The 72,089-nt window shown below is 38.0% G+C and overlaps 1 protein-coding gene across 5 annotated transcripts; it reads right to left on the bottom strand.

The window, feature by feature from the left end:
• Positions 1-14,390: 14,390 nt before the first annotated feature.
• Positions 14,391-70,783, bottom strand: SHPRH (SNF2 histone linker PHD RING helicase). 5 transcript variants are annotated; one of them, XM_074862924.1, is made up of 31 exons: positions 70,636-70,783; positions 69,784-69,940; positions 67,725-68,394; positions 67,199-67,328; positions 61,956-62,174; positions 61,556-61,634; positions 60,603-60,753; positions 58,711-58,816; positions 57,951-58,207; positions 57,055-57,747; positions 53,629-53,880; positions 52,758-52,836; positions 50,632-50,795; positions 50,286-50,542; positions 47,444-47,565; positions 44,654-44,742; positions 42,843-42,935; positions 40,376-40,483; positions 39,253-39,395; positions 34,745-34,918; positions 34,351-34,413; positions 32,998-33,223; positions 30,341-30,484; positions 28,940-29,041; positions 28,055-28,126; positions 26,094-26,282; positions 20,590-20,682; positions 19,984-20,070; positions 19,369-19,547; positions 17,239-17,319; positions 14,391-15,135 (listed from the first exon to the last, which is right to left on the bottom strand). In XM_074862924.1, exons 3-31 carry the CDS (start codon positions 68,361-68,363, stop codon positions 15,039-15,041), a joined length of 5,088 nt encoding a protein of 1,695 aa, XP_074719025.1. In that variant the 5' UTR covers positions 68,364-68,394; positions 69,784-69,940; positions 70,636-70,783; the 3' UTR covers positions 14,391-15,038. The 5 variants fall into 5 exon arrangements, 4 of the variants coding, with proteins under 4 accessions (XP_074719025.1, XP_074719024.1, XP_074719026.1 ...); XM_074862923.1 differs by lacking the exon at positions 69,784-69,940; XM_074862925.1 differs by lacking the exon at positions 70,636-70,783 and having other exon boundaries at positions 69,784-70,368.
• Between the last annotated feature and the right edge of the window lie 1,306 nt (positions 70,784-72,089).

Below are 72,089 nucleotides of genomic sequence, written 5' to 3'. Positions count from 1 at the left end.
ACGGCAAATCCAGTTGATGATGTGAAGAGACGATCTCCAGCCACAGGAGATTTTTACTTGAATGTGAATCATCCACTGGGGCTCAGTGAAACCACGGATCGAGTGAAAACATGCCGGTAGGGTTGCTGAAAACAGCATCAGTAAGTACTACCATCTTTCCCCCTCTGGTAAATGAGGGACAGAGCTTCAGCAACATCTCAGGCTCAAGGCTGGTGCTAAGATCCCAAGAAGACAATTGTGTCAGGGAGCATTTTAATTATACCAGTCAGGATGAGGAAAACCTCGTGCTTTCTATATGACCTTTGCAGTCGTTCATAAAGCCTCCGGTATTTTGCAAAATGAGGGAAGAGTATTTCTTCTGCTTGCAGGGTTTGCACAGGGAGAGCCCCAGCTCTCTGTTTACCACTCAGTCACCAGCTTAGCATCAACTTGACCAATCCATGTAAGCTGCAGCCAGTTAATTCCACCTCAGCAGCAGCAGTTCCCTCTCGCTGCCAGCTAACCTCTGGCACAGAGAGCTGCAAACGCTTTTACCACATTGCAGACGGTAAATTCCTACCGGTTGATGACCAGTTCTTACCGTAACTGAAGCAGCTCATGAAGGTTTTTATGTACTAATTATCTTCCAAATTGTCATGGTAGCTATTCATTTTAAATTTACATGCTGGAGTGCATCGTGAGGAGGTAGAAAAATAGGCTAAATCAGTTTCTACTTTGAATGGACGATTTGTATTTAAGAAAGGGTCTAACTAAGGAACAGAAACGCAACCATACAGTGTGTCTAACTCGGAAAGTCTCCAAAACTTAGACCTGGGTAAAAGGGAAAGGTCTCTAAGAGACAGTTCTCCATTTCTAACTATTCATCATCTTCATCCTCCGTTTTCATAGTAGCTCACTTTCTGTTCACTTGGAACAGAGGCTGAGCGTTTAATTATCAAACGATGCGTGCCCTGGCTCGGGCAGACTGAGGCTGGAACTCCCAATGGATGAGAGACAGCTGCTCAGCGCCCATTACAGTTTCACTGACACTTAAGAGAATTAGTGCAATTAGCAATTGTGAGGCAGAGAAAATTCTCAAGCTGACAGTTTTATACAGGAATCCAGGGAAGCTAATTTTAATCTTCCTGCAGAACAGAACACTGGGAGCAGATGCTGCCCTAGAGGGCTCAGATGTTTTTCTTGGAAGAAACCCTATGCTCCCATTAAATAGTTAGCAGGGGTCTGATTCGTCTCTCATTTCTGTAAACATCCTAGTGTTTACAGCAACATTGCAATTTTAAGTATTACTGTACCAAATCCAGATGTCCCAAGTCATGAAAAACTTTATGAGTCAAAAGGAATTCTGTGGATAAGGCAAGCTGCAGCTTGCTCTAGATGGATGTAACCAGAACCAAAGTTTACTCTCAGTTGCACTGGCAGGAGCACAGAAAAACTCCATAAAGCTCCAGATTTACAGTGGACTGACTGACAGCAAAACGTGTCCTCAGACACTGAAACTTACCCAAAGGAACCAACTTGTTTAAACATCTCGTTGGAAATGGCCACCAGCACACCTTAACTTTTGACCTCTCCCTCCAGCTGTGACTTCTGTTTAGCTTCTAGCTCTGTCAGAAGTCCAGATTTTCCCTTTTCCTTCACCATACAAACACCTAACAACTTTGCTCTATTAAAACACCATCTTCCTTATTCAGGATACCACGGATAGCTAAACAAAGGGAAACTAGATGTAGCAATAATTTTTTTTTTTTTTTTTTTTTTTTTTGTGAGGGTTAGGATTAAAGTTGTCCCCCAAAGCATTACCTGTGTACTCCCACTTCTCTCACTGCAGTTCCACTTCACACACCGCTGTTCTCCACCTCCCTGGATGAGAATTACAGCTCCCAGTCATCAGCAGTGCACACTCATGTCTCCTCAAGCCAGGGGATCCCTGCAGCGGGTGTGAAATGTGCACAGGGAACATCTCTTGCACGAGCAGCCAGGAGGGATCCACTGCCCCGGTTCCTTCTCACTCTTCAGTCATGACCTTATGGGTAATGCATCCCCACCTGCCCAAAGTCTGGGCAGCAAGGCTCCCAAAGCCAGAGGGGTCTTCTGACTCCTTCACAGTGAAACCTCAATGTGAAATGGATGTTTTCAGGGTGATTCCATTGAAATTCAAGCTTTCATTTCTCACCATGTACATTATATTACAGTATTAAAAGAGATTTCTCTCCAGCAAGGTGGAAAACAATTAAAAAAACAAACCAAACCAAAAAAAACCCAACACCCTACCTCCCCCCCGCTCCCTTCCTTAGCACAAGTGCTGGTACAGGTGATGTCATAAGATAGTGTTATCATAACACATTGTATTGAAAGTCTGTATGTCACTCACACCAGATATTTTCCTTTTGATTCAGTGAGACTCCACTATGGACTTTGTGAGACCATCTTTTAATAACTGGACCCCAAAGGGCCTTAGTGCTTTCCTCTAATGTACTTAACGCTTTGGTCATTCCAGAGCATAACAGATCTGTAAAAACCCTGATCAATGTGTGCAGCATTTTTGATTGGTGTACCACCTTTTGATAGAAAAACTTCATCTCCTGCCTATTTACAACATAAATATTTCAGCGTAACAGATCACAAAATGCTCTGGTCTGTTAATAGATGTTGTGTTTTTCCCCAGGTCACACTTTCTTCCACATTATCGCTATGACTGGCATCTCTTAAGGAAGATGAACTGGCTGCTCAGTGCAGGATGGCTGTGAAAGCTGTCAGCCGAGGCTTGGGGGACATGGATGACAATCTTGCTCTGCCTGCGCATGACACTTGGGAACAGGGAGCATTGCAAGGAACAACTCAGCAAGTCACAAGAGCCTTTGTGGAGTGCCATCAATATACAATACCACAGTAACAGCAGGAGCAGGATCCCGTTGTGTGCCAGCGGGCACCGTGCGCCACAGCTTGTGCTGAATGGCTCCGACACTTACCGTGCCAACAGCTCTGTGCGATACGGGCATCCAAACACAAGCGTGCCAGCGCTGGCTGCCTGCGGGCTCAGGTGGGTGCCTGTGCTGGGGGGCTGGGGCTCCCGTCTCCTCTCTGCCAGTGTCTGGCTTTGGGCAAGGCTCTTCACCGCCCTTATGTCCTTTGAAGCTTCTGTTTTGGTTGCAGGTTCTCTCTCCCACAGACCATTTACTCGATAGAAAATCTCCCATTTTGAATTTGATTTTGGATTATATCCCAAGCATTTGTACAGTGCCCAGAAAAATAAGGACCTGCTGGAATGCTGACTTTAAGTTAAGAAACCTTATTTTCAATATAATTTCTCAAACTTCATCAATAATTTTGTTTTTTTTGAAACATCAGTTATTTTCTTAATTCTTTAGGTTCTGTCTAGGTATAACTAACTGAACATTTTTTTATTGTTTTATTAATTTTAGAAAACATTAAATGGAATTAGAAACTGTAACACATGAACTGCAATACAGCAGTGTGCCAAAGAGGTCTCCTAATTATACCACACTCTTAAAAAAATCATTCTACATATATTGGGATTGACTAGGACTGATTTACAGTTCTAGGTACGATACAACTGATCTGACAGATGACTTTATCGAGATGTCGTCCCAGGCCCAGTCTCTCTGGCGCAGGAGACTGCAGTGAAGAAATGCTGTGCAGAAGTGTTAGCTGTTTCCAGAAAGCAGCAGTTTTGGAGCTGGGCTCAACCAGCCACACTGAAAAGAATAATTATGGACCCCTGGGCTTCTACACATATTGTAATTGTAGTTTTGAATAACAATTATTTACACATGCAGAGCATTCCTATTAACTGGTACTACTGAACAGGTAACATCTATCAGATAATTCAGTTACATACTGAAGAACAGGAACACAAATTATTAAGCTCTGTCTCCCAGAAGAGGCGTCAGCTATTTTTCCACAAACCAGAAAGACAGAAAGAAAAAGCTATTTAATGAATATTACAACAATTAGTATTATTTCGGTAGCAGGATAATATAAGACAAAAATTTGTGTTCACAAAGACTTTGAAATAGCTGTAAACCTTAAGAGACAGATGATGTAATTCGGACAGCAAATTGTGAATGCAAAAGAAAGGCTATTGATGGGAATGTTAAGTTACTCTGAGACCAAGGGAACATTAAGTTGTACATTTATCCATCCCTGGTAATTTTCAAATAAAAATTTAGTTTTGCTACTTTCTAGATAAACTATGTCATTGAAATTACAATGTCTATATCATGCAAGGAAACAGATAAGGTAATCAAAATACTTTTTCTTGGCTTATCATCCAGGAATTTCAGTTTTGGAACACAATTGAAAACTGCTCTTTTCCCTCCCTTGGGTTGCTTTCTACAAGTCATTAACTTGCCACTGCAAAAGCTGATTAGTTTCACTTATCTATTACTAGAACAATTCAATTATTCTCTGTTTCCACACTGAAATCTATAATTAAATTACAAGACATCAAATTGTTTGCAAATACCTGACAAAGTATTTGTTAATATGTATTTTATATAAAAGAAAACATTTTCTATCAAAAAGTGGGTAAAGACTTTATAGTAATTTGATTACTAAAACTGTATTTGAAAAAGTTAAAAATTTAAATGTAATTCAAAGATCTATCTCAGGAATTAATGGTGCAAATGATTTTTAAATTTAACATTATTATAGTAACCAAATAATAATGAACAAATGAGGAACTGGCACAGCTGACACTAAGGCAACTGACCATTTTATCTTAAAATCTATCTATTTAGATTTAAAACATTACAAAGGCTCTAGCTATCCTTTTGCAAGCAGCAAAGTTATAGTATTCTACTAAATCAGAGGTTATGAAAGAAGTTTTGTTTTGGTACTATCTAAAATTATTCTACGTCCCACTGTACATCAGTATGACACCAAGGAAGTACTGCCTCCTGTTATTACACAGCTATGATAGATTCTGATTTAAGATTAAGTTTTAAAGCTGACAATTATACCAGCATATGTTAAGAACCTGGCTTACAGGGTTTCTGTGTTGCTACAGGTGCTCCATGGAAATACCATCAATTATTGAAAAAGGGTGTTTTCTTCAAGAAAAATACACAACTCACCCTCTCCCATGTCAGTGTCATCTGCTGAAGTTAAGGAATTCAGCACAGAAGCAGTCAGTAAACCATCAAACAAGATGTTGCAAAGCACAGTCAATATCAAACTTCCCTCTGCTGTTCAAAGTCAGGATATCTCTGAAGACCTCTCTGTATCTTTGCCTTTCCAACTGCTTTCTCTGGTGGGAGTAAAGGGTGCGGGTTTTTTTCAGTTCAATGGAAGGTGAAAGAATCTCTCCAGAGTTGAAGTCCGGTGTCATGGTTTGGGGCTTTAAAACCATTCCACAGAATCAAGCACCTCAAAAAATGACCAAATGGTGTCCTGTGCCCAACAATAGGATTCCAACAGTGCAGTCAGTGGAGACCAACACTACTCAGAAAGCCTTTTCTGCCTATTTTAGAATTGATTCCCCCAGGATAGGACTGGACCCACCCCCTACCATGCCCTCACGCACACGTTTTTCTCATATGCTACAGCAGCAGCATAGTGTGCCCTTTACTAGGTGGAAGTAGAACCCTCCTCACTTCATTCACTTTGTCCACCCCTTTGGTGTTTTATGTCCTTCAGTTCTATTTCAGAGGCTTTTAACAAGAGCTGTAAATGATTCAGAGGCACCCACCTTTGTTAAGAATGAGTAACAAAAGAAATACATGCTCCACAGGGGAAAAAGAAAGTTCTTTGAATAGTGGTAGCTTACTGATGAAGGAAGCATATGTTAAGAATTGTAGAAACTTTACAGAAAATCTATGCTTCTGAGTTGCCTGATGACTGCAAAAGGAGAGATTCCCCAAAAATACCTTCTGACATAGCAGGCTCAAACCTTTGGCAAGACTTCCCAGCAGTCTGTTTCCCTGTGCAACAGGACTGGTCTAGGCTTACTGCCTTCCATCCCCTCTGCTGACAGGGAAGTTCATTAGGTGCAAAATTTCCCAAGTGGCAGTTACAAAGTCTCACCCCTTCAGAGACACCTATGTATTTACAGCAGCAGTGATTAACTACCTTCCTTTATTAAGCAGAACTTGCCAGTTTGTTTCAGGGAGGTCTACAAATTTATATCTTAGGAGTTTGAACCGTTATCCTTCACAAATCCACAGCATAAATTTCGCTAGGGAATCCTATGAGTTTTGTTAGATGCATATTAAAGCACGTATATCAGAGCTAAAGCTTTTCAAATATTCCCACTTTCTCAACTACTGCAAAGCCCTGTATATTCATATTCCAAGACTTCAGTAAGAAAATTACTATAATTTTAAATCATGAACACACAAGAATGTGCCGCTGCATTTAGCTTCAATACATTAAGCTTCAATAAATAGGTTACACTTCTGATCTTTCACCCTTTGTTTATTCATTGCTAATATCAGCGACTCATTTCTCCCGCAGGAAAATCAGCAGAACACTCAGAGGAAGGTTTTAAACTATTCCTCAAGCTTCCCCCCCAACCTCCTCCCCAACTCCTCCAACACCATCCAGTGCAGGCCCACTGCAGCATGTGCAACAGCAGCAGCAGATACGAATAAATCACTGGGACCTCTAGATATTCCCTCCACCTCTTTTCTGGCTGGTGGTGAAATGCGCTGGGCTTTCTACCTTTGTAAGAGGAGCTGTATGACGGAATGTCCTTTCATCGGATCTGCTTTCAAGACCTAACAATGGTGACAGCAGTTACCACAGTATAATCATTTCCACAAAATCCTACATTGCTTTACTACGACTTTGTAGAAGACTAGAAGAGAAACAACACATGTATGTCATTTCCTTGCTGCTGGTCCCCTTCCTGTGTGGACCAGACACACAGCATGCTCTGTGGTATTTGGAGGTTAGCTCTATGAAGGTGGCATGCATTTAAGAGAATGGTAGCATACTATGGAAGATCTTATGTCATATTTAGGTATATCTGCTGCAGAATAAAGTGTATATATTTTTAAATAAGTGCCCCATATCAAAAAAAACATTGCAGAGAGGAGCTGTTAGCTCTACACCTGCACTACTTTGGTTTACTTTCCAGTATGTTGGGAGAAGCTGGAATAGAAACCAATTCCGCTGCTTATAGCTACTGACTACATTCTTATAAATGTGCATTAATATACACGGGAAAAGGAAGAATTAGTAAAATTATCTGTCATTTTATGAGCAAATGTCTTTTTGTGAGCAGGATATGTCCTTTATTTAACAAACAGGAAATCAGAAACCTTCTGCAACCAACATTTCCCATTCACAGGACCTAGGTTGCCAAAGGGGAAATAGAAGAGGCAATCCCAGGAATTTGTTCCACAGCCCAATATAGTTATGTTTGGAAATTACACAAAAATAATGCCCCACCCCCGAAAGACTCAACTTTCACATTGCTTAAGTAAATCTCCAGGTTTGTGATGTAAAAGTAGGTGCTCATCACTTCAGTCAAATGTTCTGTCTATTCCTTCACCATTTGTTCTAGTGTTGCTTCTAAGCCTACAGTGCAGAATACAAACCAAGTCAACTGCAAGCAGAGAAAAGGCAAAATAAAAAACGTCACAGTGGGAGAATGAGAAAGAAATATGTGAAATATAATGGCTTTGTCTGTTCTCTATAAAATGTATTCCCTATCTTATCAATGCTCATTTTTTATAAACACATATGGAGCACCTAGTAGAGCAGTGGCCCTATATAAATATGCAATTTTAATAGTAATTATTTGGTTGTCCAAGATGACATGCTGAATATATAAATTAATATATGCATATACTCTATTAGTGCAGAACAAGCCATTAAAAATGGTTGAATGCACCTTGGCATTTTAAGTGCCATTCTCTTAGAGTAGAATATTTTCAGTTGGAAGGGACCTACAACAATCATCTAGTCCAACTGCCTGACCAATTCAGGGCTGACCAACAGTTAAAACATGTTAAGGGCATCATCCAAATACCTCTTAAACACTGACATGCTTGGGGCATAGACCATCTTTCTAGGAAACCTGTTCCAGAGTCTGACCACCTTCTCAGTAATGAAATGCTTCCTAACATCCAGCCTAAGCCTCCACTGGCACAGCTTTGAACCATTCTCATGCATCCTGGCACTGGATACCAGGGAGAAGAGATCCCCTCCTCAGGAAGCTGTAGAGAGAAATGAGGTTGCCCCTCAGCCTCCTTTTCTCCAAACTAGATAAGCCCGAAGTCCTTAGATGCTCCTCAAAGGACATTCAGCCCCTTCACCAGCTTTGTCGCCCTCCTCTGGATGCATTCAAGGACCTTCACATCCTTCTTAAATTGTGGGGCCCAGAACTGCACACAGCACTCAAGGTGAGGCCGCACCAATGCTGAATACAGCAGACAATCACCTCTTTTGACTGACTTGTTATGCTGTGTTTGATGCATCCCAGGATGGGATTTGCCCTCCTGGCTGCCAGGGCTCACTGCTGACTCACGTCAAGCCTGCTGCTGACCAGCACCCCCAGATCCCTTTCTGCAGGGCTGCTCTCCAGCCACTCCTCTCCCATTTTATATTTGTGCCTGGTGTTACTCTGTCCTAGGTGAAGAATCCAGCATTTCAACTTGTTAAATTTCATCCCATTCATCACAGCCCAATGCTCTAGATCCCTCTGCAATGCCTCCTGTCCTTCAAGTCAGTCAACAGCACCTCCCAGTTCAGAATCATCAGCAAACTTGCTAACGGTGCATTCAAATCCTGCATCCAGATCCCTGGTAAATATATTGAACAGAACTGACCCTAGAATTGAACCCTGAGGAACACCCCTGGTGACCGGTCACCAGCCAGATGTAGCCCTGTTTACTACAACCCTTTGAGCTCTGCCCTTGAGTCAGTTCTTCACCCAGCGTACCATGAACCTGCTCATCCCACAGTTGGACAACTTGTCCAGAAGGATGCTGTGAGGGACAGTATCAAAAGCCTTACTAAAATCCAGAAAAACCACATCCACCGCCTTCCCTTCATCCACCAGGTGGGTGACCTTATCATAGAAGGATATCAAATTAGTTAAACAGGACTTTCCTTTTGTGAACCCACGTTGACTGTGTCTGATGACTGCATTATTCTGTAAATGCCTTTCAATAGTACTCAGTATAATCGCCATAATTTTTCCAGGAAGTGAGGTTAGACTAACATGTCTGTAGTTCCCTGGATCTTCCCTCATGTCCTTCTTGTAAATTGGAATAACACTGGCTCACTTCCAGTCAGCAGGGACCTCCCCAGACTCCAAAGACCATTGGTAGATAGAAGGGATCCTGCCATAACATCTGCCAGCTCCTTCAGAACTCTGGGATGAATCCCATCAGGCCCCATGGACTTGTGAACATTCAGCTGATACAGCTGGTCCCTTATAATTTCAGCATCCACAAATGGAAAGTCACTGTTTCCACACTCATGGTCCTCAAGACTCTGGGGACTCCAAGAGCAATAGGACAAAACTCCATCAGGATAATGCAAAAGGTAGCCTAGATTTTCTTCCTTAACCAAATGACATAGTCAAGAGAAAGTCTAGATGCATCAGCAAAAGTTGTGTGACAAATGATGATAACCTGTTAGCATGAAGAGGGCACAATTCACAGCAAGACAGCATGAATCCTGCTAGCTCACTAGCCCCCACAGGATAGGAGGAAAAGCTGCATAAACCACCCCACAACTCTCTAAAGCAGCCTACACTAGCAACTTACATTTTGAGACACCCTGTAAACAGGCAGACCTTACACTTGGTAAAATTTGGAAACATAGTTTCTATCTACTTGATGTGAAGGTTGCTACCAAACCAAAAGATGTTACATCATGGAAATAAGGACATCTGTTCCTAAACTAGTAAAATTTGGTATGTGTCCAGTTGAATGAATGGGGCTAGGCACTTGCTTGTGTGAAATCTATAAATATACAAAACAAAGCGACCTGGAATTTAAGCCCTGGAAGGCTGACATCTTGTATCTAGAAGGAAACTGAGCCAGAGGTTTACAGTTATCTCACATCCCAATTTTCTAAGTAGAATTATTCTAGTATTTAGAAACCCTATGTCATTTACCTCCGCCCCATATGACTTCATTCCTTAACTACATTTGAAAACTACAAGTTTAACTAACAGTCTTCTTCACATGGTGTATGACTGTAGAATATGTAGAATGATTATTTGGGACTTGAATTCAGTACTACAGTGATTCAGTAGCTATCTATTCTTTCTTCCTCCGATAAAGAAGACAAAACAGTGGGATGCACTGGGACTTGGGATAGTGGTTCAAGTGCACTTTATGATTCCAAAACCTATAGACCAAAAACTTGTAAGCCTCACTGATTGGTCAGTAATTAGTTTACCAGGTCCTTTTTATATGTCAGCTGTACAATTAAAAAAAAAAATCAGAAATATAAAAGTTAACAGACTGAAATTCAACATTATCTACAGTGGTGAAGAATAAAGGTAAATGAAGACATTACAGGTACAAAAAAGAATTTATACTAGGCTAAAATTCCCTTTACCCCCAACACAATAAGCTAGTTTTACTGTAGTAATTTTATGGATTATGACAGTTTTACTCTACTTCCACTGGCCAAACACAAACATTCTGTGTAACGAACTGAGCGAGCTGGGGGTGGGTGGAGGTGGCAGAAGTGGGGCACAATGACAGACACAGAGAAAGGGAGACACACAGACAGAGCAAGAAGGAGAGGACAGGGATGTCTTCGACCTCCTTTTTTCTCCAAAACGAAATTTCTTTAACCTACATTTATAGTATATAATCTTGCAAGACCGACCTTATTTCAGGCAACCAAAAAAGGAAGAAAGGCAGACACGGTGGCTTTGCAACTAGCCTTTCAGTCTATAGAAAAGTTTATCATACAGATTTTAAGCAGTAAGTCTTAGTTTAAGCTTCAGACACAGGCTCCATTTATAGCTAGAAAAAAATCCCCAGATTTTCCTTCAGAAACTCATCTAATCCCTTACCTTGAGGGAGCAATAAATTTCAAGGTTAATTTTTCTTACATTGGTCAATGCAAGATTGACCAACACTGACTTTTTCCCCTCCAACTTAACTGAAGCACAGCTGCTAATTAAATTAATAACTCTGGGACTCCTGGAAAATAGAATGTAGTCATAAGAATTGCAAAAAGGGATGGAAAGAGGACAGCACTGTTTGTGTCAGAAAAGACAGTGGTAGAGGGTTGTTATCTGGTCCTCAGCCACTAATCCAGACAGAATCTTACAGGAGGAAGTATGTCTAATATGGTTTTAACCAGAAACAACTATGCATCTTCTGTAGGATTCCACTCACATTTGTATTGAAGCACAGTTACCTTTGAAGTAGAGGGCACTGCTGGCAGACTTGAATACATCTACAGATATTGGCAGAAAAGTGGTTTTGGAAGACTTATCTCACAAAAAGCATCATCAACTCTTATGTCCATTCTTTAGCATGCAACTTTATTTACCTCAGTCTTCTCATGCACATTATTCTTTTGTAGTATCTGACCTGCATGAAAACTATAGTGTAGTCCAGACTTTCATCAGTATGCTAAAAAGTTACCTAACAGGTTAAGATGAAAAACTTTTCCTGGCATAGTCTGATTTAGAGAGCAAAGAGGACCTGAACTTACAAACTCATTTAAAGATCCACAGTGAAATTCACAGAACTCAATTTAACACCATAAGGGAATCCAGTCCTTAGTTTCCAACACAATCATATTGTGTGGTTCAAGGAAGTCTACTGTTTCCATAAAGTTTTTACAGATACCTAAATAACATTACAGCTCTGTTCTACAAGGCACTGAACTTTTATATACAGGGAAAAGAACCTAAAGAACCTGTCCTGAAATCCTTACCAACTAGAGTCAAAAAACTCCCAACATTATTTGTCATGAAACTGAAAGAGTTGAAAGGTCAGCACTGAGCTCTTTGGAATCAGTTGAAGCCTCATTTTTAAAGGGACTGACTTCACTGGATAAACAATACTGTCAACTTGGGTCATGTTTACATGTTTTAGCAGAACACATGAGAATCTGGTACATGACCGTGTGTATGTCCACACAAGTATCACGTGAACACTGCAGTCAGTATTTATATATTTGTCTTCTGTGGAAAATGCCATTTCTATGAGTATTATTTGAACTAGTACAATAGGGCAAAGCTTGTTCTCAGCTAAGATACTGTCTTTCAAAAGAGTGTTCTCCTGATAGCAAAATCATGGCAGCACTGTGAAAACAGGCTTACTGTGCTTTGATAAGAGAAAAGCACTGCAGTCATACAAGCTGCACCCTTAGGAAGAAAAAAAAAAAAGAAAAAAAAAAGAGTTCACCTCATGAGGTGTCTTAAAATGTCTGAAAGAAAACCTTTGTCAAAGGAACTAAATGTTGCAAAGAATGGCAAAAAGCAGTAAATTAAAGTTTGGTTTCTTTTTCAAAATAATTCTTTAAATTTAGTCTCTGTACTTAGTATTATGTGAAACTTGAAAGATCCATTTTACTACCGACACATGCCATATACTCCAATGGTTCAACCTTCCAATTTCAAGAGGTGCTTTAACACAACTAGTGTACACATTTTAATGTTATACCTCCAGAGCTCTAGGTCCTGGCGCTCCAGGGCATTCGGGAGAGCACCTAGGACCAGACCTCTGGCATTCCACGCTGTTATCTGAGCATAAAAAAAAAAATTAACTCGGGACTAAAGACTCATGAACTGCTTGATGAGAAGCTATTCTTTTGGTTAGGAATCCAAAAGCCACATTTTTATAAATAAACAATGAAACCACCATCTTTATATAAATAAGCCAATAACTTGCAGAGCTTGGGAAACTTCTCATAGCAGATATATTTCAGTTTGCTTCTCTGTCTTCACATTCACTGACAACTATTATTCCCACGTCTAGTTATTTAAAATGTGAGCTATGAACGTAAACACTATGTGCTTCCACAGTTTTTAACATAGATATATCATTTCTCAGAGTGAACAGCAGCTCCTTATTCAGTCACATTATGTTGCATAATATTACAATTCCCTGAGGACAATGAGGAAACTGGAATGTTGCTGCCCTCAGAGTTCCTGGAGTGTCTGTACCGCATGATCTCCAGTACACTGTAGAATAATTTAGGCTGGAAGTGATCCATGGAGGTCATCTGGTCCAACACATCACTCGTAGCAGGGCCAATTCTGAAGCTGGATCAGGTTGCTCAGGGTCATCTGAGTTCCCAATACGTTCAAGGACGGAGATGGAAGTGAAAACTGTTTGATCAATCTCATTTTAAAAAAGTCTACCATCTATTCTATTTCCCTTGCTGCAAACTGTAATCTGCAAAAAATCAGTAATCTCCAAAACAAGATGTGTAAGACTAACACTATTACAAATATGGGAAATAAAGATACATTGTCTCTAAATTTACTCAAATAGTCTTTAGAACAAAGTATCTAATTGGTCCAGAAGGACAACACACTATAAATGCCATAAACCCACTTCTTGATACAATATTATTCATGTAAATTCTATTCACATTTGCTGTCAGCAGCAGAAAACTTGTCTACCACGTGGAAAAGCTTAATATCCAAACGGTGCAACTCAAATGTAGTATGACTGAAAAGAGAACTCAAGAAGCTCAATAAGATATGGTAAATCTATTTAGCAGACATGATTAGAGTAAAAATTCTAAGATGAGATTTCTTAAAGGACTCAATTTCAACCTCAAGATTTCTAAAATACACAGAAAACATCGTCTACTGAAACAGTAAATATTGTAATTTGAGGGAAGTAGCCTGTTTATGCATATCCATTTGCCCAGTCTGTAAAGACAAAATTCTGTTTAACATCAACTGCATAACTAAGCTTGCATCTGTAATACCTTCAGAAATTGTTATGTAAATGTGTATCCATGACCTATGCCAAAAGGCTTAAAATTTATCTTGCCTACTTTCAGCAATCTAAAAGTTAGCCTAGATTTGTTTTCTAAACTCTCTGTCAATAGAGATGGGATAGAGTGATCTTGCATATCTAAGGATGAAGTTTCACAAGTTTCATCTCTCTCCACTGATTATCTAACTTAGACTAGGTATCTAATAATTAGACTGCCTACCTTAATTTCATCTATTTTGAGTATTTAGATTGCTGCATCTTTAAGGGGGAGAACTAGACAAAAAAATCAGTGTGAGAAAATGTACACAACCACCAAATGATTATGAAGTGATCAGCACCTTAACCAATTAATTTTTTAAAAATTCTGTAATGAATACATTACTTTTTTTTTTTTTAACAAAGCACTAAATTAGTCATGGCTTCAAGAATAAGTGAAAACATGAACAGTAAGTTCAAGTATTTAACTGATTACCAGACCAACACACATCCAAAAAGCATAATTTAATTATCATCATTTTGCAATGAGTAAGCATTAACAATGATTTCTTTAACTGTCACAAATCTTTATGAATATCTAAAAGCCTAATACAAATATCCAAATTATTAGTAAAGATTAGTCATTTAAAGTGTTATCAGTAAGACGTTCAGTAACTCTGCATTAAATGCTAACAAGCCCTTTCTAGAAGAATATTAATGTACAGTCATTCTTTCTAACAATTCTTTGTACAGTAAAAAAAATTAGATTTTAGTGTTTTCTGCTTCTCTTTCCCACCCAACCACCCTCATAGTTTTGCTCTCAGACTGAGCTACTAGCCAATCAAACCTGATGGTAAAAATCCTCTCAGCTAAGGGTCCAAAAATCTCAGTTTTAGCATCCAGCTCAAATGCTCTTTGGGAATAATATCCATGTGTTTGTATAATGTGCAAAGTGCAAGTTTTCTCCAGTGCTATCAGAACTGTGTGCTGCTAAGAACTTCACCACAGAATAAAACAGTAACAATTAAGACTTTCTGATTTCCAATAGCTGTTATGGACAAATGTTAGATGTTTACAGGAATGACAGATCAAGTGGATTATATACCAGTGCTAATTAGGTCATGTACTTTCTGATTTCATTAGGCCAAACCAATGTTTTTACTCAAGTTCTTCAGTTTCCTCTGTAAAAAGGTCAGCCAAGTCTGCCACTGTCAGAACTGAGGCTTCTGACTGTTTCATGGAGGAGCTCGTGTGGCTGTGGGAAAAAGTTGCATGCAGACATCAGAGAAGAATCAACTTAAGTAACAAGCTGTACGCACTGAAGACAGACCACATGGTTCACAGTACAGTAACTGTTCAGCTTTGAAGCTCAGCAGGAAAATACACTTTCTATCACGGAAAATACATACACTGATCAGCTACTTCTCTCGCACATTCTGAGTAAGATACAAAGTCCATCTACTGTCCCTAGCAGTGGTCAACCACAAACACTGCAGAGGCAGCAGAACATGGGATAATCTGCTTTGCCCTCTTAACATTTAAGGGACTGGCTTCAGGTTCAAGCATAAGGTTTTATATTACTTTCAAAACATTAGCCCTCACTGGATCATGCAACCACTGTGTATTTATCTGAATTACATATGCCAAAGCAGTGCTATTCTACAGATATAGAAACTGATTAAATCATTCTTTCAAAGCTAAAGCTGAAATCTTTCATAACTACAGCCAAAGATAAGCACATAAATTCTTAGTCTCATAATTTTTAACAGGCAAAAAACTGGAAAAATAACTAATTTTCTTAAACCAAGGCCACCTCCTAGAGTTGTTATGTGTATACAATATAGTTAAAGAGGTACAAGCCTCTTATACTTTCTGCATAAAGAATGTAAATACCACTTTTATTCACAGGATCACAGAATCATCAAGGTTGGAAAAGACCTTGCAGATCACCTAGTCCAACCATTAACCTAACACTGACAGTTCCCAACTACACCATATCCCTAAGCGCTATGTCAACCCAACTCTTAAAAACCTCCAAGGATGGGGACTCCACCACTGCCCTGGGCAGCCCATTCCAACGCCTAACAACCCGTTCTGTAAAGAAATGCTTCCTAATATCCAGTCTAAACCTTCCCTGGCACAACTTGAGGCCATTACCTCTTGTCCTATCGCTTGTTACTTGGTTCAAGAGACTCATCCCCAGCTCTCTGCAACCTCCTGTCAGGTAGTTGTAGAGGGCGATGAGGTCTCCCCTCAGCCTCCTCTTCTCCAGACTAAACAACCCCAGTTCCCTCAGCCGCTCCTCCTACGACATGTGCTCCAGACCCTTCACCAGCTTCGTTGCCCTTCTCTGGACATGCTCAAGTAATTCAATGTCCTTTTTGTAGTGAGGTGCCCAAAACTGAACACAGTAATCGAGGTGCGGCCTCACCAGTGCCAAGTACAGGGGTAAGATCACTTCCCTGTCCCTGCTGGCCACGCTATTTCTGATGCAAGCCAGGATGCCATTGGCCTTCTTGGCCACCTGGGCACACTGCTGGCTCATGTTCAGCCGGCTGTCAATCAACACCCCCAGGTCCCTCTCTGACTGGCAGCTCTCCAGCCACTCCTCCCCAAGCCTGTAGCGCTGCTGGGGGTTGTTGTGGCCCAAGTGCAGCACCCGGCATTTGGCCTTATTGAAACTCCTACAGTTGGCCTTAGCCCATCGCTCCAGCCTGTCCAGGTCTCTCTGCAGAGCCTCCCTACCCTCGAGCAGATCAACACTCCCACCCAACTTGGTGTTGTCTTCCACTCCTACTGTCACTGCTTATAGATTTTGAAAAGATGAACACAGTGAAAAGTGCTTTCTGTGTCTGCACACCAGACTGACTTATGAACTAGCATCTGCACTGACTGCAAAACCAACCAGTGTGACACAGCACTGACAAAGTTTGTAGAATTTAAAAATAATGAAAGAAATAATTAATGTCCTGTATTAGAGCTTATATGCTGTTATTCCATTGGTGGCCTTAGTATCACTCCATTATTTGCAATGCTTTTATACTAAAGGGAAAAGGTAAACTGAAAAGATAAATCATAACATGTAATTTATTAATTGGGCTTTTATGAAATAAAGTATACAAAATATAACTAAAATATTCCTCATAGAATTAAAATACTTTAAGCTTCAAGTTACTGGAACCGGGTTAAAAGATCAATTTTTAAAGTCTTAAAACTTTTTTGTCCATCAAAACAATTTGAAGGAGAACAGCTGAAGTCTATATATAAGATATTCATACCTAACTAACAGAATTATGGTTGAGAATCACCATTTCATTTTCAGTGCAATAATGATCTTTTTAAAAAATTCAACACATACCTTCTATCTACAGTTTTCAGCATAGTCTGCATTCTCTCTTCTATTGTTGCTTTTATCAGGAACCTATGAACAATGGTAGATCTGAATGCATTTAAAAAAAAGAAAACAAGACCAGAAGTGAGCAGAAGTTACGCTGTTACTGTCAAAGTTCAAGAGCACATTTTTGTCTCATACTAATTATTGCAAGAGTGCCGAAAAAATGCCTCTGTATTTTGAGAAAGAAATCAAGGTGATTAACAACTTCCACTGAAATTTAAGGACGTTTAGTGCCTCCCAGAGCACACACTTCCACTTGTCTGGATCACATACTAAATGAATATGAGCTGTATTAACTAAAATCCTAAAGCAGATGCTGGCTGAAGTTCTGCTTTCTGTGTCCCTACTATAAACAAACAGCCCTTAAGAGCCTAGCCTGTCATTTAAAGAAATTACTTTGGCCCACTAGTTACATACAATGTTTACACTGCATTGTCACAAATCAGTCCAAGAGACAGAGCTCAGTGTAATGGATAATTAAAGCTCATTCCCAGAGTTTTAACAATATTGTTTGTGAAGTTGGCAAAATTCTGTAATTTTTTAAAGTCAGTAAACATGTAATTGTGAACACCAGTAAAATATAAAACCCAAAATGACAATAAACATAAAACAAGAACACCATTTATGAAATTAAAAAAAAAAAAGCTGTAATAAAAAAAGAAATGCCAGGCATGAGAAAGTGAAATGGAAAAAAGTCAGATCCAAAGACAAAAATGAGAAATTGCTCCAGGCTCCCCAATAAAACATCTTTCAAGATATGAACCCTTGAAAGTGCTTGGATGCTTTTCAGATCTTAAGCTGAAACTGGCAGGTAACATTACACAGATGAATGCTGGGGGAATACTTTGTGATTGACAGACAGTCTACCCAAAAAAAAGAGAAGTAAGAACTCAACTGAACTGGTAATAGTTACCAGTGAAACCAAACAGAATATTCCTTTATGCTCACTGTATTTGGACACAGCCCTTGTTTCAAATAAGCCTTGCTGAAGCCTTATTCTTAAGAAGTACAGCACTTATTCTTGCTGGTTTTATTGTGAGGTTTTTGCCAGACCTTTTGTGCCAGCATCATGTAAAATTATAATGCAATCAATCTTTCCTATGCACTCACAGTTAATTCAAAAATCTACCAACACACTCAAATATCCACCTGTTCATAAATATTCTTTCACATACATGTTCACTCATGCCCTCTCACTTTGCCTCCATTTCCAGAACACAAACCACACTATTATTCTAGAATATAATTATTCCAGAATTGATTCCAGCTATTTTTCTTCTTCATGTGCTGGGTTTTAAAATTATTTTTTCAAGTGACATGAAACCTAAGGAAAAACATACAGCTCTTATCTGTTGAGGACAAACTTTCCAAAACCTTTGTTAAGCGTTCAGTACTATTCATGTAAAATCTACAACACTGAAACAAGAGATATGCAAACTCATTAATGTCTTCAAAAAGATTTAGACAGGGGTGAGGGCAGAACTGTGGTTTAATAATTTATCAGTTCTAAAGAATGTGTGTTACAACTTTCTTTTTGGAAAAAGCAAACCAAACTAAAACAAAAAAACACCCCAAAACCCCCTAACAACTTACGCAGCTCCTAATCTGGAGCTGGGAATGACCAGCTAGGAGCCCCTCAAGGAAACTAGGAAGGGCCATACCTGAACTTTGCCACATAGGACATAAATGGTGAGTTGCTCAGACCTGCAAAGGTAAGACATTTCTGGACATGCTTACAAGCAGAACTTCAAAGTTAAGAAATAAGGCATCAATAGCATGAATAAAATATGGCAGCAGCTGAACAAGGTTTTTCAGGATTTTTGACTCGAGAGCCTACACTCTTCCTAAATACCTAAATGCAATTTGTTTCTGCTTCTTACCTCTGTTGCGAAAAAGGACTACACATTGGGTATTTTTTGCAAACTTTTACTTTTATTTTTCTGTCCCTTATATGATCATCTTTAAAAACAGGATTCCTATGAATACTCTCATGTCCAAAATTGAGAAGTTCAGTGAACTAGATTTATTCTGATTACAGTATGCAGTTCTATTCTGAACCACATCTAAACCACTCAATGTAATTTTAACTCTTACTTTGTTTGGCCAATACGATGTACTCTGCCAATGGCCTGTAGTTCATGTGCAGGATTCAGAATGGGTTCCACAAGCAGAACATGAGTTGCTTCAATGATGTTTAGTCCATTGGAACCAGTGTGAAGAGGCAGCAGCAAAATATTGATGTTGGGATCATATTTAAATGCAGAGAGATTTTCCTAAAAGGCAAACATCACAGGAGCGTAACAAAGGTTCCTCAGTAAAGAGTGTGGGGGACATCTCTGTATTTTCAAGAAATTACAGCAGTTACTACAGACAATCTTGCAGCCTGACTGACCTAAGACCTGTCATCCCAGAACAGATACTCGATAGATATCAGGAAGACAAGAACTTCTTGTAACACTGATCAGTGTGTCTCATCCTTAATATCCATGCCAACACTTCTTTCTCAGAAGTGAATGTAGTGTTTATCTCCAAAGGCTTTAAACTGTAGCTTTTTGTGATTATGATTTTTAGAATTAATGAGTTAGGTATCAAAGCTTCTGCCAAACGAATTTGCTGCTCTTACAGTTTCTCAAATGAAGCAATGAAGTAAAAGGATCAAACTATTTTTCCCCACTGAAAATAATTTTAAGAAAGATATTCTTTATGTACCTGAAATTTATTAATTCCATTGATCTGAGAAAAAATCATATTGTTGTCATACAACGCTTTTGAAATTATGTCCAACACATCTTGCCACTGTAAAAAAACAAACACACAATACAAGTAACTCAACATTACAAACAGCAATGACAACTAAAATATACTAATTAACTTCCCTAAGAGTAGAGAAAAAGGCCATTCAAAATACTAGCATTTGCAATTTAAAAAAAAAGAAGAAAATGTGTGCCATGAACTGAATCTTTCATAAAACTAAGTAACAAATGTAACTAAAAAGATCAGCTTGATTAAGAGAAATTGGTAGCCAAAGTTTTACAATGTATTAAAAATATCTAGACATTACATTTAAAAATATCTAGAATATCTAATGCTCCCATATAAATCTGTTTGTCCTTTAAAGCAACAAGCTTTTACATCTGTTGACTACGATCATTGTTCATGTCCCAGTTACATTAACTGCCCTACAAATTCTCAAAACAATCAAGTGGCTGTACAGAGTCATTCGACATCTTGGTAGCTAAACTAATTCCTGAAAATATTATGACAGCTTTAAACTCACACACACACAAAGACAAGACAGAAAATGGTTATTAATACCGTTGAGAAAACTAAGGATTTAGCCCCTGGATCTTTAAATTGAATTCTCTTCAGTGTTCGGACCACAGCTTCCACTTTGGTGGAGTGACTTCCCTTCAAAAAGTCAAAGCAGCGCATTAGTAAAACAGGATATTAAACAACTCCTTCTGCATTCATTGCTTTATTAAATAATGTTATATTAGGACTCTTACGTATCTTACACAAATTTAAAAATTAGCAGCCTGAAGGAAGGGCAGGTTAAGTAGCACTGAACTGCTTTTATACCTCCCTTATAATGCACGGCTATAGGGTCAGCGGTGTATTAATGCACGTGCAGTACACGGAAGAATGAAGTGCCACACAAATACACCTACCTAGTTCTGCATGAGGCAGAATGGATAGCCCAAGCAGTGCAGTTGCACCAAACATGTCAGTTAGGCCTCCTGAGGTTTAACTTGGTGGCACAATCTTCAAAGAACCTTCCAAAAGAACATTTAAATTTCCCTCCCTTCACCCCTCTTGAAAACTGGCAATGAAAAAAAAAACCAAAACAACCAACCAAACAAAATATCTATCTGAACACTATTTTGGTTGATTTTGTTTCTCACTCTGGCAACATCAAACATATTCTCAGTACTGTGAAGCTTGTTAATTATATTTAAAATAATAAGAATTTGGTAAATTGAATTAATTCTTGAAGGATTGTGCACTGCAATGAAAACATGTTCACACTCTGCATTCGGAAGTATTTCAGTGCTTACTGGATTCATTAATTACATTCTACTACATTCTACTTCTTGTCCACTTTGATTTCTGTACTCCTCCCTTTCCCCATAATTTGGGAAGAGGATTCCAAGAAACAGTTCTTTAGTATCTCCCTCTATTTCCTTTAGTATGTACCTGTATTACAGCAATTTCACCTAATGTGTTTTTTTTAAGAAGCCCTTATTTAATTCCTTACTGGTTCTTACATGCATAGTAATTTCAAGCTGCACTAGATTCAGCTGGACAATAAAATTGTTTTATTTCTGTCTGCACCTGTCATCTGAACATTGAATTAACTATGTTGGCTTGCTACGATGACAGATCAAATTTACTGAAGTTATGCTGCTTGCAGAATTGGTGGTGAAGGATGTCAGCAGACTAAGCACAAGTTGGGAACCAATGCTGGGCTGCTTGACCATTCATACATTATGCAGCTAAATGAATGCTCCAGTGGTCCAGAAATGCAGGTGAAAGACCTTCTGCAGACTGTTTTACCAAAGGCTGCAGTAAGCAGCACCATTTTATTTCCCAGGGTCTTCCATAGTGACTCTGTGTAACAGACATTGAAATAAACCAGCTTTTTTCATGTCAACTCTGCTGCACCTGGTAGACATTAACACTGTTTCCAAAAGTCAGACAGACAATTAAAAATGCATATGTCAGTAGGTGTTATGATCTGCAGAGCTGAATGACGTATTTGCAGCCCTACAGCAGCTGCCCGCCAATCATAACCACCTACAGTTAGGAGATCCAAGACTAACTTCTGGTATTTCCCACATATTCCAGGGTCATTTATGTGCTTTTCTAATACCATTCATCTCTTACTCAGTGATGACAATTCTGGCTCATCTGCTCTGATTGTCTTTTCCTCAGAGCCTTTTTCGGACCTCACCATAGGTCCTATTTTTCCCTGCTATAAGAGATAGTAGCTTTAGCCACTGTTGTTGATTTTTCCACCATTCAGACTTCCTGTGACTCAGGTGTTACAAATGTGACTTTGTACAAGGTCAGTCAGAGGAACTATGGTGAAGAAAAGAACACCACAATGACCAAAGTCGTTACAGTCTTTTTGCTCTATTTTTTAGCCAAGATAACAAATGTGCAAAGTTCTCCATCCCTCCGCTTACATTATATTAAACACACTATATATATTAGACTTGTCATTGAACTAACAATTGACTAAAGCTTTGGTTCACAGCACACAAGAAATTTCAATTTTGTTCTCAATATTTATGGAGAGATGAAACCGATAGAAGAACCCTTGATATTATATGAGTTCTCTGTTTTCAGTCTGTCCTTAAAAGAATGTTACCCCACTGAATACCCATACACCTTGAGTTTGTAATTTTCTTGAATATACAGATGAGTATTTACAAACAGATTAGCTAGTTGTAATTAATTATGGAACAGCACACATTAGAATCAGAACTACCCTCTAACAAACAATTTCTGTCTCAGATGACAGGCTGGCAATACCCACTGTAATACTGACTGGACACTGGAAGCTTTTACAGAACCAAAACATGCAGGGATGCCAGTAATATCCCCCTCTCAGTATAAAATGCTTCCATTTACAGTAGTCCTTTTGCATCTAAGGCATTAATTTAAGATGGCTAGTGCTGGTACAATAAAGAACAAGATGTACATAACAGAAGAAAAAAAAATAAAATAAGGGTACTGAATACTGAGACCAGAGACTGAGAAAGTTCAGATGAAAATATAAACGCTGAATAAAACACACAATTTTCATATATATACTGCGAGATATTGATCTTAATTCAGTATTCTATAGAAACCATAGTAACTTATTCTTTGTTAACTGTCCTTAAAGGAATATGAGACAGAAATTTTTATTTTTATCAATGCTGCTTGTTTTGATAGTACATACAGTGAAGCTGCAGTATAAATTGTTCATTTTTCATGAAATAAGAATGGGCCTTGCTCAAGATGACGTGTAAATTCATACAGAATTAAAATTTTTGCTTTGCCTGAAGTTTTTGATGCAGAAATACTTCAAGAGAACACTACAACTCTTTACATGGAACAGTAGATGACATGCTTCTTTTGTTTTATTTATGAAATGTAATTATTCTATTTATTTTTTAATGTAATTTATGAAACATGTTTGAAATTTTGTTAGAAACATGGTGGTATCTCTAAACCCTGAGGAAATAATCTGTTAAAAAACATGTATGAAGCAAGGTCCTCATAACTAGCACTTCAAAAATATAGCCTATTTACTCCCCCTGGTGCCACATGCTGTCAACTACTTCAAATCTATTAATTTGATTTAGGAAGCATCTACACATAAAACAGAATTCCAGTTGTCCAGGGAGGCTGACGTAACTAGTGTGAACGTGGTAGCATTGACTTCAGTACAGGCCAGCAACCCTAATATAGCCGCAAGGTTCAAGAAGACTTGCACAGATACCATGGAACTCTTTGTCAGCACATTTCGTTATCACTTTTAACTGTACTAACCAGATTAAAACTACGATTGGTATGTCCAACTCTGTATTATAATCATGTTTTAAAGATAGCAGTATCATCTAAATCAATATATTACCAATATTAGCCTTTTACCTTTGCGTTTTAGTCCAGAATCCTCTATTTTTTTCCCACAACTGCAATAACCACAGTTTTTTGGTTTAACAGTATGCTATAACAGATTTGTGCAAGCAAAAATATACCTATGCATTACATATGTGTCAGTATTACTGAAGACTCACGGAGATAACTGTCTCTTCCTCCATCCCTGCCTTCAACCCAATGAAAATCCTCTGTTACCAAGAAAAGTAGATAAAGCAGTGCAATCAGGACTGATTTCCTACACATTTGTGTCTAGAAGTTCATTAACTTTCGTCATTAGGAAGGCACACAGGTTACACAAATAAAGTTTCCCCTACAAACTTGAACTTTAAGATATCTTTTGTAGTAAGGGGAAAGTCAAGTCACAGTATTTTGCTAAGTAGGAGACATACTTTATGCGTATGGCTATTTTAATAAGACTTGTAGACAGTGAATTACCTTTGAAACTCAGACTCTCTCTCAAGATGTTTGAAAAGATCTTATGGGTTGCTAAATTAAGGAAGAGGTCTAAGATAGTACAATGAAAAGACCTTATTCTCCTCAGAAAGTCATGCTAAAAGGAATAAACACAGAAACTCACAGTGGAGAATACAGCTACCAGCCTTCAACAAAGCTGTACATTGTCAGTAAAAAGCCTTGAGAAAGAAATTGCCCAGCCAGGAAGCTGTTTTAAGACCAGCAGTCACTCTTTATTCAACAATCATCATTTCAGTAGGTAAATATATCGAGTCAGTGAGGCTTTAACCAAATACCAACAAGTTTAAAATGCAGATAGGAAAGAAACACTAATAGTTTTTCCAAAGTTTTTCTTCTGATTTTTCAAACAAAACCCAACAAAAAACCCCAGAAAGAATACCTGCAGAGTATCCAGCTGCAGAGAGTCAACACTCATCTAGAACACGGAGAAAAAGCTTATACCACACAACTAGATCAAAAGAATTGGGGATGAGCTTGAATGAAGTGGCCTCACAACCATGTTATTGATGATACACTTACAGGGAAAAGAAAAGAGAATGTCCCCAACATCACACCAGAGAAACCTTTCTTCAAAGAACAAATTCATGGTCAACAGGTTCCAATTAAAAGCATTGTTTATGATAAATAATATTTTATGGGATTAATTTTTTTCTATTTTCTTTACTGTGATTTGATTTATTACTGAATAAACTTTGGGTCAAGTTACTGAATATACTCATTAGAACCTGTCCAGTAATTTATTATTAGACAAGTTAGAAGGAGGAAGCATAGATATAAACTCCCTTCAGGTTTTAATGTTCATTCACCCCTATTGGTTTTTTTTCCTCATAATTATGGTTTGTATAGCAGACAATATTACACAGGTATGCAAAATGCAAAACAACTACTCTACTTCTCGGGTAGCTCAAGAAACATTCCAGACGACTAATTTTAATCAGGAGTTAAGTTCTCTGGCTAACAATGAAGACTTATCAATTTAAAATATTTACATTATCCTAACAGCCTTATAGTACAGGCAGCTTTCTCAAACCACTCATTTCAAACAAACATAGTAAAACCGTAACTCCAAAGCGCCTCATCTCTCCTTAGCTACAAAAAAGCCAGGAGCACCACAACAACAAAAAAAGCCCAACTAATCACCTGCATATAAACAGCATTTATTTCTACCCAGTGTCAAATGAGTAAAAACCAAATCATAACTAAAGCTCATCAAAAGCTGTCGTCCCTCTCTCCCTCCCCCCCAAGATAGCAGTACATTAACAGATGTGTAATTTTGTAACTCACATACAAGGCTATTCCTCAGGCACATTTAAACAGTGGGTGTTAAAAAGATACCCTCTTTCACACTATTTCTTTTCATGTTTTGTTTCCAAAACTCTTAAGTTATGAAAAGGATAAGTAAAAAAAAAAAAAACTCTAAACAAACTAAAAACCTTTCACTTGACATGAAAATGTGTGTCCTTCCTTGGGGAAAAATGCAGAAACATTGATTACACTGCAAGAAAGGCCTATATAAATCATGTCCAATTTAAAAGAAAAAGTACTATACCTCTTATAAATAAAACAAATTATAAAAGTGAACCTACTTATAAAATGATATGCTAGATTTGTCTGCCTAAATGCAGTATGCAACAAAACACAACAAATATGCACCGCTGAAAGCTTGCGCCACAAAGCTCATATAAACAACATACCTTTACAGGAATATCATCCTCCTGATTTGCGGTTTCTGCAGTGAAGACATATGATATTTCTTTATGAGATGTTGTCTGCCTGCAAATGGCACATTTAATTGAGCTCCGGCGGGTGCCAACGCTGTACTGTTCTATGATGATAGCTATACACTCATTACAAAAACAGTGTCCACACGTCAGCACTGCCCACTATGCAGGGAATTAAAAGAAACCAACATAGCACAGTATCAGTTTTGGATCAATGCAAGAGAAAAACAGTGCACTAATACATGGTAAACTACATTTTCATAAAAACGTTACTTTATTTTCACAAAACTCATCAGATAAAAATTAAAGAATTTTAGAATCTTTAGCACTCCAGCTGCTAAAAAGCCTGGATTTCAAAGTCTTCCAGCACAGAAAGATTCATGATCCACAGAAGTTCTCTGCATTTATTGTTCAGTTTTTGCATTTTCGCTGTTTTAAACTTGATGAAAGACATTAGTCTTTCATTTCTATGAATGAGACGATTCTTAATGCATAGATTAAGTACACAGATTAAGTATTTACAACATTTTTTAAACAATTACACAAATGTTTGTATTGCCCTTCTATAAAAGTCTTTATCTATATATTCATACTAGATCAATCTTTATTAAAGAAGTCCTAAAGAAAGTGCCTTTATTTTTACCTATTGTCAAATCATAGATGTCTTTGGATTTAGGAAGAAAGAAGATTTTGAAGAGATACATTTTTTTGACAGAATGCATTAGAAACAAAACACTGCATTGCAGAAGCTGTTCTTCCTTTGCGGGCCTAGAACATCTTCTTATGACCTTCCATAACAGAGAATTTGTAAACCAGTGCTTCTGCACCTAGAAATAATGTCATACTCTGTACTAGTCTGTTCTATAGGCCATTCCAAGTGGGAAAAAAAACCGTTTTCATGGGTCCAGGCAGCAGAGGGAATTGACTGAATGCCTGATTATCAAGCGAAAGATCTTTTAGGCTTTGTAATGTTCCTTCAAACATGCAGCAACGGGATGCAAAGAATTTTAAAAGTTCCTTGGAACATGAAGGCTACTATCATCTAAAGTGGCAGTCTCAGCCAAAGTTAAAGAAAAGATTATTTTTCCTTTCAGTGAGCTCCTCCAACTCAGAGATGAAGCATATTGGCAGTTAATAGGGCAAACAACTGTTCTCTGTAAAATCCTGTATCACCCTGGGAAGAAGGGCACAGAGGAGATTTTGGAAACGTGGCAGGACACTGGTTCATGCTTACACATATCTATAAAGCTAGCAGAAGCTAAAACACCTTAAAATAGCTACCCTAAGAAAGGAGCCAATTTAGTTTGACTGTACAGGAGTTCTTTCATGTTTTTACCTAATGCATGGTAAGTAAAGTATAAATTATGGCTTTGCACTTTATGATATAAATCAGTTTTGATTAAATCTCACTTAGATTTCAATTCCTGCAGTTCAACAGGTGAGTAGTGGGGAAAGAAATCCAGATTGTAGTCTTTATTCTATTGGTTTTTACTACTGTTTAAATAGCTAATACCCATTTCTTTAAAGGCTAGAAGAAAAAAAAAATACTATCAATAAGAGCAGTTACAGTAAAATACAACAGTATATACAGAAGCTTATCTATTGCTTCATTCTATTAGCTTATAAATGGCACAGAAATTTTTCTGACAAAAGTATGAAAGCAAAACTTTAGAGTTATAAAACAATCAGCAACACACATTTTTGAACACTTTTGTCCAAACACTTAAGCAGATTTCAACAGCAGTAGAGGTGCTTGCATCTGAGCAAGATGTTATTTCAGTGGAAAGGCTGGCTGGTACATTGCAGGAAAGGGCTTATTTCTCCTGTTTCAATACAATGTTCATTTGAAATCAGATGTTGAAAAGTCAACATACAACTGACTCAGATCTAGGTAAAGATGTTCTAAAACCAAAACTGCTGACTCAATATCTTACCTGTTTTCCCAGTTGACGTGCACAGATCGGACATGGTTCTGGGTTAACTCCCCCAGTAGTTTTATCCTGAGACTATAAAGCAGAAAAAAATATAAACTTTCTGTTTCAACAAATAAAAAAGTTGTTCTATATTTAGAACAAGCTTCTAGAAAAAATTAATAATGAAGTCCTTAAAAAAACCTGTGTGAGCAAATTAAAAAACATCATAAATAAATAGGTCTACCTTGAGGATTGAAAAAAAAATATGTAATTTATGGTAAGTAGAAGCAGCACTGATCATACTGCAGTTCTTCAGATACCATCTGTGTCTACTACAGCTTTGAAAAATCCTAGTATAATACAAGCTTCAGACAAGAAACTCCTCATATTTTCTAACAGCTCCACATTGTTGTAAAAACAATTAAACATACTTAATCATGCTTAACTATGCTTACTTCAGTGTAATCGTACTTACTTGAGCACTATGATTAAAGTAACATAACATACATTAGGTTTGTCTAGTTTTTTTACACTTATTTAACCTACAGACCCGCTTGTCCTCTGTTTAAGAAGGTAAGCTCTTTGTAAAATAGCAAGGGTATGCAGAGAGGTACATAATTTTACAAAGCTTCTACTAAACATGGCCCAGTTAGTTGTAATGAAATTCAGTGTTCAGCTGTTCTGTAGTCATAAAGTTATTTATTATATATTTTGGCTATTTTCTTAATTACAGTTATAAAACTATGCACTAGTTTTAGATGGTTAAAACGCTCAACACGTAATGAATCTTTACATAAAATACATTTTCTTTAAAATGTAAGTTTTAAATAAAAATAATGGTAGGTTTCTTCCACTAGGTAAATAGAATGCATCACTTTGGTAAAGACCAAGAACTGTAAACCTTACTTTCTCCAGATTAGTGAGATACAGGAGTTGTCCTAATTTCTTTTGAAGCTGTGATTTGGCAACTGCCTTGTCATTCAAAAGTTTCACTCGATTTTGCTCTACCTATGGAAACAGTATTAAACACATATTAAAAAAAGAAAAAAAATTGTTAAGTTTTACAATAAAGCTTAAATTAATTTTCTGGCAAAATTCAACTGAATAATTTATTGGGGACAGACAGAAGAACAGCTCATGCTGTAAACTTAAGACGTGCTTCTCCCCAGGCAAAATTGATTATTTATTCCTTTCCTGTACCCAGTATGAACACAGTACTGTGAACAGGCTGAGACCCAGGAGGTATCCAAACTTGCTCCTTTTTGTTTTATTTGCATTATTGGCTCTTCCCAGAGACCAAACCAATTTAAAAGTAACTTAGTCTTTTAAAAGCTTCTTTCAAATTTCATTCAATTTATCATCTATTTGCTTACAGTCAAATAGATCCTAGACTCTACTGCTGGTTCCAAAAACAATGTATAAGAAACAATTAACTACTTTCTTTATACTTCTTAGAAGATTCCACTTTTCATTTAACCTATACAAAGATAGAAACATCAAGCTGACTCCTTTTTAGATTAATTACAGTTGGCAGTGGTATTACTGCGGAAGAGGCAAGTACCCAAAGGATGAAGGCCAAAGTAATGCGTGTTTCTTTTATGGTTGCAAATATATACATAAATCTTAGACTTTGTTAAACATTTGTTAAGTCTCCATTTTAAAAGTTGCTTTAATACAGAGATGAAAATCTATTTCCCTACATAAAAAAAAGAAGCACTTTTATCTAACACTGAATCTCAATGAAAAAAAAGCACAAAATGTTTCTATTGAAAACATATTTCTATTGGTGAAAAAAAGAAAAAAATTAAGAGGTTAAATCAACCCAGCATGGTCTTTATGTTCATGAACAGAAAGTATCTCTGAGGTGGCTCAGAAATTCCAAGATATTGAAAAAAGATTTGTCTTTTAGGTTTTTACTGATGGTTTTAGGTCCTTGTGGAAAGTAGCAATATGGGTGAGAAATCAGGTCAACTTGATTTTTAACACCAGCTTGGAAAACTGGGCAAATTGTAGAGAAAGGTCTCAGAGCCTTCACCTGCTGCTGAAAGGACAGAAGTGTTTTGGAAACATGCCACTCTTACAGTCAGAAGGCTGACAAAAATATATCAAAATAAGAGTTATAAGCTCAAAAAGGCCCATACACTGAATATAGAAATATATAGGAACTCTTTAGTCCACCAAGGCTTTCTGAAATGAAAACAGAGGCATATTCTAGACCTTACACATAGATCTAGATACAGCTTTTATCTTTGTAGGAGGTAGATTCTTTCAGAAAAAAACCCATTTCTTTCCTGCCAAGTACTTTACCTCATGCGGTTCTATGATGTGGAGAACTGGTGGATTTGGTTTCGGCTCATCAGGATGACGCACTCTCAGCCGTTCTGTAGCCATTGCCAGCTCATCAATAGCAGACACATGATCCCTAAGTACCATCCAATATTCATGAAGTAACTGTAAGAAAAGCCCACACAAATTAGTAGAACTGAGTTGAGTTCCTTTTATATGACTCTACCATACAATATATAATGTGAAAATCTTTTTGGAGTAAGGGATAATATTTTTTTATAGTAATTCACACAACAACAAATGATGAAGGAAAACAAACAGTATAGAGATCATCTTGCCTACTTTCTTCTCCAGCCTCTTTATGAAAAACTATAAATAGCTGTCTCATTTCTTCTACAACTATTACAATAACTAATGAAACTAAAAATTCAGAAACAAAATGCCTTACAAGAGTAAGCAAATGCTGAATAAAATAAGGAAAAATGATTAAGCAATTTTAAACAGGTAGCTATTACAGTACTAAGACTGCTTCTTAAAGATGAAGCAAGTTTTAAAGAAATGTTAACAATTTGAGTGGTCTCCATAAAGGCACAGACAAGCACAAGGTGAAGATAACATCAGATTCAATTATCCCAAGAAAAAGTAAATTCTGGCTTTCTACAACAGAAATGGCTACAACTGGAAGTATACTATACATATAAACTGACACTATTTCTCAATTACTGATAATACTGTAAGATATTTCTTCCCAAGCTTTCCACTATTTACATACTTATAAAAAAATCTTTAGTTATCTGACTGAAATTCTAAGACCTTTTGCAAATGCCAAAAATTACTATTTGTTGATTTCTGATTTTTCAATTTTAAAGATATTTCTAAACACTCAGTTGCTGAAGGGTGTGTTGGTTGTTTGGAGTTTTTCTTTTAGCTCAAGAAAGATTACTGAAGCATTTGTTTTGAGCTATGCCTAGATTACAAACATAAAATTGCTGTTTATTAAACCTGGTATACCGGGTAAGGACAGAAGATAAACTGAAAGGTGCTTACTCCCCCAAAACTGAAGAAACTAAACTAAAATAAGGGAGAAACTAAGCCAAAAAAAAAAAAAGGCAAAAAAAATGGCAGCTTGTTTCAGATTTAAGGGTTATTTTACAGAGTATCATCCCTGTAGCTCAATGTAGATTATAGTATGGACAACTGAATCAGTATTTCCAAGTCACAACAGATAGAATCATAAAGGAACTATTCTCATTGGCATATTAGTCCCACCTTTTGTTTCCTAAAGTAAAAGGACACAAAGGGACTGCATTCCCAACTTGCAGCAGAAAATCCCCAACATATAGCAATGCCTTTGTAACTGGTACCTTATGTCCTTTTGTGAACTGCTACACGCCAAGGACATAAAATAACGAAGCATGAGAACAGCTAAGGTCGTTACTCTCCAACCAGCATTTTGGTACCGTAAGTGACCCAACTTTGTGAAAACAGTGCAACTTGATGTGTTTAATAACTTTAACTATCAGATATCTAAATGCTGATTGACATGTCATTTTGTTTAAAAATGTTTTGCACTGTGTTACACTGTAAGCTAGTAATTTTTTTAAGACAGCTCCAGATTAAGTCCCACTCCTAAATCACGCTACCAATTTGAGGTAAGTAGGTGATCAGTAATCAAGTTTGCTAAGAAAAACAAAGACAGACTGAATTCCATTAGTTAATTTAAGGTACATAAAGTAAATCACTCTCAAGAATATCTTCTCTTCTTCTACGGGCTAAAGCTAATAACAAATGATTAAGTTCTTGGATAGTATAGTTCTACAAGAAAAACTGCTTTTTCAGAACCTCCTTGGAAAAAGCAAGTTAAGTGACAGTTTCCTAGAACCATGAAACAGAAGGCCTGGGAGAAAGATCACAGGGGTGAAAACCCTTCAAGAAACAGGAATGTCCTCTGATGTCAGACTGGAAAAAAAAAGCGTACAAAAGAGTCAATAAATCTGACACCAGCGTACCAAGCATGTTCTACTGAAGCTGAAGTCTGTGTTAATTAAAAATTACGAGAAGCATTCAAGAGAAAACACTTTTGGTTACACCTAAGCTGTAAGAGATGATGAGACCCTTTCGTGCAACAGCTCTCTCCCCTTCTCCATCACTGGTACATATTCACTGCAAGGGAACACAGGCACACAGGGATATATAAAGAAACCCACAGTATACTCCTTTAGTTCTCTCTGATCCGAACAACAGGAGACTAATTATTTCAGGTTACACTGTGTAGTAAACAAAACCCAGGAAATAAAGCAATAGTGAAAGGACATCTGTAGCCAACACAAGACTGAAGGTAAACTGAATTACAGAATGGACCAACGTTTGATTTGCTGAGTCTTGCTACATTCTGATTTAACAGATAAACACATTTAATTATATCTGTATATTGTCTTAATAGATGCAATTACACAGCTTACTAATTTGCTTAGTAGCCAGTATAGCTTTTAGAAACTCTTTAATCATATATAAACACTTTAAAATCAAATCCTGTATTAAGTACTGTGAAAAAGCTTTGTGTAGGCAAACCCTAATTTCAGGAATACAAATTAGATTTGTTCATATTCAGCTTAAATTTGTTTATATTACATTGAATGGACTACACAACTGTTCCATCACCATCTCATTTACTGTACCTTATATTCCTTTTTCCACGCTTCAAAGAGTTCCAGAAATATGCTGCCTTCTTCGGTTAGCTTAACATCCATTCGGTGAGCTTTGGCAAAGGAGAGAATAGCTTTCAAGGCACGTTCAGTTTCACTGGTCGCCCACAGTCCTCTACTCGTGGTGGGCAAACGGTCATCAACAAGCCCTTCTTCATCTTCTATCATCTCCTCAAATATTGCCATTTGGCCTTTAACACTTAAAAACAAACCCAACATGATACTTATCACTAATTTTGTACTTCCACATCCATTTCTATTTATTCACCATATATTTCAGCCTTCTAATATTTGATTAAAGGATGAAGCAAACCAAACAAACAGCTGTTTTACTACTTGATATCCCAAAAGCTTGCTTTGAACACAGTGACCTCAATATCAGCAATGAAATCATGTACAGGCCATTTTGTCACCTCAAAATCATCAGTAGCTTATGCATCTTGATTATCTTTCAGTAGTTATTAGTCATTAATGTCACATTCATTTAAAAAATCTGGAATTCTGAATTCTAAAATCAGCAAGAGTTGCAGTTAAGCTCTGATGCGAAATTTGCTGTGTATTGCACTATTTAAGAACACTACAGCTTCCCAGTTCCCTCCTTGACAAATAATGCTAATTCAGAAACACACTAACGTTTCCTAGTGATTCCAGAAATCATTAGGTAACAGAGCTCTCACTGGTAAAGACTTTTCAAAATGTTTTCTCAGTGACCTCAAGATTTTTGCATCCAATTTTGACACTGCGAGGTATATAAGAGATAAAATTCAAAGAGAAAGCATGCAGAGGGCTGTAATCTATGCCTCTCAGCACTGTCCCCTATGCATACTTCTCTCACACCATATGCTGGTGCAACCCTTCTTTCAGCTCACAGCTGCATTCACGCCTGAAATTTCCTCTCTCATTGTAGCTTTAGTCAAATTTTGTTACTTTATGAATTATACAGAAATAAAAAAATAAATCTATGAACGAGTATAGTAGTATACCACTTGCAACTGGACTGCAAATAAATATTTGCACAAACAGGAATATGCATGTAATTAGCATACTTGTATTTACTCAGGCACTTTCTGAACACTTCAACCCTTCATTTCAAATGTATGGTCATATTATAGCAGCTTGAGAAAAAGTGGCATGTATTTTATGCAACTTTTAAAAATTAAATTTATATAGAAAATTAAACCTAATTAAATTACTATCAAGGCCACTAGCAAGAAGTTGCTGTAATGCATTCATAAAGTTATTTCAGAAAGCTTAAAGTAGAAAATGTAAAACAAACCAACTTTCACTTTTTTTAATAGTGAGAAGTTTATAAAGCTATAAACTTACGTATGAGAAAAGAGCTTTGACTCGTATTCTGTGAACAACTCATCAGCCTTACAGAAGACACAGCTGCAATACAGAAGATTAAAAACAGAAGCACTCAGAATTTTATCAGAAACCAAAGTAATTCCTGTAATTCCCTATTCCAACATATAAAACCACACAAAGTCATTAAAAAAAAAACAATTTAACAGTCTTATGTATACTCAATATAATCACTGACAGGAAAAGATTTTATAAGAATAAAACCAAAGTAAGGTCATGATTCTAACAAACAGATCTGTGATATCTGTGTGCATACAAACCCTGAGTACAGAATAAAGACTTGAATCTCTTATTTCAAATGAAAGAAAATTTAATAGTACACATCTAAAGCATATTTTCTACTTTCAAGACATACTTGTTAAGTGGAAGTCTAACAGGTCGCAAATGGCAGATAGTGGCAGCCTCAATAACCTGCTTAGAGGGAGGGCCTTCTAAGTTTTTCACTGCTTCCCTTACAATCTTCTGAAACTTCTTCACTTCCTCCACCTGGGTTGTGAGCAGGTACTGAAGGCCTCTGCAGTCACGGAATCTGATTTAAAGAAAAAGGGAACTAACTGCACACTGAGTCACTGAATCCAAACTTAATTCAGTATTTTGAAGTAGAAGAGAAACAGCTAAATATCAAACTAGGACAACATATACAGTTCATATCATAAGCAAATGCTTATTACTACTACATGTAATGCTGTTAGAAATCATTCCATTGTGTCCCCCAAGATGATGCCTGGTATTTGCAGAATAGAAGGACTCTTTCCAAGACTTGAGAAATGTGACTGAATATTAGTAGTCAACACCAATCTGCAACATTCTGGTCCACAACACAAATCTACTAAAGGTAAACAACCACACGTACTTATAGTCTTATTTGCACCTGTTGGCCACCAAACTGATTTTCAATGCACCTGTGCAATTCACAGCAGACACATACACCCATCACAAAAAAATATACTGCATTTTGCAAGTTAGCTTTCAAAATTAAAATTATTAAATGGACATGACAGCGAACTATTTTCATAAAACCTAGCTGTCTTTCTTGATTGGAGTGGGAACATGAACACCAGTTAAGCACTTCCCATATTGCGTTCTTCCTGTGAGCAGATGTCTCTTACTGAGAGTGCACCATTCATACAAGGTCCGGCATTCATATACAAGACAGTGTATTATAAGACCCCATATGGAAAGTTTGATCCAAAACATCCCTTTTGTAAAGTGTGGAGAGAAAAGCACAGGTTTAACAGCAGTAAGTTTGGCATTTAGTATCACCTACTTGAGCAATATATATTTTAAACTAGAATAGATGAGTTTGTCTATCGAGGTAGTCTGAAAATACATGTAAATGGCAATCGTAAGTCTGTTGTTAATACTATCACAGTTGCCAAATATTCCAGACTTATAAAAATCTTCCACACTATATCCTGGATTAACCATTTCTAATACTCAGCTAGAGATCAGCACTTGTTGCTTCCACCACTGACAAGTAATACTTCATAAAACACTGGGTTTTAAGTTTTTATTGCATATACTAAAATAAAAGTAAGTTTTATCCCTATTTTATAAAAGGGACAGTTGAGTCACTTTTCTACAACCTGTAAGCAGCAATAATTTAAAAAGACACTTCCTAAATAACTAATTTCAAGTGAGATAAAAGAAAATATTTTTTTTTTCCAGTATGACAGGGGCAAGCATATAGACAGATGCACAGGCACATGAGCTCAGTGTGAACATGCAAACAAACATTTCCTCAAATTAATTTTGATCAGAATGAGATGTTATTATTCTAAAATAACACTTAACTATGAAACATTCATATCCAGACTCACAGACTGGTTGAGGTTGGAAGAGGCCTCTGGAGGTTGTCTTATGCAACATCTCTCCTCAAACAGGGTCACCTAGAGGTGGTTGTCCAGGACCATGCCCAGGCAGCTTTTGAGTATCTGTGTTGGGTCAGTGTGTGGCAGGGTTTTGGTATTGGGGAGGGGACTACATTGGTGACCCCTGTGAGAAGCTTCTCAAAGCTCCCCCAGCTCCAAATCAGACCCACCTCTGGCCAAGGCCAAGCCAATTCATAATGGTGGCTGTGCCTCTGTGATAATGTATTTAAGAAGAGGAACCTGAGAGGATGGTGAGCAGCTGTGAGGGAGATACCTGTGCAAACACCAAGGTCAGCTGGAAGAAAGGAGGAGGAGGCAGGGAGGTACGCCAGAGCACAGACTCCCCTGCAGCCCGTGGGGAGAGGGCAGGTTGTCCCCCTGCAGCCCATGGAGGTCCATGGTGGAGCAGATGCCAACCTGCAGCCCATGGAGGACCCCGTGCCAGAGCAGGTGGATGTGCCTGAAGAAGGCCGGGACTCTGAGGGAAGCCCGTGCTGGAGCAGTTTGTTGCTGAGAGGACTGTGACACATGGAAGGGACCCACGCTGGAGCAGTTCATGAAGAGCTGCAGCCTGTGGGAAGGACTCATGTCAGAGAAAGTTTGTGGAGGTCTGTCTCCCATGAGAGGGACCCTATGCTGGAGCAGGAGAAGAGTGTGAGGAGTCCTCCCCCTGAGTAGGAATGAACAGCAGAAACAATGGGTGATGAACTGACTGCAACCCCCATTCCCTGCCCCCCTGCGCTGCTGCGGGGGGAGGAGGGACAGAAATCAGGAGCAAAGCTGAGCATGGGAAGAAGGGAGGGGTGGGGGGGAAGATAGTTTTAAGATGTGCTTGTATTTCTCACTGTCCTACTTTGATTGGAAAATTAAGTGTTGGTGATGTTCAAATCAAGTTGATGTTCTTTTTCTTCCCTTAAGGAGTCTGTCTTTTGCCTGTGACCATAATGAGTGAGTCATACCTCCCTATCCTTATATCTAGTCCCAAGCCTTTTGTTTTATTTGTTCCTCCCCATCCCTGAGGGGGAAGGGGTGAGCAAGCAGCTGCATGGTGCTCAGTAGCCCTCTGGGCTCAAACCATGACAATATCTCCAAGGAAGGAAACTCCACAACCTCTCTGGGCAACCTGTGCCAGTGCTCAGTCACTTCCACAGTAAAAAGTGTTTCCTGATGTTTAGAGAGAACCTCCTGTGTCTCAGTTTGTGTCCATTGCCTCTTGTGCTGTCAGCGAGTGCCACTAAAAGGAGCCTATCTCCATCGTTTTTGCACCTCCCTTCAGATATTTTTATACATTGAGAAGATCCCCCCTGTACTGCTGAACAGTCCCAGCTCTCTCAGCCTCTCCTTATACGAGAGATGCTCCAGTCCTTTCATCATCTTCTTAGCCCTTTGTTGGACTCCCTCCAGTATGTCCATCTCTCTCTCGTACTGGAAAGCCCAGAACTGGACAGAGTACTCCAGGTGTTGCCTCACCAGCACTCAGTAGACAGAAAGGATCACCTCCCTGAACCTGCTGGCAATATTTTGTCTAATGCAGTGCGGGCTACCATTAGCTTTCTTTGCCACAAGGACACATAGATCGATCTTGCTCAACTTGAGTGTCCACCAGAACCCCCAAGGTCCTTTCCTGCAAACCTACTTTCCAGGTGGGTGGCCCCAATATCTGTTTTGAACAGAATTTCCTTCTTCCTTCTCAGCATAATTCTGAGTTTTGAAGAAGAGGTAAAGTTTTATATCTTTACTTAGATTATTCAATAGAATTATGTTAAGTACTGAAAAATAAAAGATATGCTTACTTCCAGCAAGGGCAAGGAATTGCCACCTTTTGGGATCACGATAACAGAGTAGTCGTAGTGGAGAATGTGTCTTGACATATTTAATTAAAACCTATGCATATTTTAAGTATTTAAATTTATACATAGATACACATTTTATATACACATTGAATATTTATACACATATGCATTTAGCTATTTTTGTATTTTTTTATATATATAAAAATATGTATTTGACTATAACATGGTTCAGAAAGACTGTATTTAAGAGCATAAGGGTTGTTCATGCATCTGAGAAAACTGCCTGCAGTTAAACTGTGAGAGAACTCTCCGTCCTATGTCTTCATTTTCCATAACAAACTTACAGAGTTGGAGCACAGAACATACAAGAGAAGGCTGGGAGAAAAGGGTTTATTCAGCCCTAAAAGGAGATTGCTCAGAGACCTTACTGCTTTCTACATCTAACTGGAAGGTATAGAGAAGATTGAGCCAAACTTTTCTCTAAGGTATATGGCAAAAGGACAAGAGACAATGGACACAAAATGCAACACAGGCAACATTAACTAGGTAATTTATTTTTTTTTCCCCACCAAGTGGGTCAAATACTGGCACAGGCTTCACATAGAGGCTATGAAATCTCCCTCCTTAGACATACACTAAACTGAATCTCTGAGCATGGGCCTGGATCTATAAAAGCTAGGGGTTGGTCTAGGTGACCTCCAGATGTCCCTTCCAATCCATTATTCTGTAATTGCACACAACAGTGGTACTGTTGTCTCTAACATGAAACCAAACTAAAATTCTTTGCTCAGAAAAACAGTGATGCTGTTTTATGCTGTTACAAAAGGATTTTCTGATATTGCCTGTCTACTTTTCATTTAAGCAAGTAAGTTTCTTCTAGAGTTTACTCAATTTTAATGCAATAAACTTCGAATTTTTCTTGCGCAACAGTTGCACAAGGACAGAAGACTGTAAAACCACAGCAGATAATACAAAGGAACATTTAAAAGAATGCTTCTCTAGGAGAAAACTGTAATTCCTCTGCTTTTCTTTCCAAGGTAGTTATGCTTTTTGGGGAACTGTTTTTGAAATTTAATTGCAGCCCAGATGCTCTGAAGGAGAAATGCCTGCTATTTAATTGCAACTGTTAGCACAAACTGATAAGAGGACTTGAGCAGACTTAACTGTATTCATTAGCCTATTTTAGTTAATTCTCTTACTTCTCTGCCATGGAGAGTTTACTAGTCTGCTGTTTGTAGTTGCTGGCTATTTCGTTTTGCACACGTTGAACAAGCTCCTCATCGATGGCATACTGTATTGCTGTCTGGATGACATCCAACCACCAAGGAGAACCTGAATGTATCTGTATGCAAAAGAACAGATTTATCCACATTCAACAAACAACCAATTTACTCATTGCAGCAGAGGCTTATACTGCTCTTTAGGCCACACTCACACAGACTGGTAAGTTTCAGCGAAAGTGGAACATGAGACTATGCTTTAAAAATATCCCCTTTCCTGTTTAAGTGAATACACGATCAAGAAATATTCTACATTTCGATCTACTTTCACACCTTCAAATTGCTTCAGTAGAGTTAAATTCACCAAGGCCATCCACACAGAATAGGCACACAGAGTTACTGTAATCTGAGTTTCCTCTTTCTCTGAGATGAAAGGATCATTTAATCAGAGAAAGCAAGCTCTCTGTGAAATTAACGGAGCAACACTGAAGTGACCTTATTGTTTTAAAAGGTAAATCAAGATGCAGAAGTTTACTTCCTCATGTGCCTTTTGCCTCCATTTCTTTATTATTTGTTTACTATTATGCAAGTGACAAGCAGCATTTAAACTCGGGTGTTCCTCAACTCATTAAGGGTTCACACATTTCCATGAAACCTGAATTGTCAGATTGACTAAACACAATTAAGCCTTAAGCACAATGACTAAATGCATGCCAAAGAGCAGTTCCTTTGAAAGTAACTGAAATACCATCTGAAACACCACAGAAATGTTTCAAGGCCAAAACCTCTAACATTTACCTAAATTACAGGTGAAGCACAGTTAAGATAAAAATCAAGCACAGTGTTAAACTTTACTAGAATCATCCCACCATGTACTTCTGTTTTTAATCATCTCTCCATCAAGTACTGTGTGCCTCTAAGCGGGAAACACAGAGTATGTTTCGGGGCTGTGTGCACAGGCACACTGCCAAAGTCCCACTCCAAATAGGCCTTCAAAGAACTGTCAAAGATAATAAACAGCTGGAGTTCTAGATAAACAGATGAAAATAATATTTAAAAACAATCGCAGAATTCAGAGACTAAATCTGTAAGAGGTACCTGCCTTTCTCTGGAGCTCCCGAATGGTCTGAAAAACTGGCTGTAAGGCCTGATGGGCTTCTGCAACCTCTGCATTGGATTTACTCATATAATGCTGTCGAAGTTGTTCTGCCTGTGTGGAAATAAAAGCTTAAATTATGCACAAATTATATTTATGAGGAATAATTGAAAATGTAAAAACTCCCCAGCTATCACAATGTTTTGAAATGGTTAGCTACCTACATGCTACCCACTTTCATTTGTAAGCAGTATTTAGCATTAACTTTTTCCCCCTAGAATCTAGCGTTTATTAGTAAGCCCCAAAAAAAACATGCAAGATGACAAATGACTAGAGAGATGCTAACTACACAATTTTGCTTTTGGACAAGTCTAAACAACACAGTAGGAATACATGAATTACAAAAAGAAACTGGAATTTAACTCATGATTCTTACTTCTCTGTACATTAAAATATATTTCTCTCTTTCAAACAAGAAAGAGATCCTAGAGTAATCTGAGAACAGGACAATTTAACTTACCTACATATAAGACTTATACATAAATGACAGAAAAGTTTAAATTTAATTATTTTTAGGTGCATCAGATACAATTTTTTCATAAAAAACACTTCTGACAGTGAAAAATCCCTCTTGGTATGCAGGTGTCTCCACAGTATAATCAGTACCAGTTTATTTGATATTTGTAAAATTAAAATGAACAAATAACTTACATTTCTTGGAAGTAACATGTATGTACATATATGTCTTTCACCATTACATTCCAATTTCACTAAATATCTTTATTTTGTTCAACATAAGGTGTGTTTTAAGTCTTTCTTTTTATTTCCTACTATCAAGGTAATTATATTACTGTTACAGATGGAACTCAGGTTACCAGGAGTGGACAGGACTCTCAAATATTTGGATGAGCTACTGGCAAAAGATAGTTATGAAAAACAATCTCTGCTTCACATTTATAAGCAAAATATAAATTTTCTGATCCTCTTCTTTACAGTAATGTCAGGACAAGGTGATATAAAAAACTGCTAGAGTTACAGGTCAATAAAAAAATTGGGCAGTATTTTTATAAAGGTGGGAAGAAGCTTCTTTAAATATTTAAAGAGAACAAGTCTCATTAAAAAAGAAAAAAATTGCTACCTATGCATAGAATTTGCATTAAAATGATGAAATATCACAACACAACCAAATAGTAAGACAGATACTGATCACCACCACGTAACTGGAGAGGCTGAAAGAACTGGGCTTGTCCAGCCTGGAGAAGGCAGGCTTAGAGGATACAAAATAGCAGCCTTCCAGCAGCCATAAGGAAATCACCAAGAATAGGGAACCAGACATTTTACTGAAGTACACAGCAAGCAAACAAGGGACAATGGCTGTAAACTGGAATGGGAGGTTCTATGTGAATTTTTTCCACTATGAGGATTACAAAGTATTGGAACAGGTTGCTCAGATAAATTATGAAATCTCTTTCCTTGGAGGTTTTAACAGCCCAACTGCATACAGCCCTGAGCTACAAGGTCAGAAATCAGTGTTGACCCTGCTCCAAGAGTGAGGTTCAGCTAGAGACCTTGCAAGGTCCTTTCCAATCCAAATGATGCCACAATAACAATGTTCTTTTGCAAATGTGGTCCATGTGTCTGCTACACATAGTCAGTGGGGAACAGTGATCCCAGCTACCTTACCAGATATTCCCCAGTTAAGATTAAGGATATAGTTAAACATGCTTCTGCACATACGAACTAACGCCCAGTGACTTGCTCATCTGGCCAAAGATGGTCAACCTTTCTAGATGTTTAGACAGTACAAGAGTGACAGAGGTGAACCAGCTGCTGTAGGGCATGCGAGTACAACATAACTAATACAGGGACAGCCTAGACAGATGCCACTAGCAACGTTAGGCTATGAAGAACACTGCAAATCAGGACCTTCTCAAGAAGTTTTCAAAAGAGATATTATTAGTACCACATGCAGGACCAAAAAAAAAAAAAAGAGAGGTAGAAAAACAGCTTTGAGGCATAAGAAGATGCATTAAACAGTAGTAGCTTATATTTACTAGGGGATGGGGAAGCGTTTTGGAATACAGGGCACTTATACAAGAGAAGTAAACTTCACTTAGAGAAGACACTGTCTGCAATTAAAGTGAGAAAAGCTAGAGTATGAGGAAGTAAAGGACTTGAAAGAATTCAGGATGATGCATTCTTTATCAATAACATCTATGCAAGTTATTTCCACAAGAACATTGTGGGAGAGGGGAAATCATAACAAAAATTATTAAAACTTCCATAAAACACATTCATAACAAAGATCACCAAACATTCAGAACAGCAGCATTTTACTGGACATTTCTGCTCTCATCTCACACACTAAACAACTCGATTTTATTAACCTGAAAGGAAATCCGTAGAGAAAATACTGAATGATAAAAAAAGTTGGTCTTCAAAATGTATTTATATAAAAATGAACAATGTTTACCTCTTCTGCAAGTCGGCTATCACGCAAAGTCGGGGGAATTCCTGGGTGCTTTGCCAACAACAATTCCATCAAATTGTGTGTAGAATGAAGTCTCTAAATATACACAAAGTCAACAGCAATCAGGAAAAAATACACTGCAACATCTGTGACAAGAAAAGCTTAAACAGCAAGAAATTAATATTAGTTTAAAATTAATTTTTTTTTTCTCTGTTGATCTGGAAACATCTTATAAAGAAAATAAACATTCTTTTCCTCATTTTACTGAGGTAGGAAATGAAACATTAACAAGACCTCCTTCAACATCTCAAAAGCAAATCAGCAGGCAAGTTTGACATCAAGTCATCAGATTCTGTCCCATACCCACCCTCCTAATTAAAACAGCCCTTGACTACTATGGAAAACAATTTATCTCAGAGCTCATTCCTTTGTAAATATATTTTAGAGTATTATGGGGACAATTCACTTAGCCTAAAGCAAAATAAAGTATAAGGGAAAAAAACAGCTCCCAAGAGCTTCAATAGTTTTTCATATTTTTCACTTTTCTGAAGACATGACTGAATAAAACATGACGTTTTAGTTTTTTTAGGAAAAATAAACTTGAATATAAGACAACTCTATTCCTCTTCCCTAAATTCAACCTATGTATCCCAAACTAGACCCCTAATAATATGCTGCCTGCATATCTCCCACAAACTCATACCAATAACCTCCACTATAATAAACTTGTGCCCTTCTGACCTTCTGGATTCACTTCATCTTTGCCCTGTTATTGTCTCAGCCACTGAAGAGCACTGGTCAGCAGTGGTTTGCCATTATCTTAAAGAGCTAAGCCTACACAACTGGGAAGTACTCAACAGAAGTTGAGTTTTATTACACAAGTGCAATATTAGGCAGTGTACATTTTGTGGAAAAAAAAGCTTTATTGGATTGCATAATCCAGTAAAACATCTTAATTAACAAACTCCTTATGAGTAGTTTAAGAAGTTTATGCTGATATGCCTATGTTAACTGAAAAATGCCTCTGGGAAGTCAAAGGAGAAGGAAGGATCAAAGAAGCACAAGGAAGCCATCAGATGACCACATACAAGATAATTAAACAATAACTTAGTGAAGAAAGCAAAGTAAAGAAATAGAGAACTGATCCCTTCTTATTTATCTGTCATTAACATTTTAAATATCTCATTATATTTAAAAGAATTTTGGTCAATTTAGAACAGATATTTCTTGAAGAAATATGAAGATGTTACTTAGAGAACCATTGCTTTTTTATCAGGAAAACATATTCATATTTTTCATACAGTATTCAAAATGTATTAATATTATTGAAGATAAAATTCACTTTGATTCTTTTTCATGTTTTGATGCCCTTTCAGAGAACATTTTACAGTGCAACAATTTTATTCTCTATCATTTTTCACATTAATATCATTCTCAATGCAAACCCAACATCCTGTGTTCCCAAATGTGATATAGTATCATTCATTAATGTGAACAGTCACAGTCACACACACAAGTCTAGGAATCCAGCTTGCTAAGTTTATTGCAGAACAGCAGGTGGAGATCATACACTGCTTCTGGGATATAATTAAGACTCACAAGCAAAAGTTTTTAGAAATACAGTAGCTTTTTAAATAAAAAGTAGAAACATGAATGTCACTGGACAGACTCCTATCTAAAGATTGTGATAATGACAGCAGGCTGAAAGAGTCATTCAGCACACCACTGGAAGGAAGAAAAGACTGACCTGTTAAATTAAATCTAAAGTATTCCAGTTCTTAACTACGTCTCTTTACATTTGAATGCTCACTCACTTGCAAGGAATCTGTTTTGAGCTTTTCTTTGTGCTCTTCAGATGATCGTAGCACTTCTCTGTACAGTTCTGCAGCCAATGCATATTCTCCTGAATTAAAAAAAGAGTAACAAAAAATACACATATTTTGTTGGGTTTTAGATATACAAGCAGCCATGACTGGCCATCACTTGTAACATACTAAGATGTTTTCAGAGAGGCTGTATAATATCTGCTTCACTTCAAGCAAATCTTCCTATTCATTCCACGCCTCCTCCCCTCCTTCCACCCCCCCACCCCCCCACCCCAAACCTGCTAAAAGAGAGAGCATTGTATTTCACAAAGTTTGGTGGCTGCAAGATCTGTAGACTTCTTGATCTTAAAATATATATTCATAGTTGCATGAGTCCAAAAAAAAAAATCTCATGTTGCACTAAAAAAAAAAAATCACCTACAACTCACTGCAGTGATGCATTACTAAATTTGCACTGCAAATACATTATTCACTTCCAGTGAAAATGATGAAAGTTGTGTCACACTTCAGAAATGTGGATATGATGAAATACATGCAGGGAGCATAACTACTGATGTAAGCTGCTAACATCGCAATCACGTCTCAGAAAATAGATTATATAAATTAAAAAATAAATACAAAATTGAAGTTGCATATGGAAAAGCAGCAAAAAAAATCAATTTTTATTTTTTTTTCAACTGATGGAAGTTTACTTAGCCAGTAGTAGTCTTAAAAGACTCAAACCAGAGAAGTACAGGGAGATGAAATGTATGAAGACAGGTAACAGAGTAAAACAGAAATCATCTTCCTACAAATCCAACAACCCTATTTCAAGATTTGTTGCTTCTTACACTGAAACAATTTCCAGTTGTAGGGGTGTAGTCCTGTAATATACTATTGCCATTACTAGTAACAGGCCAAAAGCTGTGTGCTGAATTTGCAAGGCCTCAAGCTTGAGGCTTTGGCACGTTGCCTTTTAAATTTTCTTGACCTGCCTGGACCTTTTACTTGGCTTCACTGTGACAGCAATTTCTCTAATTCACTAGGTGTCTATAGCTAATTTTTATTATTTTCTTAAACTTTTGTTTATCTTTGTATGGTACAATCACAGCTTTATATAGATAGCAGTAACAAGCATTTATTCCATGTACAATGAGATATTTACAACTAACACAATGATGTAGTGTAGAGAAATACAGGCCTAGTAACAATAGCAGAGGCCTTGAAAAGTAAAGACATAGGATGCAGTGTAAAGTACAGCCATGGGATGCTAAGAGATGGTGCACAGGCTTGGCAGTGAATAAGGAAGCCATGGCTATAAAAAACTCACCCACAGTCAAAGAAATGCAGACCTAGAGCTGGACAAAACTGGTTTTAGGGGCAACAAAGAGAACAAAGAAATAGTATGTAACATTCATAAAAGGCATCACGTACACTAAATTTGGTGTTAACGTGGAGCTGCAAACCAATGAAAAGAAAGGTGTAAAGGTGTGCTAGCAAACATAAAAATGACCCTAATTGGATCCTTGACAAAGAAGAAACCATCAACACAAACATCTTATTCCTCCTGACGAAGAACTCCAGGTGGTGACAACCTGTCATAGCACTGCCACCACCAGTATGAAACCATTGACCTCAGGCCCCAGAAGGGCAGTAGAAAGGTGAGCTTACAGAAAAGCAGGACAAGCAGTAGAAACAAGTAAGGGTATGATTATCATCACTTTCTCGCCCATAACAATTAGATCTGGACTAATAACAAATAGACCTATAAGATTTCAATTGTAACTACAATAAATGCATGGCTTTACTTATATATAAGGTGCATTTCCTCCTTGTTGATAAAGAAGACTGAGTGTAACAGTAATGCTGGGGTGGGGGGGAATTATAGACCAGAACTCTGCCTCAGTCCTGCTTTTGTTTCTCACCAGACACAATTTTAATCAATCTGCTTTTCAGAAAAGGACAAACTTAATTTTTGCTACTAGTGTATTTAAACTGGACAGAAGTCTTTTCAAGCATTTAATTCTATGTGAAAAACTTGATCTCTATCCTGCCATCATAACCAAATATTTCAAACCTACTAACTACAGACTAGAGAATATGAATGCAGTCTTTCTGCAAGGCAAGTAACAAAACAGGCAGTTTGCTTGTTCTCTTCTGAAGGAAGACTTTTACATGAGCTGGAAAAATTCAAGCAGCTTGTCAGCTTTAGAAGACTTATTACTTGGCAAAGAGACTTTTTTTTCCCACATTCATGACTAAGTCATTTAAATTTATTATTATTTTGTTTAGTGGGCCATTCAAGATTAATATAATTATTTGTTTCCCACTCAAAGCTTTTTTCCTTCTAATTCAGGCAAAATCTACATTGACAGAGCTCGTAGCAGCAAAGAGATTCCACAGTCAGCATAGCAGTTTGCATGGCAGGGGGAACAAAAGAAGCCAAGAAAGCAGTACTGATAAGACAAAAGCAGGTTAAGTACTATCACACAAGTATGACTTCTTTTATCCTCCCAGTACATACAGATGGCAGAATCAAGAAAGAATTTAAGCCAAAGAAGCCAGAAATACTCTGAGACATCTCAGAGATGCACTAAACAACACCTATTCTTTTCTCCCTCATCTAGAGTGAATATTATTTTTGTTACAAGCACTGTTACAAGCCTCTCTAGTTTCCCAGGATTTCACTATGGCTTTTTCCCTGAATTCAAAAGGGCCATTGTTTTTACATGGTGTCATCTAAAGCATAATTAGCCCACTAGAAGGAGTAAAGAATATGCTACAGCCATCTAGTCTTACCTTTAATGATATGGATACCAGCTAGGCCATTAAGAGCACACACCAACTGTCGGTGAGCTTCCTCACACTCTGTTCGACATTTCTTCTGCAGAGATGTTAACAGTTCCTCCATGGTCATGGTGCTGAAATGGAGACCAAATGGCTCACATTCGAAACAAAACCACAATAATAGACAAGTAAAACTGTCATGCTGTGCAGTATGAAAGATTGTTACATACATACAACATACTCTGCAAATGTTTGAGATTTATTTACTTATTGAAAAAACCCTAGTTGTCAGCTTTTCTTTCACTTAGAGCTTTACCCTAACTTGAGTATGTCAAGAGGTTGACATCTAAAATTAGAAGGAAATAAACAGCAAGAGAAAAATTAGAATTAGGTAAAAATAATCCTTCAGAAGGTGTAATATTTTGCTCCTTCTGTTACAGTGGTGAACTGGAAGCATGCAAAAATAGATCTCATTTTGCTAGAAGCTGTTCAAATGAAAACAGCTATGAGAGACTACATTTCTCCCCTGCCACCAATCTAAACATGCAAAACACATGAGGTGTCAAGGTAAAGAGGAAAACATGCGGAAGTAAGAACAGTGAAGATTAGTAAGTATCATTTTAAACTTCCTTTTCTACATTTTTGTAATATTGTAATTCATGAGAGGAATTTAGTCAGAAGAGAATTCTCTTAACATAAAAATACAGGAAATGGAGAGCTAAGAGGGAGAAGCATGAACAAAGATGAGAAAGAAGAAAGAAAGAATCATGAAAGACAGCTTGGGGCAAGGCTAATGGACAAAGAATCCAGGCAGGAAGAAGACTGATGCAAAGAGACAAGACAGTAAACCACAACAACAGTCCACAACAGCTGAGCTGAGGCTGTGTCTATGACCAATTGCTGCTGTGAGACCCCCTCCCCAAAACTCTGCTCCTCAGCCTCATTCACCTACAGGAAAAGCATCTACTACTTGGCATTTAGTCTAGTGGAGCAGAGAAAGAGGTGGTGTAACGCCTGTGCAGTCTGGGCCCAAGGTATGCTGGAAGGGTACCCTTGACTAGGCCTTTCTTTTACCCTCCTTGCAACACTGTTCCATTTGCAGAAACTGGTCCTTGAGCTTACACTACACTGTTACACTAGAGCAGGTTTTAAATCAATATAATTGCTATTTATAATTAGCTGAATTCTGCAGAGGTATTGGCAAATACACACAGCACCTGCTGCTCATACTCTGATACTTCTACCATTACTACTTACCTTTCATTTTCAAAACCATCAGCAGTTTCAAGAAAAATTATAAAAGCAAAAAGTATGCAATTTGATACATAGACTAAGACTACCAATTAAGACAAAGCAAAGGGGTTTTTTTACTCAGTTTAACTATGGGAGCCTAGAAAACTGCCTTTTGAGGGCTATATTTTTTCTGAGTAGATGTTCTCATTTACTGTCTTCACTACACAGGTGGGAAAAAAAAGTCATCTAGCATAGAATACGCTCCAAACTCAGCTTTCTTGTCTCAGGCCAGTTTCCCTTATCTGTATGCTCCAGCATCAACTTTCCTGTTTCAGTAAATTTATTTTATTCGTTGAAGTTCCTAGCACTGAATTTCTTCATTTTTCTCCTACATATAACCAAAGCCAGGAGACAAATCTGTGTTCTCGAAATGTCCACTGCTGCAGTCAAGTTTGTTTCACAAGAAAAAAGATATGTAGATAGAGCTGGGAAACAACTCTTCTTTGTACATATAACTTTAAGAAAGATTTATTTTCATTACTAGTCTTTCTACCACAGTTACTATGCAGCTGTCAGTCTGCAACCATTCCACCAAAACCAACACAGTACTAAGCTGTTCCCAGCATACTCAGCTCAGTTTACATGTTTCATTTGTACACCACTGGCTCATTTTAATGCAAATTTTGTATGGGCTGGTGGGAATATTGATTTCTCCCATGTTTTGAGCCCTTGCTTTCACACTAGCAGAGTGTTAGACAGAAAGTGCTACAGCACAGTGCCTAGTATTGGTCCCTGCTGAAGTAGATGCAAAGTCAGTTACAGCTGCTTAGGCACTGTAGGTGCGCTCTATGAGAAAGGGGAAGGAGTAGGACAAAACTTTATGAAGGGATAGAAAGAGACTGAATAGAATGAATGAACAATACCAGGAAGCAGTAGAAATAACACTGGCAGTGTTAAAAGTTTAAGTTACTCCCTACCTGTAGCTTAAAAGAGAAACAACATAGTACTCTGAGAGCCTGAAATAGAAACAGCCTGTTCTTTCACAACCCCCCCTTTTGGTCTAACAAAGGCTGACACAAAACTGGTATTTGCAGGGCATTTGTGAGAAAGATGATCTTGAAAACATGCAAAAAAAAGAAAAAAGCATTTGAACAGCTTTGAAGTTTGGATCTGCAAATGCAACCTCACACATTTTCTTTGAATTAAATAATTATTCCATTCTGTTTATTCATTTTGCTCTTTGTTCTCATTTATGAATGTGAGTTTTGTAAGAGACAAAAGAAAATCGGGTGCTTATTTAAAACTCAAAAATAATCTGGTTTGTTTCACACTCAGTCTGTCACCTGCAACACTCTAGTACCATTGACATCTTAAAGTTAAAACAGTACTGCACAAACTGCCTGCCAGTACTATGTTCTTTAACACAAGAATTACATTAACTACCCTACTGCATCCTATTCAGCTTCTGAGGTCACACAGCTTGGTGTGTCATAGTTGCACATTTAACTAAAGCAGCTCAAAATTAGGCTTGTTTGAGAACTGTACAAGATCTTGCATCATCAGGGACAATCAGGTTTTGCTTTAGATAGGACAAGGCATTTAAGAAGTGACAGAAATTCACCTTTTCTGTAATGGCAAGAACTCTCCCCGAACAGCTTGTGGATGACAGCAGGCCTGCCTCAGCCGCAGCAAAGGGTACAGAATAGAAGTCACAGTCCTTCTATCTAGGCTGCTAAGCTTAAGAGTCCAGTCTGAAATCTTCCTGAGTTTTGCCAATGCATCCTGGCAGCACACCTCGTGCTGGCGATGATAGAAGTGTCTCTCCACAGGAGAAAAGTGAAGCCAGTGTACATTTTCTGTCTGAGGGGGGATCTGAATCTGCAATTAAAAAAGAAAACAAGTAATTTGCAAATAAAGCTATTGATAAATGTCCTTCAGCAATTCTGAAACCCAGAACTCTTATTTACTTGGTCAATCACATCCTTCTTTGCTGATCTCCACATTATCTTGGCAATTAGACTGTAGAGAGGCCGGGGATTTTTCCTACAGTAAGGTCGATATAAAAGTTGGTCCCACCAATGTTTGACCCAGTAAGGATCAACTCCAAGAAAAAGGACTAATCCATACAGATCTGTCAAGAAAAGAAAGTGTTTTAGTACAATGTTCATGCTTTAATACTTCACAGTATGTCTCAAAAAAAAATAAATTAACTTTCGTAGAAAGGTTACCAGGCATAAAGCAACTATATTTTGGTCATTATCTTTTCAGCTTGTTTTCCAGTCATTCCCTCACCAAAATAGCTAAACTGAGGCAGGGTACCAGGTGAGGGAAGGTGGGGATTCTCTCCTTTAACTAGTTGTTCATTTTCATGGAACTTGCTGGAATATACCTATTTGTGAGACATTTTCCTAATTTCAAGTTTAGCAGAAAAGAGTGATGAATTTAAACCTATTCAGAGCAGGAGTGAGAGGTAGAAATTACGTGACTGCATATGGTTAACTGGGTTTGCCAGGTTTTTCTACAACAATATTGCTCTGTATCGTTACTTCACAGCCTGCTGTGCACCAACTGTCTGTTGCCCACCATCCTAAAAGGGGCTGAAATTCAGAGGACTTTCACTTTCTTCTACTAAGGCAGAAGAATTTAACAAAAACACACTTTTATTGTTTTCTTATTAATTGAGAGAATACAGCTCACTAATTCTGCTCAATTCAGTAACCTCTCTTTTTTTGGGATGAAATTTAAAGACATACTGACTTTAAGCTTGTATCAAAATCCTACTGGAAAAATACAGCAGCACATGTTTAAATGCTGCATGTGGACATGCAGAAATAGAAATACATGATGGTATCTTACAGATAGTTCTTAAAGATCTGGAGGCTACATTCTTTATTCTGTTAGCTTTATGGTAATTCTGGTACTCAGCTGAGAGCCGGAAGACATTAACCAAATATATCATAGACCAGAGGAATAAAATCCTGGGAATCATTCTGATGCAGGAAGCAATTGTTTACCCAGAGGTCCCATCCCACTTCATTAAAGCAGTGGCAGCACAGATTCCAATTAGTCAGCAGTTTTCGTCCCCTGTGTGATGGGGGCTGCCTCAGTATAGCCTGAGCACCCAGCCAACATCTATTATAAGAATATAACATTTCAGATATGTATTAAATCAACACTATCACACATAAGGACTTGTTCAAATTAACCATGATGGTCAAATCGTTCACTTCGTTCTATAGTGTTTGCTTTATTAACTATATATGTTCACAACTGTGTATTTATAAATTTGATCCACAGTTCCATAATGAATTAATCTACAATATTGATTTTTATAATGGTTTTGTAACTGAACAATAGTTCACAAATGCACATGAATGTTTACACTGATTTATCCACTTTCAAACTCATTGCCTCAATGTGTAGCACATATTCCTAAATCAAAGAACACAGGGAGATAAAGTTAGTCAGTTCTCTTTCTTTTTTTCCTATCTGTCTGAAGCCTGTCTACAGAAACTGAGTACCTCACAAAAAAGACAAGATAAATGACACCTGCTAACATACAGCTCCCTACTCCACACATGTCAATTCATTAAGTCCTTATGTAAGGACTTAATACAGTTTCACTAAGCTTTAGTATGGTTTTTAAAATTTATATTCATGACAGTTGATGCCCACAGTAGTTCATACAGGGCTATACCAAAAGCAAATACAGCTTTGCTTGCTGTATTTGACAGTTAGAAGGATTCTGTAACCAGAGCAGACTATCTTTAGTTGCAGTAGAGAGAGGTTAATATTTACCCACCCTGTTAAGTGAAAACTGAAGAACAGACTTGAGTCAGCTGTTTGACATACAGCTTCTCTACTCTCCAAAGTATTTGTCTAACTCAGGGAGATAAAAAGATTTCAGCTTGGCAATTTTTATATCGATACATTTATTGATGGCTTTATTACACGGTTCAAGTTTATGGCTTATCAAGTGAGAATACCTAATGAATTCAGAGCAAAACTAGCAGACATTTTAACTGCTTCAAACAACTACCTAATTATCAGCAGAAGGAAAACCTGCAGATGACACTGCTGTATAAAATCTTACCTTCTAGTCCTCGCTGTACAGGAGTGCCACTGACACACCAGCGATTGATTCCACTTAAACGGAGTGCCATTTCAGCAGCCTAGCAAAAGAAGATAGCACCAAAGGCAGGAAAGGAAAAACAAAGAGAGTGTGGAACAGAGTCTGAAAACAGGTAGACCTTATTTTTAAGAAGTCTGAACATCTTTTCAGTATGTAACATTAGCAGACCTATAAGCAGCATTGGTGCGATATATTATAAAAATGTGTACAAAGTTATTGAGCTTTTCTGAAGGTAACTGAAAGCTGATAAAAGCCATACGCTTTTCCAAAGAATTAAGTGCAATTAAGGGTTCACAAAAGGCAAACAGCAGAAGAAACTGTATGTAAAAAAAATAAAAACCTGTAAGCCATTATGTAAGTAGCTTTTTTGTCTTCCTGTCTTGGGCAAAAAGACTGGATGAATACTAATTAAAATAATCTCCCCCTGCAGACTGCAGCCCTAGAGTCTGCAGACACACTGCTGACTATTTTAGCTTCTAGACCCAAAGGACACATCTATGCCTCTGAACCTTGTCACTGAACAGGCTAGTGTCTTGTTTGAAACTATCAAACACCATATACAACATGATGACCTAGTTCTTTAAACTGTCGGTATAGATTAAGTATTTTTTGAGCTGGATATACTTCACAGCCTGCCAAAATTTCAACAAGAGAACCATTTAATAGTAAGTATCTCCAACAGGAAATTCACTTCTAAAGAACAACCTACAAGGACAAATTACCTGAGTGCACTGAACGTTAAGAGGGGTAAAGGGAAGTCTATTGTATTATTTAAAATAAGCTTGTCAAAACCTTTTCAAGTTAAATAAATGCATAACTGGGAATGTCATACCTTTGCAGTAGTGCATTCAACCATTTGTGCTTCATCAAGGCAGATCCTCCACCACTCCACTGCTACTAAGGGGCTCGGGATGGCCATGTACCGCTTCTGGTTCCTGAAACGACGCCCATCCTCGCTGTTACTGTGGGGTATATCTACATAGTTCAGTTCAGTGCGAAGGACATCGTATGTGGTGATAACCACCTCCTGCTCTGCCAACATGTGTGGCTGCAAAAAGCCATGCTTCTTCACACCTTGATACACCTGCACAGATTTGTATTCAGTAGCACAACACCAAAGAACAAAGGTAAGAGACACTTTAAGAAAAATGCAAAAATACCAGTATAGCTTAATACATGCGTGCTTTTAGATGTATTCCTCATATAATACGAAATCATTCATAAAACCTGTATTCATACAGTAGCATGGTGGGAAATCCATACAAGTACCATAACAAATGCAATAGAGATATTGATGCAAAATTCTTAAGTATTTATATCTTTGCAAAACACTATTGTTTTTCTCCTTTGAAGAAAATAAGACTTCCATATTTGCTACAACAGTTATCTGTTGCAAGTCGTATGCAAGATTAAATATTCTATAATGCTGCACAGAGCAACATTACGTAAGTCAGTGTTATGTTCTGTCCTCTCCTTTACTGTAGATGTACTGGCTTTCTCCCCACCGCCCCAAGAGTTTCATGGATGATTAGGCAAAGAGAGAAATATGCAAAGTATTTTAAAAAAAGAAATTATACTCTGGGTAATGTTTTATCTACAAAAAGGATTCCTACAGAGACTCATGAAATAGAAAGAATACCCTAGTAAGAAACAATCCCTGTGCACCAACAGAGTATTATTCTAAACCTTTCATAATGACATTTGTTCTAATACCTGTAGTATTTTTCTTATCTCCCTCATTATTTTAAGCATAACCCTTTCGGAAACATACAGCAGTTTAAATAAGGAAGTTAACAAGCTAATCCAAACATTTCGCTATATGCTTCCCTACAGTAGCATTCTATATCTAAAGAAAATACAGTACGTGTTCTGAGTCCCAATATACTTAAAATACCAAAACATGTTAAAATTTCAAATAATGTGTGGTATAGCACAACATCAAAAAATATTTTTAAAATAGGAGTGTTTTCTAATTTCCAGGACTTCTATCTACGAAAAGCAATTATTACCAGAGCTATATATCAATTGCCTTTTTCCTTCTCATACAAACTTTGCCTCTTGCTTCCAATTTACCTCAGGAACCTACTTCAAAATTACAGGCATCCATTGCTTACTTTAAGAATTTTATCATCAGCTACTTCTTACCACTTATCTATTAATATTAATCACAACACTAAAATAGAGGAATACCCCTATCTTTTCTAGAAAGAATCTACGTTCTAGTGTCATCTTCAAATAGGCAGCACCTTCCTATTCCTCTCTCATTCTGTGAGTTCATAATTATATAAACACTGAACAAGATGGTCTAATTCTTACCTGCAACTACCTACAAACACTTTTAAGAAAAAAAACCCCACAGTCCTGCCAGTCCCTCAGTGTCACAAACTTTAATGTTAATTCATGCAACTAATAGTTAAAAATACCAAAACTAAGGTAACTATAAAACCTTTGATTTTCCTTTACCCCTTGATGATCAGCATACAATTTCACTGTTAATTTCACCCTTACTGTACTTTTCCTTCCAGTAATAATAATCTTCTACATTTGTGCATATGGCAACAGTATTTCTGTCAACTGAAAGAAACACTGGTAGAAAATTTCTGTTCAGCCTGAGTGTGACAACAAACCACGTGCAATCAGGTCAATGCACATGAACTAAAGGAGAACGGGAGGAGGAAAAAAGAAAAGAAGGAGCATGCTCACCAGAACAACTGTTAATTAAAAAATAGCTGTCAAAGTCTAATGATCTCTTCCAAGTATTCATGAACAGATTTTACGGAGGTTTATAACTTGGCCAAGTTTTGGTTGTTTTCACAGCAGCAGGAAAAGACAACCTGCCACAAAGCAAGACCTACTGATAAATTTTAATTTCTTGTTCTATTACATAAAACCATTAAGAATTTCCCATGGGTTGTAAGCAGTTGGAAGAATAAAAAACACCCTTCACATGCAATGCAAAACCTGTTAACATGGGAAAATGGTTCTTTGAAACATCCGCAGTATTTTCATTTTGATTTTACAGAAAAAAACAAATTTTCATTTTGAAGCAACACTGAAAGCCAGTCTGGATGACTTACAGTTGGCAGTTAAAACAAAATGAAAACAGTGTCTTAGAATGGAAGGTGTCACACAGCTTAAAGTACTGACATTCAGTATTTAAGCTATTTTACTGTTACCATGTAAATCTATTTCTGACAGTTTTCATCAAAGCTGGTATAAAACTTGGACTGGTTCCGATGAAAACTGTGCAAGTTTTACACATTTGTTAGTTGCTGCACTAAAGCTAATTAGACTGCTCACACAAATGCCTTACTGGAGGCCTAGAATTCATTTACACATTGGGCATCTATGCAGGATAGCTGAAGGTATCAGACATATCCCTGAATACAAGGCTTACTCCCTATGAATCTACTACTACTACTGTTATTTTATTCAAAATATAAGGGTTCTCAAAGCACTTTGCCATTACAAAGGTTCCTGCCTACTAAAAATATGAAGGACAAAACTTGACTACATCATTAATAAGAGACAATGGCTACCCTTGTAACTATATTTAAAATAATCCTGTATAGCCATAGTTATTATATCTATAATTAAGTTTATTTTAGTGATAGAGCTATTAGAAATCAAGCAAAGGGACAATACAAGGTCTCCAGATAAGCAACATCCTAATAAATATGGCAGATATTATAGAGAACGCCCAAGTTGTAATGGTGTTATTCTCAGTAAACACCGAGGCCCAAGACTTCTTTTGTAAAGCCTGTGAACCAGCATTCAAAAGTACACTCTTTACCTACCAAAACATTTGTTTTTATCTAGAACAAAATGAGAAGCAACTGTCAGAAAGCTGGTTAGGTGCAAACGTACAGTGAGACTTCACACTGCCAAAACACCTATAGTTAGGCCTAAGTTCCACAGTAATCTTTCAGAAAAAAAAACCACACACAAACAGCCTTCCCTCTCTGAAATCACCTGTTGTTGAAACTGCTCAAAATTTTATTCCATTTCATGAAGATATCTAGTCCACTGTATCATCTCGTAGTGATCAACTAAGTTAAGAATGAAGAACTAAATGCAGACTCTTTCTAGGACACAAATACACCATGTGGTGCCAAAGCATAGGTCTAATAGCAAGAAATGTAGAATTCTGACACAGAGGACAAAGAAACTCTGAACTTTATGTGATACAGAGTGTCAGACAGGAAGCCCTGAGCCTTGATAAAGTAACTCCCCAGAATATGAAGCTATTTAATCTTACCAGAACTCGAAGAGAAGATGATCTTACATGCCTGTTGATCTCATCTACCCACTGATGACAAATAGAACTCGGAGAAATTATCAGTGTTGCTCCTGTGGAAACTGGTTTCATTGCCACAAGGCAATGGGGACAGTAGAAGGGCTTGATCTTCAGGTTTTCCTCTTTGTAGTTTACACATTCTGCATGCTGCCATAAATAACATTTCAGGCACTGCACACGAGCTTTATAGTCAGCCAACCCAAGCTCACCACAGATGCATTCAAAACGGTATTCAGAGGTGTTAAATGGAAACACAGAACTGGTATGCTGTACACTACTGCTGGCATGTTCTTGGGCATGTGAAGGCTCGTCCTTTGGGACTTCCTGCTGAACATCAGCTGCAGTTGTAGAAACATCAAAATCAGGATGACTGCTCACATCACTGGAGACAAGGAGGCTGCCATGCAAATCAGACTTTGGGACCACAGCTTCCTGCTGAACATTATTCTCCTTTACAGACTTCTCAGGATCTACTTCAGATTTCCTGTTATTTTTGCTAGTTGTACAATAATCATGTTCTTCCATGGCAATATCAACCCGTAAAGGGGTTTTAAGGACATTTTCAGAAGTGACATCACTATTTCTTGATTCTTTGGTTTGAGTTTTAGCATCCATCAACTGTTTCTTTTGAATGCTTTCTGAAGTTCTTGCTATCTACAAAGTAAAATTAACCAAGAATGTCAGACTTTCTTCTCACTTTTTTGTTTTTGGTTTTTTTTTTTTAATGTATAAACACATCAAGACAAAGATTTTTATATCAGTTTCCAGTTTGAGGATTTAGTTAATGTTTACCAGTGTTTAAAAGACAGCCCTACAGTAAGAACAATACATTTGCCAGCCCCTGCAGCATGTTTTACCTGCTCTTTGGTTCTTTCTCGCTTCTTCTGTTCCTTGTAATTCTTCCCCAGCTTGAAAGACCCAGCCAGACCATGTCCTTTGACTTGCTCTACTACTTTTTCTGCAATTAATTTTTCTAGAGTTCTTTTGAGAAGCCGTCTATTTCTCTGTATGTCATACCTATATATAGCACTGATGTACTTAAATATTGCAATAATGGATGCTCCTTTCTTCACATTCATTTCCTTTACAGCTGCTAATATCATCACTCGTAAGCCTATAGGTAGAATAAAAGCAAAAAAACCTTACAGCTCGAATAAAAGGAAAGTAACCTCAGAGAATGCATATTAAGGAAACTAAACACTGTGTTCATCTGAAAAATGCAAAAAAACAGGGAGCAGTTTCGACAATGCTTTACTTGAGGTAGCCCTACAAATCGCTATTTTTCAGTGATTCTAAGACAGTATTGAGTAGCAATATAATAAGCCACTCAATTTTCTTACTGAAGCTTATAAAAAGACAGTATATTTCAGTTAAATGCATAAACTCTCTTACAACCACCTTTAGTTACATGGGAGTTCGGTGGCACAGAGATCTGATTTGGTAACGTAAAAGTGTGGATCACTTGTCTGCAGCATGCAATCCTACATCACAGAGCTCAGCAAAAGAATCATTTCATTCTGCTGAAGTGAAGAGTAGCCTTGCACTCAAGTCAGTAGCCAATATAGGACTTATAACAAAAGCAAAATGTGTTTAAAAAAAGTAATCAGAAATACTTACTGGGATACTGTATTTTTTCCTTCAACTTAAGCTCCATTTCCCTTGTTTTTTTCTTTTTATTTCCTTCTAAAGGTTGAGGTGGAACAAAGAAGTTCACAAGCTTACCCTAATGCAGACAACATTTAATAGTTATTGAGTCATGTCTCTTCACAGCAATTCTGAACTTCATTGACCTTTCCACATATGAAAGTAAACATGAGCTGCTATAGATGTGTGCTCTGATCTCACCAATTTGCTCAGATAACTCATTTTTAACGTACACAGTGATATCCCATTCAGTTCAGTTTCTCAGCAAATGGTGTTCAGCACCCTGTGCTGATAACAGAAGGAGCAGCCCTGCAAGCTGCTTGGGTCCTCCACTGTTTCAAAATTAAGCTGCAGGAATCTACAGCTCTAAGTGCTCTAGGTTACTGATAGGGCGAGGAAAATACATATTTAATATATAGCTAGAAACACAAAAGGATGTAAGCAATATAGATTGAAAAGTCCTAGTTAGTTGTTACTTACAAGTAAGCTTCTTTTTTTAGGGACTGACTCCCAAAAATTTACTCGTATTATTAGTGATTCAGGAATAGTGATTTAATTCAGAGAGATGTATACTCAAGAACCAGGATATAAAGAAGAATTCCAAAGCTGGAACAAATGCAGTGCCAATATACCTATGATTAACTGTTTTATAGCTGTATTCATTAACACTTGACTCTGCCCTGTCCAACTGGTTGCTTTGCAAAGTTCTTAACAGTAACTGCAACGAAACTCCAGACACTGAGCCCCACAGTGAGCTGAAATACTTGGGAGTAACTCTGACATTGGCTTACACAAGCCAGGACTCATCGAGAAACTCTGCTGGAATAAAACACTTCTGGTTCAGGTTTTTTTTTTTCAGCACATCACACAAAGACATTCTATATTTGAAGACAAGAAAAATGCAGATGACAAGAGGCCTTCTGGATGAGTGAAATAATGCCTCTTAACCACAGGCAATGTCATACATAATTCTGTTCATAAAGATCTCAAAATATTAGCTAAGATGTCTGTCCCAACTATTCATATAATGAAACAGTTTCATAACTCCAGCTCTCTAAAAGCTATGGTCTCTAGCTATTTTGCCAGCTGATATCCAGATGCTTTAGTGCTAATACTTCCCTCTTCACACTCCTCAGTGCTGACCCTCTGATAAATTTCAGAAGAATCTTATTCTCTGGGAACTGGGTCTTTTTAATTGATAAAAATACAAGCAGGCTGGAGATCATTACGAACACACGTACACTGAAATGAGCTGCTGTGAATTCAAAAGGATGGAACCCATAGAAGTGGTAAGAGTTTACTTAAGGATGAAGGTTCTCTCCCACCAGACAGAAGTTTTGGTTTTAGTGAATGTACTAAGTTTTCACCAGGATGCATGACAAGGAAAGTGGAAAGATGGAAAACTGCTGCTAAATAAGCCCATTTATTATATGAAATAGAAGGGGAACAGAAATCTTTATTCACCGAGTTTAAGTCGTCCCTATTTTAGGTCAGAACGCACATTTAATGGATGTTTGATACTCATCGATACAATGAAGGGAAGGGAAGAATGATTTCCAACATAGTAGACTAATTTATATATTTATACACTCCTGGAGTTCGTGTGAACTACCAACATCCTATTAACAGCACAGTTGCCTGCTAACACCCTTCAACAATGGCGAACTATCACTTGCTTCTCATGCAACCATTCCACTCTTTATGCCACCAAGTATCAACATCCTACAAAGCAAAAACTTTCACTGTGCTTTTACAGAAGTCCAGATTTAAAGATGGATTAAACCAAGCAATAAACTCAAGCAGCGTATTCCCTTTAATTCTGAAAAGTATTTTCTTCGTACTAAATCTTATCCTGGTTTTCTTACCTCAGGTAATGTCAGATCATCTTGTTTAATGTCTGGTCGGGTATGAGTCAGAATAAGAGCCAACACTTCTACTGTTTTTCCAAGACCCATTTCATCTGCCAAAATACCTCCAGGCCACTGGGGTCCAGCAACTGGATATTCACGGATAATACTAAAATTCAAGTACATTCCCAAATGAAAGTCAGTAACTACAGAATGGTGTGACAGAGAAGCACATGTTCAGGGACACACAGAGCATAGCTTCAGCAAGGAAAAGTTTGTCAGGTGAGACAATAGCTTTTACTAGATAAACTGAGATTGACAAAAGTTGGCAAGCTTTTTGCATGTACAAACCTGACCAAGATGAATATGTATGCCAGTTTTTGGATTTTTTGCCCTCCTAACAGGCCTAGCCTTGTCACTATAGCATATATATGTTATATGTTATATATGCTATATATAATGTTATAACACTATAACATTAGTCTCCAAAAAGTGAAATATATTTATATTCACATGTGTTAAAGATCTGAAAGTTATAGAGGGAAAAAAAAGCAAACTAGCAAAAGGTTCTATTCTAACCAAATTAATGAGAAAAGTGCAACAGAACTAGCAATGCAATACCCAGCATTAATAAAAAGCATTATACTGCCTTATTAAAAATGTTGGACTAGAACGTTGAAGCCTCTGACGTTCTAATTTAAAAAAATATTAATCTTAAAATCACAAATTTGCATTGAATTTTTTTTTAAATAAGCTTTAAGAATTATATTTTCAACTTGAGATTTATGTATTTACCTGTGCGTTACGTACTCCAGTTTGCCTTTTTTTTTTTTCCCTCCGAATTAAAAATAGCAACTAAAGAATTAGAACAGTGATGACAGTTATGGACTATCCTCCAGGTAAAAGCTGTCAATAAGGTTTTCACAAAGTACAACCTTGAGGTGTTCTCAGACATAACTATAAAAACATACCAGCCAGTAAATGGATTATAGTAGATTTTTACTCCATCCAGAGCGATGACCTCCCGCCATAAGAAGTGCAGTGCATTTTCTACGGAGAAAGAGTTCATGTTACTACTACGAGGTTTCTCTATAGATAGCACACTGCTTAGAATTGTTCAGCCTTACTGTTGCATTTAAAAACAAAAAGCAGACATCTACCTCCACACTGCTTCATGACCAACAAGATACATCAACTGCTGTTCAGCAAGGTTTCGTTCATCATTTAGTTTACTACCCAAACAGCAACTTTTATAAAAATAGTAATGAAATAATTAACAAAGCTTCTAATCAAACAGCAAGAAAATATTACTGCTGACAATACAATGTCACTTTCCTCAACTACGCAAGTTTTCCAGACCCATATACTTGCCACTGCTTGAAGTGCTTGTGAGATTCTCTCGGTGAAGCATCCAGTTCACAGCCTCGCTTTGGTACGGCCTCAGAATAGGAATTAATGCAGGATGCTGCACATCTTCTCTCAGGGACTGGATATCCTCCTGATGGGTGTGCCTTACAAAGTCATAAAGCTCTTCAATATTTTGTCGCTCTAGTTCCATGTCAGATTCTTCCTCATCTTCCTCCAGCTCATCTGCACACACCAAGTCATTTGAAACACACATTACCAATCAACTTTCGTCAACATTTCACTTAATTTTGCTGCAACATATTTAGTTAACACTAAGTATGAAAGCAAAACGTCACTTAAACATATGTCATGACTGCACCTGCCTCAGCTAGCAGCAGTAGCAAACAATGAGCACTTTCCTGAAAGTTAAGATTAACATGCTACGGTGATTACAGAGCTAACCATAATCAGCAAAGCTCTTCCTTTAGAATTTAGGGGTAGAATGACCAGACCTTATTCATTTAATGAAGACCTTCCACTAAACACATCCTACTGATACAGAACCACAAATAACTCACATTTCAGATATAAATGTTAACATGGGTCCATGATCTTATAGAAAGGGGAAAAACACAATTGGTTGTGAAGGATTTGTACATTTTTCATGAAATAAAGCCCTTGATAATATAACATTATAAAAAACAACTAGGAGATTCTTTTCAGTGAGCTTCCATGTTAATTTCAAATTATCCATTTAGATAAGAAGATTGTAGCAGTAGGACAACACAAAATGCTCACCACTTGCATCACTGCAAAAATTAAGAGAAGGCATACCTTAGAAATTAAAATCCCACTTCAAGAGAATTATGTACGCTCTAGGACAGAAGGCCTACCTTTCTTTTCTACCTTCTAGGAAAGAAGGCCTTGTGCTTATGTATTTTTCACATAATTTGGGTATATGGGCATACACAGAACTCAAGCACTGTAGAAGAATTCATGAAAAATTTAAGGGTCAACATTTTAGGAAACTGACATAAGATGAAGGAACAAAAGACTTACAGGACAAGTTTTAACAGTGTTTTAGGTCTCAAAATTAAAATCATCAGCACCAACACCAATAAAACAGCTGTAAAACTCTACAGTTCAAAGAAAGATACTAACCCTAGCTAGTACTGGAGATAAAGCCACCTTTCAGAATTTTTCTCAAAAAAAAAAAAAATTTAGAAGCAAGTCAAGGACAGCATTTTCAGCACAAAGTGACCCTAAGTTATATTTAAAAGTATAATATACTGATAAAAAGAGAAAACATCTAATGGCAGGCACAATTAAATCAAATTATAAGTTACAGTGCCTCACGCTAACAAAGATGAGAAGTACCTGGCACAAACAACAGAGAGTTTAACCTTAAAGTAAGGTTTGAGGCTGCCATTAGGACTCTCTGCCACAGAAAGCAAAAACTTTCTTTCATGCAAATGAATGGTGAAGGTGAAGAATGGTTTCCAAAACAAACAGCAGGAAATGATGTGCCTATGTAAGGCAGCCATCAGTGCCCTCCCCTAATCCTTTTAAGTCAACGGAACAATTCCAGGGCTTCACAAAGGAAAAGGGAATTCTGAAAAACATTCACTTTCTATAAATTCATGAAAACTGTATATACAAAGACTTGTAAAGAAGGCAATCAGAGTGCACGTGTGGGGTTAATTAATGTTCCAGCCAAACAAAAAGCACCAAGCAGAGCATGTAGTTTTAAATACTACAGAAACTGTTCCAAGGGATCCTCTCACACACACTCGTCACTTCATGGAAAGAACACAGAAATTAGAATGATTGCAGAGTATAACTCCAATCAATGAAGTTGATCTATAACAACACCCATCACCATACTTGCTAAAAATAACAGTTTTCAAATCTCACATTTGAGAGTATAATAAATTAACTTCTATATAAACCAAGTCTATCCAGAATTTTACAGGGGAGCAACCCTGTAAAATTCTGGATAGACTTGGTTTACATAGAAGTCAATTTATTATGCTACAACATACTGTAAAGTAAAAGGCTCTTTATATAATTGGATACGTTTTGTTGTTGCCTTTCTTGTTTTGTTTATTCTCTGAAAGATTTTTTTTTTCCTGATTAAATGGTTTTATGTACCACATGGATTTTTAAAAGGATGCTAAGGAAATTTACCCCTCTCAGTTACTTATTAAACAGTGAATATTTAATTATGCTTTCAACCATTTCAAAATGCAATTTAATTACATAGCTTTCATCTTAGTACTTTTTACCTTTGAGAAACAGATGGTATTGTACCACCAAAAATTCAGTTTCTCTGAATGTTTCATAATCAAGCGTTCTGTTTCATTCCTTCAACAACTGAACTAAAGTTAAGCTATTGCATCTGCAGTAAGATCTTTCTGTTTCATCTGTAGGGCAGTTTCCAGACTGCTGTATAAGGATATCTACATCAAGGAAAATTTAATCTTTTCCCCCTTTATTCTAGATTAATGGAAAACTTGTTGTGTCACATTTGGTATTGAAAAATGCCATAAAAAGACAAAAAACCCTCTTTCTACAAAGAATTTATTCTTAAGAAAACTGAAGGAAAATGGTATATGCTATTGCCATGCTACTGTATATCACACTATAGTTCCATGACACTATGGGAAAACAAACTCCAAAACATTTACCATTCACTAGAACAAACAGTGATTAAACAGACATTTTAGTCTTTTTTAAAAAATTATAAAGTCTATAGGCTTTTTCATACTAAGAAAGCAGGTAAGTGGATCTACAAGTGATCTATGCCTGTACATTCCCTGAAGCAACACAGGGCCACGTGTAATATTAAATAGCAGATACAGGATACAAGCCATTATAAAACCAGCTATTTATTAAAGCAAACAAAAGAAATATCTGTAAACAAATTTCTCAAGAAGTGGCTAACTCTATGATTAAGGTTCAAAACTCATGAAGTTTCTGCATATTAAATATTTTGAGACTCTTGCAGATTCATTAATGCATCTATCCCACACTTGCCATAACTTGAGATGGAATTCCTGCCACAACGTCTCAAAACCATCTAGAAGAACATTAATGGGACAAGTACATTGAGGAAAACGAATATATAAAAATGTAGGGACAGATTGGCCATGTCCCTTATTTGTGTAAATCCTTGTGTACACCTCCATCAACACAAGAATTTGCTCATCAATGGGGAGAACAAGAAGCCTCATCTTGGAATGTTGTTGGGTAGAGTTCATTTTAGATGGATATTGACAAATGTTAAAATACATACTCACATGCAGTTTTACAAAATTTTCAATTAATTCCGTTTAAGAACAGGTGAAATTCAAACCCAGACTAAGTTGTTAGAAATGGAAATCAACTTACACTTAAGAGGAATGCACTCATCGGCACAGAATCAAGGCTATATTATTTTATGCTATATCAAAAAGTACACACTTAAAAACTGTTAGAAAATGTAACTACTTTACAGGGGTCTTCCCTCCCAAATCTCTTCCATTTCTGTGACATGCTTTGTTTCTTAATTTGAATCATAGCCTAATGCACACTATGGACTCATATAGTGGTTTAATGATCCCATTTTATTCTCTAATACTTTCAGGACAATTCTTTACCTTTGATTTGGTTTGACTGACACTGAACACAAAGTTAGTGCATTTACCGAGCTATATACCTACCTACTGAACTACAACCCTAGCTGAAACAGTTAACAAAGAGGACATAATCTTTTTCTAATGAGAAGTAAGGGTTTTTTTCCTTCTGCATCAGTTCATATTTATCTATATTGAATTTATATTTAATCACCATTGCCTAGTCTGCTTGCAAGCTTTCAGTTGTTCTTCATCTCTACCTTGAATCGCATAGTCTGTAAAAATCTATCCTTTAGTGTACTGAAGACAAATGCTTCAAGTTCCAGCAGCAAGTAATTTTGGATCTCAAAATAGGTCACTGTTCATTTTGTCCATAAACAATCTCTTTCCACCACTCTTCCACAATGCTAAGATATGCAAAGAAGAAAACTGTGCTTCCTGCTATAGCATTACTTTCAGCACTCTTTCACACGCCTTAGTCATCTCGTCTATGAATTCTCTGGCAGATATTCTGTTTCTAATGCATTTATGAGAACTTACTTCTCCTAATGCATTTAAAAACGTTATTATTCATCTCTTAAACTATTCATTCTTCAGACTTTTTCCTGGATCTGCTTTATTGTGCTCTTAAACCTAAACTGACAAATTTGCTTCAGTCAGATTACTTCAGTTTTTTGAAGGATGACTTCTTGTGTGCAGTATCTTCCCTTCCCCACATACTTAAGTTATACTGGCCCTTCTCTTGGTATATCTCTGACTATATAAGTCTTTTCCAATAGTTGGACGCCTGTTCTTTACAGTGGGCATGGATGTACAGATTTTATTCTGTAGCTCTTTCTTTTAGCTTCTATTTACCAAATTGCCTAATTTTTTATGTAATTCTGTCTTTTGAGATTAACTACAATTATACAGGTGGTGCTTGGCTTCTGTTGTTTGCAAAAATACTGAAACTCAGTATATGTTACAGTCACTGTTATTGAGTCAGTTTTCAGCTAACATTTTGAATCCATTCTACAATCAGGAACAAGTCCAAGACCGTGGTTTTTGAGTTTAAGTCATCACACCATAAAGTGGTCATTGATCACCCTAAAAATCTGTATCACTAATGAGTATAGTCTGGCAAATGTATCTTCAATTCCAAAATGATGATTTGTAAATTTGCAGTGGTGTATTCTTAAAGTTGTCATAAAGGTGCATTTTGTAGTAGTTTACATTGTAACTGCTTGCCAATATAAACCAAATTTGTGTGTTAGGCACCAAACTTAGGAACAAAAGTTTTCCAAATTTAACATCTGTTTCTTTTAAACAGTTTGTGACTCGGAAAAGTTACTGTAGATCTGTTCAAACCACCCACACAAACCAATGAAAATTGTATTTACTCCCCAAAAGGTAAGGACTCAGATTTCTATGTGCCTCAATGCCTTATCTGTAGAGAAGAAATATTATCACCTGTAATTTGACCACAAACTAATTAGCATATGATTAATGGTCAGACAATAATATGGAGAGAATTATCTGATACTATTACCCTGAAAATAAAGTCGCTCCAGGTGGCAGGAATAACTTACTGGTTTACCTTATATTTAAAACTCCTAAAATAGACACACTTTAGTATCAAAAATTATCCATCAACATTCAACTGAATTGCATTACCTGGAATTAAGAAACTATAGAACTTTTCCATGAGTTTTTGAATCAGCTGATTAGCTTTTTTGGGTCTTCCACCTCCATCACTGAGAAACTCTGGTTTACTTAGCCCAGCTTCCAGAAGATAAATTCCAACCTGTGAAATGGTTATATGGTTATCATTTAGTTAACTGTTAGAATTACAAGAATATTATAAACAGAAGAGTATGAAAATAACAACAGTGCTTTGAAAATTAGCAGATAGTGACAGATATATCTACTAGAGTCATTATATATAGAGGATACAGTACATTGCAGTTAAAAGCTTCTATGATTCCTTTGGGTAATGCATTACTAATGATGCCACAGTAAAAAGTAAGTTTTCAGAAAAAACACACTGAAAACATTTACAAAAGCATGTAGAAACTATATATTTTCAATCACATTATAAAAATATATGGTAGCTGCCAGACTTTGTTATTCAGAGGTTTTTATTTTCTGTTTCAAATAAAAAAGAACTTTTAAAATGCAAAACAAATATATGAATCCATACCTTTAAAGCTTGAACCTCTCCAGGTCTTTGATAGAGGCCAATTATCTTTTTCTTTTGCAGCCATCTCAACCCTTCCAACATTTCACCTCCTAAAGTTGGTTCCACCAAAATACGTTGTTCATAACCACCCAGGTATTCTTTTGTTTCATTATTGTACTCTTCTTCACTTCTTTCATGAACACAGACATGCAGGTGATCATCAGAGTCTCCTCTCATCAAAGTAAAGCTCCTTTCATGGAATTCGTCAGTTAGAATTTGCTCAGAAGGAAGATGAAGAGCAAATTCTCCCAACAAAGCTTTCCAGGACCCATCCTCACGGTATGGCAAAACTATAATGTTTAGCTGTACTGACACAGGAGTCAAGATGGAGTAAGAGTCATCTTCATCGTTAACTGTCAAAAACCTAACAGATTTTGAGCCACTACCTTCTTTTTGAATGAGATCATCAGTGCTATCATCATTTATAATAATGAAGGATGCCGAAGAAGTGCTTGGACCTGGAACATGGTCCTCATTAGTCATTTCATCATCTAACATTATCACCTCATTTCTCCGGTCTTCATGCATATTCCAGCAGAGCTTTTTCTTCTTCTCCTCATCTATTTTTGATGGAGGCGCACGTTTTCGACGACTACTCATTTTGTCGTTTTCTCAAAAGTATTTTCAGTCTCTGTGAGAAAGTAAATTAGTCAGCAATAAGTATTAAAAAATGAAATGCCTACACTGAAATGTCACTGTGTAGTAGCTGCTAAACTTGCAAAAGGTTTGGCCACTGACATATGCACTAAGAAATCTAACTGTTCAAAAGGCACTTTGTTTTACAGAGCCTCTTCTGTCCCTCTGCCATCACACAAAGCTGGACATGAAGCATTTACCTTGTACTGTATCTTACCATCTTGCTAGACAGCAATCAACAAGAATGCTACATTTCACAGCTGTTACTCAGAATCTTGTGGGACAGATATAAAACCAAGAGGCAGTGGAATTCCTCAAAGGCGGGGGTGGAAGGAGACGGCGAAAGAAACTCCACAAAAGTGCAGGAGGTACAGGAGACTTGGCAGTGGGTGTGGGGAAAATACACAAAACTCTTCCTTCCTTTCAAAGCCTACATTGAGATGAAACTTTAAGCAAACTTGACACAGGGCCAGTCTGAAGCTGCCATTACACAAAATACAGTTTAGAACCTAAGCTATCAAGTTCTGTCCTTAGAAGTCCCTAATGACCTTTCTACTAGTATTGAATACTCCATTTTTACAGGAAACTGTGCATCCTGGGACCTGGATATACAAACTGTTTGCAGAGTTCAGAGAAGCCCTTACTTGTTCTACTGTGCATTTCAATGGGACCAATTAGCAAACTAAATGCAGTCTTATTGATTTTAACTAATTGCAAAGCTGAGTCAAGACACACGTCCAACTCCTTGACTGGACCTGGGCAGTGAACAGATTTTGTGGATAAAAGATTAAAAAATAAAGTACACATGCTAAACAATACACATAAAGAGGCAGATTACAGAATATTAGAACTATCTGGGAAACTAATAACTACAAAAACTACATGTTTAAGTACGAGCAAGTAGTAACCTTTTTTTTTTATTAAAAAAACCCCTGTTTTTATAAGGAGCCTGAACACAGCAATAAATTTATGATCTCATATAACAGCACTCTGTCAAGAAAGACAGAAAAATATTTAGGTATGTATGTCTAATCAGCTTCTGCATACAACTTTTAGAAGTAATGTAGGAAGATGAGAGGCAAATATTCTAAACTACTAAATCGACTATCCCACATCCTATTGTTAAAGGGGTTTATGCTGGAATAGGGCGTAAGTCCTAGAATTCTGGATAATTTTAAAAGGGTCTTACGAAAAAAACCAAACAAACCCTAAATTTTATAATTCATGAAAGTCAAAAGAAACATTCAGGAATATATAAATCTTGCTATGTTTGAATTTCAAACGCAACAGAATTAAGGAAACGTGAGTTTTTCAAAATACTACTCATGCACACGGAGTGTTGCTGACAGTAAATGAAGCAAACCCCAACGGCGAGCACACGTACCATAACATTGCACTTAAACCAAAGAAAGCAGGGTTCCTGCGTCACCAGGTCTGCATGTGCACACCACCTTCAGCATCACACTCCGATGCACAAACTAGAGAACGGCTCTGTTCGAGCGGATCCGTTTAAAACCCCTACGGCCGGGAAACGCCGGTATCTACAACGTGAAGCAACAAGGCTGCAAACAGGAGCCCCTGAAGGATCCCGTGGCGGTCTGGAGAGGTAACACGGCGCCGATGCCCGCGCTACCCCTGGGGCCTGGGGAGCAGCCGCGCTTTAGCCCCGCAGTCGCGACACCGAGCGGCCGGCGGGTGTGCCCCCCCCGATGCCGCTGCCGCCCCCCGGCAGGACGCGGGCAGATCTCGTTGTCCCTAACGAGGAAAGTTTCTTGAAACTCGCGAAGGAGCGAGTGCTCCCCTGCGCAGTCCGTGCCTCACCTCCCGCGACACCTGCCACCGGAGAGCCCAAGGAGGCTGCGGAGCGCCTGCCCACTGCCGCAACCCCCCAGTCACCGCGCGGCCCCTGCGGCCAGGCGAGGAGCGAGCGGCCGGCCCGGGGCACCTCCCGCCCCCGAGGGCACCCGCCCAGGCCCCCGGGCCGCCCAGCCCCGCCGCGGCCGTACCGCCACACCGCAGCCGACCGCGGCAAGGCCGCCCCGCCGCGCTGCAGCCAGGAGGTCGCCGGGCGAGCGGGCAGGCAGGCAGACGGGCAGGCAGGCAGACTGGCCGGCCACCGGCCTCCCGAGCCCAGCGGGGAAGCGGGGGGCATGGCGGGGCGGCCCGCCGCCGCGGCCCCTGGAGCCGCACGGGCTAGGGGAGGGAGGGGGAGCGGAGCCGACCGCCACCAACGTACCGAAGGGGTAACGCCGCTGCGGCTGCCCTGGCGGCCGCGGCTCCTTCCCCGCGCGGGGCAGGTCCCCCCGCTCGGCGGCAGGGAGGAGGGGGCGGGGAGCTGGCGACCCCTCGGCCGCCGGCGGAGTCGGAAGGACCGCCCGGGCAGCGCGGGGGGAGGCGGGCACGGGGATGCGCGCGCACCCGCCCTGGCCCGGCCGGCGGCCAATGGGCTCTGAGGAAGGTGACAGTTGTCCCCGCCCCCCCCGCCGGCGGAAAAAGCAACGGGTGGCGCAGGCGCAGACGTTGCCCCGGGGCGAGGGGGCGGGGAAAAGGCCGTTCGCCCTCAGTGGGGCGTGGCTGAAGGGGGACCGGAACGAGGCTGCAGCGGGATTGGCGGCGGGCGCAGGGGCGGTGTGGCGGGTCCGTGTGGCGGGTCCGTGTGTCAGCCCGAGGCCGCGGGGTCGGTCCGTCTCTTCTAAGCAAAGCCTTCCGACGGAGTGAAGCGGGCGGGGCGGGAAGGGTGCGGGTTACGCCCCTGAAGAACGAGGCTGGAGGGTCTTGGGTAGGTGAAAACCTCACACGGGCTTTGTGGGGCGTTTCAAGTCTCTACTCAGGTGTTCGTGTGAGGGGTGATGGAAGAAAGTCCACCTGGGGGGAAACTACTGAAAGCCTTTTGTCTCGAGTGACTTTAAGCACAAGTACTTGCACCAGCAGTGCTCACATTGCTTTAAAAAGTTTTACTGGGTTTAGAAACCCGTAGAGCAGAGAAGGTGCTGTCTTGTTTCCGTGGCCAATCACACATGGGAAAAGGTGACTCTGAGAAATGATTTCTCAAAATAGTGGTGATGGTGGAAACCTTGATGCAATCCATGAGGTGAAGCACTGAGAGAAAAGAGAGGCACCCAAAGGTCTGTTAAGTCATGTGACAAGAGTGATTTAAAAGTGGATTTCTGGGCAATTAACAGTGCAAAAAGGCAAAATTAGTCCAATGAATTTTTAATGAAAAATACCGTGTCAGTTAAAACTATGAAAACATTTATCTTCTTGTGAAATACGCAGATCCACACTGGGGACTTAAAAGAGCTGTAAATACAGAAATTGGAAGGCCATTTACAATAAGAAGGTGGTAGTTTTTTCATACAGCAATCCTTTCAACCATTTGTTAGTCTTTACAAATAAATTAATTACTTGTCCGTGTCTAATTTTCCACCATTTTCAGCCCTTTTGGAAGTGTAAGGCTCCTGTGGGTTCAGTGGAGCCACTCAAAACTGTGGTGTACATTAGAGAAAGGAGCCTTCAGAGTGTTGGCCCTTATGCCGTGGTGGTTTGCCTGGTTTAATTTACAGTGTTTAGTTTGCTACGTGAGCATTTGGCATTCCTATATGAAAAATCACTCAAAAATCATCACTCAGTCCTATGTTACAACAGTAAATTACTGCAGAACAGAGACAAAAGGGAAGGCACTCTCGTGTA

The sequence above is a fragment of the Strix uralensis genome, chromosome 3 (assembly GCF_047716275.1).
Source record: "Strix uralensis isolate ZFMK-TIS-50842 chromosome 3, bStrUra1, whole genome shotgun sequence".
Classification (NCBI taxonomy): domain Eukaryota; kingdom Metazoa; phylum Chordata; class Aves; order Strigiformes; family Strigidae; genus Strix; species Strix uralensis.
The sequence above is the reverse complement of the archived record's forward strand: the minus strand, read 5'-3'. Positions and strand labels throughout refer to the sequence as shown.

Bases quoted from the DNA above. Each gene is read 5' to 3' on its own strand.
- SHPRH (XM_074862924.1), bottom strand. From the start codon at position 68,363: ATGAGTAGTCGTCGAAAACGTGCGCCTCCATCAAAAATAGATGAGGAG. The intron at 53,881-57,054 runs GTAAGATTAAAT...AAATCTGTGCAG, and splicing joins CATCTTCTCTTCGAGTTCTG to GTGTATCAAGGTGTGAAGAA. The intron at 19,548-19,983 runs GTACATAAAGAA...TTTGCCTTTTAG, and splicing joins ATGGAATTAATAAATTTCAG to GAAAATCTCTCTGCATTTAA.